We start from the raw sequence: 72,089 nt of genomic DNA, 5'->3' as shown, positions 1-72,089 counted from the left end.
CTGGTTATTTATTGACAGTTCTCAACTACAGTGTAAGCTCCATTTAACTATCTGTTTTGTCATCACTATGTCCTCTGTTCCTATAATGATGCCTGGCACCAAAGAGGTGTGAAGGAAGAAATAAGTATTGAATGAATATGTGTTCTAAGTTGCTGCTGAGGGCAAGGTCACAGAGAAAAGCCATAGGACTGGTACAAAATTTGAAGGAAGGGGACCTTTCCCAGGTTAATGATATTGGATAACTCTTTATAAGCCACACTGTTCTGCACCACAAGGGCAAAGTAGTTTCCTGTCCTATTTGTAATCACAGCTTTTAAAGAAAATGGAAGACTAATTAAAATTGTATGCCTGAAAAGACATGCAGAAAATCATTTTTAAAAGAACAATTTTTAAAAAGAGAAGGAGAAAATGGGAAGGGAAGTGGTATTGCTGAAATGGTCAAGGAGTTGACATATGTATTTTAAGGACAGTGTAAATTATTATTATTTTTTTTGGTAAAGATTATTTTTATTCTTTGAACTCTCACTGGGAGAAATTTCATTTTGAAGCAGATTCTCACAAATCATAATTTAGAACCTACATACAGAAAGACCTTTCTCTTTCCTTGGTCAGGTCCACATAACTCTTTGGAGGGTTGGGAAAACCTTCACACTTGGTCATGGCTCTGTTTCTTCCTTCCCTGTTGCTTTCCCAGTGGCACTGCCCTCTTCCTGGGCCAGCAGATGGCCATGGGGAGCAGGGAAATAACACGTGGGGAGCAGAACAAGCACTGAGCTTAGCTGCACTTGTTCCAAGTATCAAGGAAGTCAGAGAAGACTAGAATCCAGCCTGAAGGAGGGCTAGAAACCAGAGAAAGTTAGCAGGAGACTATACCTTCTTTTTGTTTTTAGCTTTTTATTCAAGGGTAATATTCTCAGAGAAAGTTCACAAGTCCAAAGCATCTACCAAGGTGAACTTTTACAACCCGAGCACCCCTGTGTACCAGATCTGGAAACAGAACATGACCAGCACCGTAGAAGCTCTCCTTGTGGCCCCTGCCTGTCACTAACCCTCCTCACCAAGGAGAACCACTCTCCTGTTTTGCTTGGTTTTATACTTGATATAAATGGAATTATGTAAGATGCATGATTTGGTGTCTGGCTTCTTTCATTCTCTATCATGTTTATGAGATTCAGCCACATTTGTCATGCATTGTGTTTGTTCATTCCTGCTGCTGTGCAGTGTTCTGTTGATGAACACAGCACAACCCATTCATTCTGCTGCTGACAGGCAATTGAATAGTTTTCCTTCTTGAAGAAGGAGGTGGGAACTATTCTGAAAAGTCTGTTATAAACATCCTGATATATCTCTTTTGATGACAGTATGCACATACACACATACATTCCTGTTGGAGATAGAGCTAGGAGCAGAATTTCTGGGTCATAGGGTGTGCATATGTTCAGATTTCGTACATAAGCCAGTTTCCAGAGTGGTTACAAGGACTTACACTCACACTAGCAATGCATGAGAGTTTCAGTTCCTCAACCTCCTCACCAATATTTGGCATTTTCTGGTGGTTTTTTTTGTTTTTAATCCATGTTTAGCCATACCAGTGGATATCTACTGAATGTGATTTAATTTATATTTCCTTGAGGTTACCTTGTTCTTATGTGCTCCAGTTACAAAGTTTTGGTATCATGTCTGATGCTGAAGCCAGGAGTGAGCTACCCAGGGGCTCACATACAGAATGAGACACGAGACCAAATTCATTCTAAGACAAAAAGGTTAAAGGTTCTTGGGTTCAGAATCAAAGAGAAAAAATAAAAGCGGGCAGTAAGGTTACTTTTGAATCAACTTCACTTTCCCCCAGCAGTTCATCAAAGTTAGAACCCATCTTTTCAGATAGAATAACTCTCTATTCTATTCAAGAAAAATAAGAGTATATTAAAAAAAAAAAAAGACTGAAGCCTTTACTAGAGAAATGATTGCATAAATACTAGACTATAAAATTCAGAAGAATAATTACATGATGGACAGATTTATACAGACCTGGTCCTCATACTTACAACCATTCTAAAGGACAGTGAGAACAAGAACCCAGATACTCACAAATTAATATCCTTGATAAGTCTCAGAAATCACAAGTCTCATTAACATCTCTCCCAGAGAACTATTTTTGGTAAGGTGAACAGATGTTGGGGGAAAAAATCACCACTACTAGTTTCTTCCTGACTTTCTCTTTTGCTAAGGCATCAAATTGTGGGGTGAACTCATTTAGGTAAACCAGATGGAAACACAGAGCAGTGTAGCTAAAGTCTTGGGGCTACTCAAAGAATCATGACATTTGTTTCCTGGTTCTTCAAGACAAGCAGCAGGGCTTGATTTTGTGTCTTTATAATGGTCCTGCCTCAGAAGGCACAGGCCTGTCAAAAGTCTCTTCACTTTAAAAATCCACTGAAGTACTACAATTACATAAAATTTTTCCATGGGTGAAGCTGGGTAAAGCATACACATGACCTCTTTATTTTGGTAACTTCTTGTAAATTATAGGTATTTCAAAATAAAATTTAAACATCTTAAATATCTGTCTTCTAAGACGGAGAATCCATAAAAAAAATAAATTTCTTTGGATTTCAAACAGATATAAAAATGTCCTGTAATTTTAACAGCAATCACATGTATTCCTTTAGGTTACACATAGTAGAGAAACTCCTGTCCGAAGTGCCTATTAAAAGATTTTTACACGAGTTGGAAGCATTGGCATACTAAGCTGTGATACTGGGGCATGACATCTCAAGTACTCTGTTTAAATGATGGATATATGGTAGTGATTTTCACTGCTTTATTTCTCCAACATGAAATTGCCACTTAGCTTTCATAAAAATTTTAATGAAAAAATAAGAACATAATCAAATAGTCTGCAAACAAATCAGCAAACTAGTTGGATGTAGTGGCTTGCGTTAGGTCAACTATGTTAGCCTCACATAAGAAAGATAAATAAATAGAATTATTTCTGAACTCCCACGAGATGCTTCTTGAACAGGAAAATATAACCAAATTATTCATCCACCCCCTTTAGCTTCTAAATTATTCCCAATTTTAGTTCTTCAGACTTAACTTTAAAAAACAGATGACCAGATTTATAATTGTGAGATGGAAAGCAATTAAACACTTAACAATTTGAATTGCTTTAATTAAAATTGAGAATAAAATAATGAAGATTATGCACTTCGATTTCACTATGACCACTCTATGAGAGAGTTTTCTTTTTATAAGCTAGGAAGAAAAAGAAAACTTTGGAGAAATTAATTATGCTTTACTTATTTTTAGCACATTAGTTTTCCTTCAGGGAAAGTCTGCTATGAGTTTCTTTGTAGAGCTTGCTTTCCTAGAGACTCTCACACATCTTTTTTTCTTTTTTTTTCACCAACAGATACTTGTCTTCGGTGAGGAAAGGCAAAAAGCAAACAAACAAAGAATGAGTGATTAAGTAAATGCCTAGCTGTAGATAAGCACCTCATAAAAAGTGATAAATATACCAGACATCAGGATGATTTAGTGGAAATGTTATGCATATTATAAAACATATGTGAATTTATCCATAGGATAAAAGAGAGTGACAGAAAGCTAAATATTCCCACCAGGTAAATAATACATGTGAAGTTGGATAATGCAAACAAATTCTAAATATGCATAAAACATAACCAACTAAATACATATTTACCTAAGAGGTCCCATAGAAATTTATACTACTCTCTAATATTCATATAATATTAGTATGGAACATATTAAAGGGCATTTGGTCACACATACCAAACATGCAAAGACTATGATGAGTGTTATATATCAGCTAATGTTAGCTTTTCACAAAGGAATGTGAGACCCCAAGAGAGGTAATTAGACATTATGGTAGAAGGAGGTGACTGGAGCATTATCTTACAAAGGAAGTGATATTTGTGGCAATATGATAAAGTTATGAACACGCTTGCTCTCAGAGTCGAACAATAAGAACTTCAATCAATACAGCAACCTTGAAGCTACTGACCAAAGCAATTATTTTTAGGGGAGGCTGAAAGAACCGCAATGTGCACATAAGGTCACTTTCGTTAGAAGAAACTTGGATTTCTTTCCTTTGAATGCTGCTTAAAATTAACTTTAAGGCTCACTTACTCTTTTATTCATTCATTCACTTGTTTGTTCATTGAACAGCAATGAACAAAATGACAGAAATCCTTGTACTTACAAGGACAGTAAACAAGTGGATAGTAAGACATATAATATGTCAGATGTGGAAAATACAGCAGGAGGGAAAGTGGAAAAGGAATGGTTTGCAGTTAAAATAAGGTCAAGGAAACTGACCTGGGTGAGACAAATGGAAGAGGAGGGAGTCATGCAGCTATCTTGGGGAGTAATGTTCTAGGTAGAAGGAGCAGCAACTGTGAAGACCTTGTGATGGTGACAAACTTGATGTGTTTGAGGAAGAGCATTGGAGGCCAGTAGGGCTGGAGTAGAATGAGAAGCAGAAATGTAGAAGAGGACAGAAGGGTGGTGCTTATGTGGCATAGGCCACTTGAAAGGCTTCAGCTTTCACCCGAGCTAGAGGAACACGTTGTCTCATGGAAGAAAGGCAGCTGGGCTTTGGGGTGAGGGGTGTGTGGAGCAATGTAGCTGGAGGGAAAAATTAGGGAGGAGAGCAGCAGAGATCATGGCTGGTTAATCTGGTTTTCTTCTGCTTGAAAGCTTATCAATTATCCCTAAATCTGCCTTCATGGGGATGAGTGAAATAATAAACTAGGGATCCAGTTAGGAGATGTGAGTTCTGTTCCCAGCCAGGACACTGATACCCCTCCACTACTTCCCTGCCACCAGGCATTCTTTGGCTCCTCCATTTTTGTGCAGTAGAATATTGCAGGCAGGTGGACTTTTTCTCTTTCCCCTTGTGGCTTTTTAATGACCTCCCACACAGAAACATTAGCAGACAGCAAGCAAATACACTACACACGCCGCATTTCTTCACCCAGGCACACCAGCAGATTTTCTATTGATGAAATAGAATTTAAAGATAGTCTTTATTTTGTGGAAGCTGGATTGCTGTGCACTTTCACTCCCTCTGCTGGTTGTGAGGAATGTGGAAAAGCACAAGTCTTCCATCGTTCTGCTAGAAGAGATCCAGAGCTACCCGCCAGATGTAGTTTTACTGAGGTTTAAGCCAGAGGAGAAAGAAAGTCAAGGAAGTAGTGTGCATTTAGGCAGACAACCACACGAAGGAAAGATTCGTTCTCTGCCTTGCTCATGAAAGAGCTGCAGAATCATGTGGAGCCTTAGGGCTCCAGCAACTTGGGACAGAAGCAGGGCTTGTAGAAGTGCCCTCAGTGCTCATCATAAGTAAAAAGACTTCATGGATAGTGAGATTGTGCTGTTAACAAAGAGTTAATGTAGCTTTATCTGGAGCACCCATTTCTTGTGATCTGGTCCTAATTTCAAGATAATAACTGTTGTGGGGAGGTGCTTATCTTAATGTTCATTTTTAATATGTCAATAGGGCAATCAAAGTCTAGTTGAAAGTCATTTCAATTATTCTCTGAACTCATTTAATGACCAGTCTGATTGGATTTTTAAAATGTAGTTCCGTAAAAATAGAGTCTTCATTAAAGTTTTTCTTGGGTTTTAATGCCTTCCCTCTGTGAGACCAGAAGAAAGTCATCACCACTAGCAAAGCATTTATTTTCAAGTCTTGTGTGTGCCTGGTGTGACCTGAGCGCCTGTGCCAAGTTAAATAAAAGAAGCTTGGACATGGTTTGTGAAGAAATTAACTTGTATACTTATTGTTTTAATAGGTCAGACATTTCCTACTCCCTCATATCCAATGACTTCCACCAAAAATAAAAGCTGCCGATCCATTTAACACACATCACACTTCCTGGAAAAGCCACGAATACAAGACCTACATTAGTCAGGGTCTTTGCGCAGTATTTGTGGCTCTGCTTATCTTTGGAGGAGGCAGAGGGCTGGAGGAGCTCCAACCTCCATCCTCCTTCCTGCAGGTGAAACAGGAGTCGTGTTGATGAAGGTAGTAGCGGAGAAGAAAATGCTTGGCCCTCATTTCTTGTGAGCACTGCTGGCCACAGGAGTGATGACGTTGGTCTTGTAAGTCAGTCACATGGTATGTTTGCCTTCTTCCTTGTATGACAGTTATTTATATACTTTGCTTATTGAACTTCTTGATAGTAAACTCATCAAGGTCTGATACAATGTCTTATTCTTTACAGCACCTAGTATGTACTAGTTTCCCAGAAGAGATTGTTGAATAACTAAAGAGTTATTTACTAGATTCTGAATAAACTATTCTATAAATAGTTATATTTGTTAAGCATTTATAGTATGTTATGGACTGTGCTCAGCTTTGTAAATACTTTCTCACTTATTCTGTATAGATGGATGAAGTAGGTCCCAGTTATTTATCTCCATTTCACAGATGAGAAATTACTTGCTCAAAGTTACCTAGCTAAGCATTGTGCCCCAACCCATTTACATCATCTTTGCATATTGTCTTTATGAAATGACATGGCCCTTTGGAGCAGTGGTAATGGGAAAATGGGGTCTCATTCTACAAACCTGAAACTATTTTAAGCTCCCTTCCCAAAACAGAACAATCAAGGACCATATTAACTATTAAAGTATTAATATCTTTGGATTTATAGGGATCCAAATATCTAGAAGATATTTGAAGAGACTACAACATTTTCATTCATTTAATTAAAATATCTTGCTGTAAAGTGCTGCAGATACAGACATGGTAGAGACACTTCAACTATAATGAGTCAATCATTAGAATTGAAATCCAGTATGCTAAGGGCATGGTTAGATGTGTGAGAAATGCACCACAGCAGCTCAGACAAAGCAGCACAAAACTCTACCTGAGTCTCGGCCTTCTCTGGGAAGAGGACATTTGAGAGGTGTTTCAAAGCGCAGCTGAAAAGGAAGGGGGGGAGCAGAGGCACATTGTCAGGGGGCTAGCATGGGGAAGAGTGAACATGTGTCCACAAAATAGAAGTTGGCTCCCCTAAATTCCCCCATTCAGTTCACACTTTTAACCATCCTTGGTGAATGAAATGCGGTATATATATTTAAAGGATATTGAAGAAATCCAGGAGCAGAAAAATGCTGCAACAGATCAGGAGGCATTTTTTATCGAAAAATCCATGTAATTAAACAAAAAATGTCTTGCTAAAGACACAATAAGGAATTGTTGAACATTGGTGGATTGATCGAGACTGGTTATTGGAGTTGGCTAGCATACCTTGCAGAGGCACAAGTATGCAGAGCCCCTCCCCTGCTGTTGGCCTCAAAAGAACCAGATGAGAGCAGGTAAATGGAACAAAATAAATAAATCCTCCCATGCCAATCCCAATACAAGAACAGCAACAACACGTCTTTGTCTTTGAAAGCCAGAATTATTGGGATGGCATGAAATTGCAAATGTCAACATTTATTTTTGGCTACCGTGAAGAAGTAAATGCAAACTGTAAAGTTAAAAAAGAAAATTGCTGTGGCCTCTCAGTTTCTTGAGAACAGTCTTTATACTGCTTTACTTCGGAGTAGAATAGAAAAAGTACAGTTTTTAAAAGTAGTGGTTAATTAGCTATGATTTTGCTGTTTCCTTTCTCTGTCTACCTATTTATTTCTCGATTACATATTTATCATTCTTTTGTATTTAAAAGTTATATCAACAGCTTATACATGACATGAATATGATATATATATATATGATATATGAGATATATATATATCTCCTTTGACTAAAGTTTGAAATTTCTTTGTAATAACTTGGGAATACCCAAATTATTGATCCACTCTTTCCTGCCACAACTCTAATTGCCTGTTAACATTATTTCTCAACATACCTTTTTTCATATCAGAGATGAATACTGCCTTAAAAATAAATGCATATATAACCTGTTACAGTCTCTACATAAGATCATATCCATGTGAGCCAGAACTTAGTGTGGTAGGGTGATATATATCAATTTCACCATGCTCTAGTAAAAACATTTCCTGGACACCATTTTCACTTCATATGATGCTTAGCAAAGCATCAGACTGTTTACTCCTTTATAAATTATTAAACATCAGTGAGTCAGAAAAGTATTTCTCAAATCAGGTTTATAGGTTATTATTCTCCGAAAGGCTCTAACCATAAGATTTGGCATGTGATAATTATTAGTATAATTTTTTTAAGGAAAGACTATTGCTGCACACTTAACACTAGTAACTAGTATAAATAATGTTTGAATTGTAGGCTGTATGAATTTTAGTAAATGTTAGGTCTAATTGCCCCTAACAAGTCCAGTCGAAAAAGCACGTTTCAATTGATAAAAGAACATGCTACTTTCATGGTTCTCTGGCAAGTCAAAGGGCTTGTCCATTTTCTTGACATTGTATTTACTTAAAAGAGTTTATCTAAAGGGAAAGAGCAAGGCTGCAGGCAGCTTAGAACAATGTTGTAATTGTCACTAATTAAGTGCCCTCAGCTGTGTCTATACTGGGCTACTGTTTACTTGCCTCACACATACTCAGCTGTAGGTAGCCACACTAAAAATTCCTCCACTTATTACCTTCCTTTCTGTTTTCATTTCTATGTGGGGAAATATTGACAAATATGTCACATTTGACTTTCACGCTTTGTTCTGTCAATAGGTAAATTGAGGATGCAACTGTTCTTCCCTACTTCAAAATTATCTGTATAGAGAGTGGGTTGGAGTTGGGGGATACTGGAAGTTGCTCTCGGATTTGACCGATGAAATGATTCTGAGGAGTAGAAATGCAGCACAATCATGCTTGGAGTACATCAACATGTTCTCAAACATGCTCTTTACAGCCATGGCAAGCAATTCCCAAAGCTGGCTGGCATTTCAGCCAACATCTAACCACCGACAAAGTTAACTACGACTGTTATAGACCTAACCCATTACTGGGATCTATTTAGCATCATATTTTAACTACTGTACCTTTCAGCCTTAGAGACCTGTAAGAGTTCATTTTTGCCACCATGAACAATTCTTAAGCTTTCTTTGCCTTAGTTACCATGTTTGTAAAAAGATAATGAAAGACTAGATCAGTATTCTCAAATTTTAATGTGCATGTGAATCCTCTGGGCATCATATTAATTCAGATTTGGATTCAGGAAGTCTACAGTGAAGGTGGATGGTCCACCTTGACTCCCAGGTGCTAATCCACGACCATATACTGAGTGCCAAGGAGCTAGCTGATTTCTAGTGAGCCCATCAACTCAGATATTCTCTCGTAAGGTCTCTGCTTATGAAACATACTTTATCCTAGATTATGTAACAAATTCACAATTCACTGCTTTTTTTATATCATGCTACATATCATTTTATAACATCAGTGAACAAGATAATGAATGAGGGATGAAATTTAACCCTGGACTGTTTTCTAAAGTTTTTAATTTCATAAATGTACAGTAATTATAACTGTAGAAATTGGGTGCCAAAGTTATGCGCCTATGATTTTATCACTAAATACTAGACAGCAGAAAAGTAGCATCTTCATTATCTTTACCACTTCAGAACATCACAGGGCCCTATGAGGCTCCCATTAGTATCTATTTCATTTCCTTTTGTGTGGATAAATACACATTCCAAAAATACCAGGAGCTTTCAGATATTTATTTCTGAAATATTTGTGGATTTCCTTTTGATGCATTGATTTTCTTCAAGATATCTCAGAATTCTGGCCATCTCAGATTGCCTCTGGCCATATCTCTCCCATATACCACAATACCACTCCACTCAAGCTCCCCCCAAAATCAAATTAGGTGGAACTTTACTTAAGAGAACTCTCCTTCTGGAGTCTTTTTATTTGATTCACCTGTATGCGTAGCTTTCTAAGAACAGCAGAAATACACACAACATTTAAAAGCCTCTATGGCCTCTCTTTCTTGGGATGTTATTTTAGCATCTGCACTCAATTTTCAAAATCAGCCTATTTCATATTCTCATGATTTCATAAACCTTGAACAACATTTATACATCTTGCTCTCTCGGTTTTATTGTGCCAATTGCTAAGTGATGGTATGGAAGATTTTAACAAAAATATTCATTTCATATTTTTCTTTAAGAAATTAAATGCAGTAGGAGCAAATATTTTTTAAAAACGTTTCCAATGTTGTTCAAAGCATAATATGAAATGCTGAAGTAAACATTTATGCAGATAATGCATTCATGACTGAACTATTTGGATATTAAATATGGTTGTGGGATATAAATTAACTTAAGCTCTTGAAATTTATAGATGAATTCAAAAATGTAAATCTGCTCAGAAAAAAGCTATTTATCTCATCCGTTTGTATGGTAATTGGCGGTTCATAATGAAATAATCTGATGCACAGAGTCCAGCTAAATTAGCCTGCCCATAATGCACTATCTTGAAGTGACTTCACATTCTCATTAGAGCCTTTCTAATTTCTAAAGCAAAATTAATGCAATTAGTGATCAAATCAATACATATTGATCATGAGTTTCTTCAATATGGCATGAAAATATCAGGTCAAAAAGAAAGGGCTTTTTTTAAATCATAGAATTAATAAAAGAAATTTAACTTGTGGGAAAAGCCCCCCGCCCCCCGCCCGCCCCAGCTTTGTCTTATTTTCCGGAGTTAGCTATTATTTATGAGAAAGTAGCAATATTACTTTTACCATTGTTTGGATGAAATTCAATATAATGTGCTGTGCCCCCAACCCTTCCCCCCAACATGTCAATACTGTATTCATTGTCCATATGGATTTTTCTTCCCATAAATATCCAAAAGCAAATTTTTTCCTCATGGTGCAGAATTTCAGATGACTAATTACTCAAAAGCATTTCTTTCTTTTCACATGCAAATGTAAGCAAGATTCCAAGGAGAAGTACACCCCCACAACCCCTCGACCCAGTAAATGTACCAGTGTTGGAGTGGGCTGCAGTTAAATGTATGCAGGAAGGAACTTGAGGCCCAGAATAAAAAATCAAAACACATTTGTGGAAATCAAGAGACTGTTGCTTTTCTACATACTAATCAGCTTATTTCAGTGAGAAATAAAATACTTCCAAGAAAAAAAAAAAAAAAAAAAGGCTCCATCCCTGGAGTCCCTCCCACTCCTACCCAAATGGATTCTGAGATGTGTTCAACTGGTGTCTACAGAGGTTCTGAGGGCAAACTAGGGATGAACTACCTCAGCTGTTCAACTTCTGATTCTGAAAGTCACCAGATTATGTAGATTTGGGAGGAAATTTCTGAGTAAACCCTGAGAAAAGGATCATATTATTGGGCCAAGTCTACCTTTGAGATCTTCCCAAGGGCTAAGCTGGAGAGACCTGATCCAGGGCCTTAAGACTACAGATTGTAGCTATGGCCAGTTAAGTTGCTTCTACATCTTGAAGACATGTTGGAGCACAAGCCACTCTTCCTAGGTCTTATTTCATGACTGTATTTCCAGAAGTTTTATGGCTTGTGAATAAATTCCCTTTTTGTCTGCGATAAAATTAAATTGCTATGTTTTAAGAAAGGTAATTAATTTGAGTTTTTCCTGCAATTTTCACACCATATGAACATGAATAAAGCTTTTCATGGCGTGTAAATTTATAAACTGTGATTATGGAAATGAATGGCAGTGACAGGTGTACATTTTATTTTGTTTACAGACTGGTCCCATTTACTTGAAAGTGATTTCACAGATTTCGGTTGAAGTTCAGATGCTTTTGCACTGGTATGAGAACTCTTTGGTGCTTCTGCTGGGGCAGCTTGGCAGAATTGATTTTATATCCTCATCAATGTCACAGTTCTTGAAATTAGAGAGTGTTTTGGCAAAAATAGTGGGTTCATATTTGCCAAGTCATTTTTTAATTCTCCTGAGGGGAACAGTACATGCATTTATAGGTGTTTCTAGAATACTATTTTAGAACAATATTGTCCTAAGTTTGTTGTATGGTCATTAGACCTTTGTGATTCTTTGGTTTAAAAAAAAAAAAAAACCACCACAGATATCATGGATAAAAATGAAATTTGGAAATGCCTTATAGACTCCCAACAGTTTCCAGAAAATGTAAAAGTGTAGATTAGTGTAATGAGAGCTCTGAGGAGCCCTGCAGTCAAGAAGCATATTTAGTGTTTATTGAGCTCAACATTCCCAAATTAACTTGGCCACTCGATTTTCTGGTTTTTCGTCTTCTAAAATCTATCAATGCCCCCTTTAGATCTACTTTGGGATACTCTGATCTTGATTTGGTAAATGGTAGGGAAGTTATAAAATCTGAATTCTGGGGATATGCTGAATGACAATGACCACTTTATGTGTGGTTTTGGTCATTCATGAGCAAAACCAGATCATGAACATACGTCTCTCCCCAACATTAATATTTTGTTCCTCAACCTGAAATAGTTCAATCAAATCAGTACTTTAAAAAAAAACAAAAAAACATTAAGACTGACAATAACTGGGACGCCTGCCTGGGTGGCCCAATGGTTGAGTGTCTGCCTTCGGCCCAGGGCATGATCCTGGAGACCCGGGATCTAGTCCTACCTTGGGCTCCCTGCATGGAGCCTGCTTCTCCCTCTGCTCCCCTCCCCTCTCTCTCTTTCTGTGTGTGTGTGTGTCTCATGAATAAATAAATAAAATCTTTAAAAAAAAAAAGACTGACTATAACCTTTACCTGGACTACCTATTTCATATTCTCCCACTTTCTGAGGAAAACCTAAAATAGCTCTTTAAAAAATTAAATAATGCACATTCATTATAGGGAATACAGATAAGGGAGGAAAAAATCACCCTGAATCCCTATACATACATATCTTGATGTATATTCCCCCTATATTTTTATTTGACTATAACTATGTATCAATTTTGTATTTGATACGTGCTATTTTTATAACCTATTTTTTTTCCACTCAGTGATACACAGTGACTGTGCTTCCATGCCACTCATCTGTAACATCATTGTTTTTTCATTGCACCCATGTGCCATACCTTTTAAAAGGCACAAAACATACAGCGGGTAAAGGGCCGTGTGTTGAAAAGGCTTCCACGTGTTCTTGTTAGGTGTGTGGCAGGGCAGGTCCTACACGGACACCACTGCAGTGCTGCAGGGGTGGCGGGGGGCAGAGGGGTCGGCTCTTCCTGGGGACGAATCCCTCAGCAGAGGGAAATCAAGGAGCAAACAGAAGCTGAGCACCCTGTCTGGGTCCGTCACCCCCCAGTCCTCTCCCCAACTCATCTTCCCAAATACTCCTGGGGCATGTCTCTGCTTGTGGGTGCACCTTCTCACAGGTTGGAAGGGGATGTTGGCCTTAGAGACCCTCTCTGCAGGGCCGAGCAGGAAAGTCAGACCCTCCGCCTATTAGGATATCTAATAGCCAAGCCCACCAGCCAGCCTTTAGCTGCCTGCCCTAGAGATGCCTAATGTCTATGCCACACCAGAAGCTCCCTTGAATGTCCCCCGATTGGATTCTGGTTTCTGGTCAAGCTCTGGAAACCCGTGTTCTGCTGCTGTGAGTTCTGATCTTGCAGTAGCCTGAACAGGTTGCTACTAAGGCTGGTACTAATTTGATTTGATCTGATATTTAAAATTACTCCTTGCGGACACGCTGCGCACACGTATGCCAAAGATTATAAGAAAGCTCCAGTAAAACAGGGGGACATGTAATAAGATTTTCTAAGGAAATGGAAATCAAAACTCATTATCTTTTCAAAAAAAGACTTCTCTAAAGACCCCAGTCTGAATCAAATGCTCCCTTACATACATTTCCCAACTATTTTGCACATTCCTAAGATTCCTGTCACCCTACAGTGTTCGCCTGTGTGTGCCTGCGCAGGTGAGCACCTGAAGGAGATGCCACCCTGTTTTACCTGCTTATTTGTAATTTTCTGTAATCCAGCAGAGTCCCTAGACACTAGTTGTGGAGCAGGGAGCTTAGGATCTTACTCCAATTTAGAGAAGTGGTTAAAGGCATGGAACCTACAGTTCAAGTCTCAGTTTGCTGTGACCTTGGGCAAGTTATTCAATCTCTCTGCTTGGGTTTCTCCATTTAAAAATGCAGATGATAATACTACCTGCTTTGCACGGTCATTCTGAGTAACAATGATTTGGATTTATAATGCACTTCTATGGGGGCCTGGGTGGTTCAGTCGGTTAAGCATCTGCCTTCAACTCTGGTCATGATTCCAGGGTCCTGGGATCGAGCCATGTGGGGCTTCTTGCTCTGGGGGTGAGGGGGAGGGGCAGGGGAAGGGATCCTGCTTCTCCTCTTCCCCGCTTGTGCTCTCTCTCTCTTCTCTCTCTCTCAAATAAATAAATAAAATCTTTAAAAAAAATAATGCACTTTGAATAATGTTTGGCATACAAAAGTATTGCATGGCTATTAATTTAATTTTACTTTAGTCATATCGAATTGCTACTGAAGCCTCTGTTTCTTTACAGGTGCAAGAGAAATATATTGGAAGTGGCCAGCACGGAGCCTGAAACGTGCTACAGGCTCGGTGGACACTTCCCGGGCCACACTTACAACCACTGTGTCCACTCATGAAAGCTTGAGATGGAGTGAGCATGAAAGTGCGCTGAAGGCGTGCCCGTTAGCAACTTCTTGCGCCTCTTGCTTCCAAGCCCTCTTCCCTGCACATCTGTAGTGGTCGTGCAGTTGGCTACTGCAGTTAAGTTATACCACCAGGTTGTTGTGGCTGTTTCTCAGGAGGAGAGATCAGATGTGTGTGTGTGTGTGTGTGTGTGTGTGTGTGTGTGTGGCAGGGGAGGGGGGCGATCACTCATGTGAAAACAGTAGGAAATGCTCAACCCTGCGTCCCCTCCACCCTTTCTCTCCCAAGCTGTGACACTTTGTAATGTAGGTAAGAGAAGAAATCATAGTGGGGTCTTTGGATGGGAGATGGGAAGGAGGCCCATTTTTAATGGCATTGAAATAAGAGGTAAGCCTAAACCCACCATTGCTTATTTATGGCTGTAGTTATTTCTCTCTGGTACATCCCAGAGGGTTACTTTCTGTTGTTAATTGGAACTTCTAAGCCATTTTTATTTACAAAGTGTTTTACAGTCATTGGTATTGATGACTTATAATTCCCCCATGAGTTAGGTGTCAGGATGAGGCATTGACACAGGCTCCACTCTCAGGAAGCTGAGACGTGAGGGTGGATAAATCTGCCCGCCCCTCCCACACAGCAGCCATGGGGTCCCGTTTTGCTTTGTTGTGGCTTGTCAGACCAGTATTACCTTCTCCATGTGCTCCGATAGCCACTACGATCGGATTCCGGAATAAAGGGTCTTTAGAGGAGGGTCGGAGGGAACCTGCGACACTCGGCACGCTTATTTTGTTTTTTAAAGAAGACAAACAACTGCCTGTTTATTGTTAAATTTGTAGTGCCAGTCATGACAAGCATAAGGATAGTAACACTTTTGCCAGCAGGGTGCTTATCTGTTTTACTAGTTCAGAAGGACTTGATTGATGTGAAAGGCCAAGGTCTCAGTGAAGATAATTTAGCCATTTCCATACAGTTTATGCTTGTGTTAGTTGTATCCTGCAGGGGAGTCCCAGGGGGTGGCTTCCCTGACCTTCCCTCTAAAAGGTAACACATAGGAGATTCCTGAAGGAACCATCATCTAACAAGACTAATGATGGCTTCCATGCCTATTATCATTCAGAGACATAGAAAGAGGCTTTAGAAATGCAGTACCACATTCCTCCCTTGATGTTGCACATGATCTATTAAGGCGTTATGTGGCAGATAAATTAATCATTAAAAACTTACTGTTAAGTCTTTACAAATAATAACCAGGTGTACCTTGATTATCTTTGATCTCAATATATATTTTTTCTGTCACTAAACAGATGATACATAGCAGTTTGTTTTACTGACTTTTCTGAAGGACCCAAAGAAAGAAGGCTATTTTCCTCCAGCACTTTCTTCTGCCTTTTTTTTTTTTTTTTTTAAAGTTAGAAGGGCTACAAAGAAGTTTTTCACTCAGTAATAGCTCATGACAGCCAGGATCACTTTTTCATATTGCTTTGCTGGGATGTGAGTATAAAGCATCTTCCCTGTTTATTATTCTAGCCATCCTCCCAGTTGATTTATTTCTCCCGTTCACTGCTACTTAGTATTTAAAAGTTCTGACCAAGGGACACGCTCCACATCTTGTGTGCATTAGGTGTTCCATGATACACTGGATTCCACTTACTGCCATCACTTTGGATTGAGGTGGATTTTTTTTTCAATATCATATGTTTTTTCATCACATTAACCACTTCCAGAGCTAATAACATTTTCTACATTCCAAAAAGAAAAGAAAAAAAAATGAGAAGATGAAATAATACAAATACAACAATCAAGCTAGATATACATAAGACAAATGAAAATGCATTACAACACAGAACAGGTTTAGTACCATAAATGATGTAATGATTAAATCATTCTTAAGTGATTTAATATGCTTCTGGGGAAACTCACGTTAATAGAAATTGCTTGAGTAACTGATAAATTCAGACACGGCACTAGGAATGTGGTGATGGAGATGAGTGGTAACAGGAGGGGAAGAGGTGTCCTTCCACAGGCAGTAGGTTTTGTAAAGCTTAAGACAGCAAGTTTGGTTGAAATTCTTGTTCTCACCACATATCTCTACAGTTTACTCCCTTAGGAAATACATGCTTTTATTAAAGGTTAGTTTAGAGAGGTAAAAGTTTTAATTTAGCCTTTCAAAAATTATTTTTGAAAATCTTTCCTTTGGAGATGTGGAATCTTCAATATCTTAAGGACTATTTTATGGTTGGGTATTGAAATATGGGGATTACTTCAGAGGGAGAATTAAGATTTTTTTTCTGGTTTGTTTAATACAATATACGTGAAAAGGATTCTTTATTCCCTCTGAATTCTGAGAAATTGATGGTGATGATGTGTATTTTTACTTTTTAAAACTTATGTAGAACATGATTAATAGGAAGACAAAAAAACAACCATATCTTCATAAAAATGCCAATTACAACAAGAACATACTAAGGCTATTGATATAACTTAATGTTTTCTTTAAAATCAAAATGTTAAAAAAATAAAAATTAAAAAAAAAATAAAATCAAAATGTTGGGGCACCTGGGTGGCTCAGTGGTTGACAGTCTGCCTTCAGTCATGGTGTGATCCCAGAGTCCTGGGATCGAGTCCCACATCAGGCTTCCTGCAGGGAGCCTGCTTCTCCCTCTGCCTATATCTCTGCCTCTCTCTGTGTGTCTCTTATGAATAAATAAATAAAATCTTTAAACTACATAAAATAAAATAAAATGTTTTTGAAGGGACCGATAACTATTATGAACTGTGATAATAGCAAAAATTTATCAAACATCAAAACTGTTCTAAGTGCTTCACATGTGCTACCTCATTTTACTATCATAATATTATAATCTAGTATTATTTTTCCCTGTATAGAGGCAAAGAGAGATGAAATAATTTTTTAAAGATTATTTATTTATTCAGAAAGAGAGAGAGAGAGAGGCAGAGACACAGGCAGAGAGAGAAGCAGGCTCCATGCAGGGAGCCCAGCGTGGGACTCGATCCCGGGTCCCCAGGATCACACCCCAGGCCGAGGGCGGCACTAAACAGCTGCACCACCAGGGCTGCCCCCCCCCCCTTTTTTTTTTTTGAAATAAATTTCCCAAGAACATATGACTAGGGAGGAATAGAGCAGTGATGGATGAGAAAGTAAATATTGTCTTCTTTTTTTTAAGATTTTATTTATTCATGAGAGACACAAAAAGAGAGAGGCAGAGACATAGGCAGAGGGAGAAGCAAGCTCCCCTCAGGGAGCCCCATGTGGGACTCGATCCCTGAACTCCAGGATCACAGCTTGAGCCAAAAGCAGAGCTCAACTGCTGAGCCACCCAGGCGTCCCAAAAAGTAAATATTTTCTACTGAACAAAGTACAATGCCTTGATGATGTTTTTCTTTTTCTTTTCTTGGTAATACTGACAGTCCATCCAGTGCCATTCTGGCATCTTAGATTGATAAAACTGAGGTCCAGAGAAGTTAAGTGGTTTGCTTAAGGTCACACAGCAAATTAATGGTAAACAGGGAAAGCTCTTCAGCACTCTACCATGGTATCTGAATTGGACCTATTTGGCAGCCTACATTGGACTGGAGTGGTACCAGTGGTAAACGGGTCCCACTCTAAGAGCAGAAAGTAAGGTTATCTGGCTAAATAAAATCAACCCCCTCTTCAGTTAAAAACAAGACACCTTGGGAGTAGAGTAAGAGCATGAGTCAGAATGAACCTGAGGTGAATTTATGGAGCAAATGACAATTTCTTGGGTATGATCCTAACATCCTACTCCTAACTACATCTTCATCGCTTTCCTGCACTATTCAGTGACTTGAATTCAGATTCATTATGCTTATCCTGACTGAAATCCAGTCTCCCTGTATGGTCATCAACTTTAAAGTGTGAGTGCTTTAATAATCCCTTTCTGGGATTTTAAAGAGACCAGCTAAAAAGATCATTGCATGTGGATCTTTTTAGTATTGTAGCATCTAGAGACAGAAACTAACTTAATATAAGAGAGGCTTCCAAGTATTCTTCAATTCAGATAATATAAACAGCCACTTTTTCTTTTGCGAATATACGTCTGACCCTAAAAAAGGTAATGAAAATTTTCGGGGAGAACATTTACAATAGGCATGGTAATTATATATTTATTTTAAGATTACCTATCTTTGAGATGCTCAATCATGGTCAGATTTTAAAAATAAAATCAACTCTTCGACTATTATCCAGTATAGTAGAACCTTGCCAATTAAATTCCTGGAGATAAAATAGAAGCACAGGGAAGTTACTTCTTATAGAAAAAAGTCAGGGTAAAGATGGAACCTTTCTGATTCCAATTTGTATGAGCCAGTATGCCATTTTATTTGGTAATAGTTACAGGGATAGGAGAGGACACTGGGAATATATAACTCTTGGACTTCAGACTAAGATAATTTGAGTTCTTAGATTACTGGGCTAATCTGACTAAACACTAATTTTCTGGGTTCTTATTCTTGTAAATGAGTGCATGTTCATGTGGAAAACACAGACTTCAGACAAAAACATCTTATATCCCTTCCTATCTTCCCTAAACCCAGTGAAGAAGAAAATTAAGGATTTCTACCCTAAGAAGAAAGTAATTCCTCCTTATTAAAGAAATAAAGTTGTCAGATTTACTAAAGAAAATTACAGGATGGTCAGTTATATTTGAGTTTAAGATAAAGAATGTATTTTTTTTTTTTAGTACGTGTCCCATGAAATATTCGGATGTAGCGTATTTTATCCGACAACTCTCAAGAGGAACCCTGAGCCCACTCCTAGTGGAAAGGGGGTGTGGGCACTGACCAGCAACCTGTGGGTCCCCGTGGAAGTGGCTGCCTCATCAGGGCTCTGGAAGAGCAGTTCTTCTGCCAACAGATCTTGGTCTGTGCAGTAGTACAAGCACTGCCTGAGTGTGTCTTGTCTCAGGCTGTGCTTGGAGAGATGGTCATTGCAGGTTGGCCATGTATGGGGCCAAATTCATGTAGGGGAAGTGGCCAGGCCTTCAGGAACTGGACCACAGAGACAAAATTAATCCTTCAATTTTTTTACGCTATTTTGATGGAGGCCATTCTTACATTTTAAGCATGGCATTGATGTTTATATTCAAACTACTGCATTGTAATCCAGTCATGTTAGCTGGATTATATTCAAGGTCTACAGGTTTCATCTAATTTAGGATATAATTTGCTGACCAAAGAAAAAAAATTTATTACAAAGAAGTATTTGTTGTGGGCCTCCTGCACAGTCTTCCAAGGGGGATTTCTTCTAGGTACTCCTCCCAACTCTACGGTACTTCACGGTAACCAAGTGAAAATCATTTGTCCTTCTCAGTCTTGGCTTTCTTATCATCCTTATGTGAAGTATAGGAAGTGAAGCGGTTTGAGGGAGAAGACTCAGCTGAATGATATTATAACTGGAGCTAAGAAGTGATGACTTGTCTGGCAACTACTCAAATGAAAATTGGTGCTGATTTCTAAAAAATGGTAAAACAGTTCCCCCGAGTGATTTTATTCCCACCACTGGCTATTTATGATTTTTAAAAATATATATAAACTAGAAGATGCAAAACATTTATAAGGGGAACCCTGGGTGGCTCAGTGGTTTAGTGCCTGCCTTCGGCCCCAGGAGTGATCCTGGAGACCATGGATGGAGTCCCACGTCGGGCTCCCTATATGGGGCCTGCTTCTCCCTCTGCCTGTGTCTCTGCCTCTCTGTCTCTCTCTCTCTCTACTCTCTGTGTCCCTCATGAATAAATAAATAAAATCTTTAAAAAGAAACATTTTTAAAAAAACATTTATAAAGATTTTAAATGTGTAGTATTTAAAATAAAACCCTCATCACTCATCACCTTTTTTTTTTTTTAATCTGATGAGCTATTTTAGCCAAGAACAGTAAATTAACATAAATTGGCCTGTGGCTTGAACACTAAGAATCAGATTTTGACAAATCAATACAATAAAAAGCATGTTAGGACCATTAAACAAAAGAGAAAAGCCAAAGAACTCTATAGAAAGGCATGTTTTCCAGCATAGCAGTTTTCAAGTGCTCAATGTTCTTTTCCTGCGGCATATGAAGGGCACCTAGTGCCCCCTAGCTGAGGAATCTATGTAGTTTCCCGCCCTTCCCCCACTTGACAGACAGCTGGTGTTCTTGGCGCCTCTGCCCCTGCACACCGGTAGCTCTTGGGAGAGAGCAGCTCTCCCTGCAGCAAAGTGCACCGCTGATGTAGGCTCTCTCTCTGCCTTGTCTTTTGTGTGTTTTTGCAATCAAAACTAACATCTTCTTGTCTCTCTCTTTCTTAGTGATTTGTTTCCCTCCAATACTTACATCCAAAAGGAAGATGCTCAGAGTGATAAAGTGGTCCAGAGCCTCTAACGCTGCAGTGATGAGGCATGAGGAGCATACATTATCCCCTGGAAATCAAGTGCATTGTGAGTCAGGGCTTGGGAAAGCAGCTCAGTGTGTACCTGCAGGTTTCCTTACTGGGCCATTGTTCTATTAGTTTGTTAGAAATTAAGACAAGCGTCTGTATGGGAAAAACTTTTTTAAAAATCTTGCAAGAAAATACACTAAGGTGGTTACCTTTGAATGAGTGACTATGGTTGATTTTTTTGAATTGATATTTGCTATAATTTAAAAGGTTCTAAGATAAACACATAACTTTATAGGTCAAAAAAATAATAAACTGTAATAAAGCAAAAGGAATGTGAGGTTACGTATTCTGAGTTTGTCTTTCCTTAGGTTTCAGGAGTTCTGTATAAACTTGCTACCTTTGTGAGCTTCCATGGTTGAATCAATTCAATGCATTACCATGCAGCAGCAGTTTCTATCTTCAAAGACCTAAAGCAGGAGAAGATTGCAGAGCCCCCTTGGACCCTTGCAGCTCTAGATGTAGGATGTAATGAGTATGTCTCTTGAACTAAGAGAGTAGTGGTTGGCTCTAAACCACCTGGGCTGAGTGAGCTTTCGTAGCACATCATGTGGCAGTTGAATGTGGAAGTCACTTTTGAACATACAGAAATGGGTCCCTTAAATGAAATGCAAAATTATGGGTAGTAAATGGATTGTCCAAATATATCCATTCCCCTTTTCTTCCTGAGTGTTGCAGAATCTCTGTGGTGAAGTCAGAGGCTGTATGAATTTTGTACAGTTTTCCCCCAGAAGTGCCTGGCACATTGTAGACGTTCAGTGAACTTCTCTTGAATGAATGAAATGTAAACTGAGTCAAAATTTCATCACATCTGATCAGAATCCAATTACCTGAGCGAGCACATGTTAAAAGACATCTAGCACAAACCCAGGACAATATGGGCATTCAGTAAGTGCTAGATAAATGCCTTCCCTATAGACCTCAGGTTTTTCTGCTTTCTATAAATCTGTGCTCTTTCTAGAAGATAGTAGTTACCAAATGGCAGTGTGTGTGCCTTTGAAGATGTTAACAAGCGATTAAAGAAATACATATAAAAGTTCCAGGGCCAAATAGTTTGGGGAATGGTGCCTACCTTATTTTGCCCTTAGAAAATTTCCACTTACAAAACATTTGAAAAATACAGCAGTAAAGCAGCTCGTTTAACCATTTTCAAAAATATTTTTATCTCCACGAAAGTTATGTATGCATCTAGTTCTCCAGTGTTTGTTATGGAAAGTAGAAATCCTTCACCCCAGCTTTACATTCCCCACTTCCCAGAGGCACTATTGATTCTGTTAGCATTACTTTCAGTATCTCTAAATAGCCCTAAACAACTATTTGTACTCCCACTTTTTGATATATTGGTTTTAGGTATTATCTATTGACTTTGACAATGGAAGTATTAAGAAAAAGGGCTCAGACAGTGCCACAGCAGCAAACAGTGCAGGCTGAGACTCATACGTGGAAGGACTAGCAGGATACACAGTTTCTTGGCATCAAATGGAGAGTTCTGCTTGAGCGAGCATAGCCAGACACAAGGATGTGCTCTGGAGAGGGGCAGCTCCATCACACCAGTTGCTTTCTTCTTATGGGGGCTTTGCTGGCAGGGTTGTGGTGGGGGCAGAGGATGTGACAGTGGGTTTTATACAAATAAGGGTGGTGTTGCCTGTGGAGATCAGCATTTTGTAGCTTTATGCCAGTTGCCTAGGAGAGTCGAATACCAGTCTTGAAAGATCCTGGGAGGAAGGAAACATTGGTCCCAAAAGGCTCATTGGCAGATAACCAGAGAAAACTGCAGGGTTCACCAGTGGACAATCCAGTAGGACTCTTTTACTCCACTGCCTCATCCTCTTGGTAGTTATTTCACACTTTGGTTAGATCAATATTCAGTGTATTCATTATTATGACCATTTGAAACGCTATTCAGGGTCGAGCCATATAATACCTTTGATTAATTTATCCTCCTGTACAACTTCTAGTTTTCCCTGGGGTTATTTTACTGTTTTATGTTTGCAAAGTTCTTTATGACTAATTTTTCCAAACTCTCCCTCATTTGTATAACCTTCCTCTCAGTATGTTCAAGCACATTAAGCATTCCCTCAGTTTTATCTTCTTAAAGACATCTCTTCCAGAACCTTCAGGTCTCTAGTCTGACCGTCTTGCCCTCAATGCCTGTTTCACCCAGTGGCTTAGTTTCTCATCATTGTAGTGGTCACTGTTGGCACCCTGCTCAGATTCTCTTACAGGGCTGGGGTGCCTATCTTGCAGTTGCTATATATGCCAGTGCCTCACAGATGCTCCTTCCCCAATAAATTATCTGAAGTCAAACGGGAGCCATTTCAACTAAGAGGTTACACCCCTCCCATGGTCAATACTGGATTGACCCAGGATACAAAAGTCTGGTCTCCTTGCCTTTAGGTGCAATTTATGCAGCTGTGCTCCCCATAGGATGATGCTGAGCTGTTCTTCAGCTGCGTCCTCATCTTTGCCTCCTTCCCCCACCCTATTGTTTCCCTCTTCTGCTTTTTCCTGAGAGCTCTGCTCCAATAAGTCACAGGCACATGAATTTCTGTTTCAGGCTCTGCCCTGGGAACCTGACCTATGACAACCATCACCCTGAGGGGTCTTTTCACATTTCTCTTGAGTTGAATTTTTCATAGTTCGCTCTTATTTTGTGGAATTGTGTCTTCCTCCCTCTTGGTTTATTTTCTTGGTTAAAGGCATCCTTTTGTCATTTCCTGAGAATAGTTGCATGGGAGATAAGTTTTTAGTTCTTGAATGACTTAAAATATTGTAGGCCACTCTCATACATGATCAATAGTTTAGCTTGGTATAGAATTTTAAATTGGCAATCATTTTCCATCAGAATTTTAAAGTCAAGGTTCTATCCCTTCTAGTTTCCAGTGTTGTTGAGAAGTCTGGTGACTTTTTGATTCCTGAATCTTCTTTGTGTTACCTTTTTAGCCCTCACTGGATTCTCTTGAGATCTGTTCTCTGCCCGAGTATTCTGCAGTTTCTCGGTGATATAGATTGATATGGATCTCCTTTTTGTGCATTGTGTTAAGTATGCAATGGACTCTTTCAATCTGTCCATTTATGTGCTTTAGTTTGGGAAATTTTCCTGAATCATTTCTTAGAAGATTTTACACCTAACTTTTTTCTCTTCTTCTTGCTGTGATTCTTATTATTTGGATGTTATAATTCTTTAATTGATTCTTTTTTTAAAAAAAATTTTTCTTATTTAGCCTTTTGTTCTACTTTCTGGGAGACTTTTTTTTTTTTTTTTCAATTTTATCCTCCAGTTCTCAATTGAATTTTTTATTTCGGTAATTATATTTTTTTTTTGGTAATCATATTTTCAATCTCAAAAGCCATAATTCTTTGTTCCATTTTTAAGGTATTCTCTTGCTTTATGAACTCAAGATATATGTCTTATCTATCTGAAGGGTTAACGATAAATTTTGGATTTTTTCTTGCATAGTTTCTTTTTTTTCTCCAAATTTCTTTCTTGTTGCCATTATTGTTGTGATTGTTATAGCTCAAATATCTCTCAAATTTCTGGTAGTTTTGGCTGACTTCTTAACTTTGAGAGTGAAGCTCTATAGAGTTGTTTGTTACCTCCATGTGCTTGGCCAGGACTCTTCAACCCTGTGCTTCCCTGTAGGGTTATTGGGCTGTGCCAATTATTATATTGCTTAATATATACATTCAGCTATATGTAACATAAAATTTAAAGAAGAATGGTTTAAACAAGGAAAAGCTTATTTATATCAAATGCATGTTTGGGCTTAGCATAACACTCCAGGACCCAGACATCTTCTATCTTGTTGCTCTACTATTTTGTGGATGTACAAGAAGGCTCAGCACCATGTCTACATTCTAATCCACAAGAAAATGGAAGAAGGGAGGAAAGGTTTTACATAGAACATCTGCTTACATCACATTGGCCAGAAATATTGGCCACATCTCACGGCAAAGGAGGTTGGCCTTTTACAAAATATGTATAGCCATATGACTAATTTAAAATAATGTTACTATAGAATAAGGGAAGAATGGATATTAGGATGCAACTAAAAGGTGATGGCATAGTCAATATCTTTTTTTTAATAATATATTTATTTTTTATTGGTGTTCAATTTGCCAACATACAGAATAACACTGTTAAGTGCCCCCCTCAGTGCCCACCACCCAGTCACCCCCACTCCCTGCCCTCCTCCCCTTCCACCACCCCTAGTTTGTTTCCCAGAGTTAGGAGTCTTCCATGTTCTGTCTCCCTTTCTGATATTTCCTACCCATTTCTTCTCCCTTCCCCTCTATTCCCTTTCACCATTATTTATATTCCCCAAATGAATGAGACCATATAATGTTTGTCAATATCTTTAAGGCATTTTCTTTGGGCTGGTCAAATCTTCCAGAAAAGATTCTTCCAAAATCCTGACTAGAATGTTTTAACCCTGGTTGTCAGAGTTCTGGGAATTGAATGAGACCAAAACAAAACAAAACAAAACAAAATAAAACAAAACAAAGACCCAAAATAGCAATAGTGATAGTAGTGGGGACTGGCAATCATTTATTTATTTTATGTAATTATTTATGTATTATTTTAATTGAATTTAATTTTAATTTTTAATTGTAATTTTCAAATTTAATTTTATTTAATTATTAAATATTTATTATTTTATTTAATGTGGATAATTCTGGTTCTCTAATCCAAACACCAGAGCTCCAGAAAATCTAGCCTTGGCTTGGGGTGGGTTGTTGGCTTTTCTGCATGGAGTGGTGAGGAGGTCTGAGAATCTCATTTTCGACCAATCTTTGTTTTCAGTCCTATCTTCACTTCTAGTTTCAGAAGTGTTGCTTCCAACTTATGAGTCCAGCAAAAATTGGGTTGCTTCTCAGCTTTCCTCACTCTTAATTTAGAATTCAGTTTTCTCAAGTCTCCCAAGACATTAGCCACTCATTCATCTGCTTTATATTTTCCAAAATTTGGGTTTTGTTGACTTCTCACCCATTCTCTTTGTCTGACAGGTTTATACTTTAAAAAAAAAAATCCCTTACTTTTGTTTATGTGGGAAAGAATAGAAATAACTTCAGAGTTTCAACCCATTATCATTAACCTAAAACCTGAATTCTTTAAAGCCTTTTGTTTCAATACTTCACTTCTTTTCTTCTTGGAGTACCTAATAACATTTCCTAAGGAAAGTATAATTTGATGTGATGATGATGGTGATGGTGATGATGATATCCAACATATAGTGAGTCCTTACTTGTTCTTACTAAGTACTTCACCTTTTATTTCCAGGACTGACATGAAAGCCAATTACACAGGTTCTACTGCCCTTAGACCTAGACATGTAGGCTCCTGCACCAGGACTTGAGCTCAAGGGGTCCTATACTTTGAGAATGCCTTCTTTAATAATTTTTAAGAATTTCTCTGGGCCTTGGGACCAACCAGTGCTGGCATTGCCAGGGTATTGCAAACTCTACTTAGAACCCATGTGTGCTATGGCTCCAGTTTCTTCCATTTAGGGCATTTTCTGGCCCTCTATCCCTTGTGTTAGGTTGACCAGATGCCCTAAGGAACTCTGTAACTCATACCAGTAGACTCATTCCAGGGCCTGGTGGCCAGCCTGGTTCTAGTGGGCTGCCCTGGTGAGCTGATCCTGCTGACTGCAGCAGCATTCTTTCTCAGAATCATGTAAGATTAGATCAGGAGAATGTGGCTGACATGCTAATTTGGGGGGACTCTGACTCAGAGGATAAAGAATCTGGACTTACACTGTGCAGTAAACAAATGTTCATGTTCCCTTTCTCTCCTATTATTAATTTTTCATGATAAATCACAGGGGACTGTGAATATTCTTCATCCTGTGTCCAACTGAGTAAGAGTTACCCCACACCAATATGTCAAAGGCAAGTCTTACCCAGAATATACAAGAAAATGTAAATGATAGTTCATTTTATGGCCATGTCAAACTTACCATTTGAAACTTTATAGTGTAAAAGTACAGTGACAAATCTTCCAGCCATGTTTCCTCTTGAACTCTTTTGACTGCAATCATTAACCCCTAGAATGTTATCTCTCTCAACCTTGACTGCACCTCTGACTTTCCACATCGCCACCAATGGGGAAGGAAGGTAGGCAAGGAATCTATGGGCAAATTGAGAAAAGTAGTCCCTATACATACCAATACATCTAGTGGTGATTTCAGCTGGTTCTAATCATTCAGTGCCCTATGCCCTACCAATCACTGTGTTTTCTGAACATCAATCCTTGTTACTTCATGTAACTTTGTTTTATTGTTGCACTAATATAACTGAAGGTCAAATGGATGAAGTATTTTGCCTAAATTTGCAAGCTAAGAAGTAAATGCCAGTGCAAGGATGTTACCCTAGGGCTGTCTGACTCTAGAACTTGCTTTTCAGGGTATACTCTACTACCTCTAAGATCCAAAAACAGCAATGTAGAGTTTAGACATATTTTCCCCCAAAAGAATCCATTGCACTTTTTGGTACTCTGTACTTCAATTAAAGTAGTTAGTTTGCTGTATTATACTTTAAAATGATAACTCTATGTATCTGAAGTCTCTAAAAGAGAGAATAAAATGGATATATATGAAACAATAAAAGGCTCAGAACATGGTGTAGTGAAAAAGTGCTTGGGCTTTTGACTCACACCAAAGGAAGTCCCAATTCCAGAAAGTTATTTTGACTTTCTATGTATCATTTTTCTCATCCATGAAAGAGAAATGTTAAGTATCTATCTCAGTAATTAACAGTAGGCATTAAATAAGATTCCATGGATAAAACATAGCAACTGTATATGTAGGCACTCAATGAATCTATTTTGTCTTCCCCAACTCCCAAACACACACTTATGGATATGGATAATTCTGGTTTACACACCTATCCGGAGAAACCAATCTCTGTCATCGTATACCCTTGTATCCTATCAGAGACATATAAAATGAAATAGGGACATAACACACTTATGTTAAGTTTCTTATCTTTGCTTACTTAATTTTGCCAAATGGCTTAATGACACATCTAAATTTCTAGAAAATCTGTTGAGTATAACCTATGGCTGAGTCACTGTTTTTCAATGTTCAGACCCTGGAGCAAGCAGGAAAAAAAAAGTCACAGAATACTTGTTAAAAACAAGCTTTGAAACTTTAAGAAAAAGAAAGGAAAACAAAAAAGCATAGATTTTTGGGATATCTATAGTTTGCGAGATTTACATTTGGAGACATTTTGAGCATGGAAGACATGTGAGGGCAAAAGTTATTTTTTATGGTAACTTAGCTTTTAGTGAGTTTGCAAAAGCAAAGTTGGAGAGTTTTTTGAGATCCAAGTGCCAAGATTTATAGACAGCAGCTGGCTAGTATGATCCTCACATTTCCAAGCCCAGTAGACATATAGAAACAAACTAGTTTATGAATACAATCTTGGGAGAAAACCAATCAGAAATTTTGCTGCTACTCTTTGGTTTCTGTGTTGTCCTCTTCCCTTTCCTGCCACCACTGTCTACTTGCAGAGCATACCATCCTGGGCACTAGGCCTATGAGAAAGGTTTTTCATATTCACGCACCACTGGCTTTCCCCGTAAAATGTGAAGATGGATTCCTCTTGGAGCTGCTCTCCACAGGCCTGGTCACATGTGTAGAGAAAGAGTAATTGCTCTATAGATCTTGTATGGGCAAATACTTTTGCTGAATGTTTACTATCTGAAAAATAATATTTTATTGTTCAAAGGTGAAAAAGACCCTTTTGGGGCTTCTGTTGGAACTAAATTACATGAATTCTTACCCTTTTTCCGTGGGAAAGTAACTTTTTAAAAAAATTTTCCAATTTATTTTCATTCTTAAAGTCTAAGTCTTCATACCAGTCATGGCCACCCTGCTTTACTCACCTAAGTAAAAACATTTATATTCATGATGATTACATTCTGACTATAATTTAGTGAACAAGAAAATATTCTGGAAGAGAGAAATGTAGCATTCTATAAGCACTGTAGAAGTAGAAATTTTCTTTTACTTTGTGGTTCTAACATATACTTTCTATAGAGGGAATAACTTCTGCAAAGGCAACTCAAAAGACCTAAAATTAGCACCACATCTTTGATCCAATAGACTATAGTATCCAAAGATTAGAATATAATGAGCCTACATATTTTCTCATCAGTACTTTCATAAGGGAAATAGATAATTGAAAATTAAACTCTTACTAATAGGATGCTGGATATTGGGTTTGTATCTTTTGAAAAGACAAGAGAAAGTAAATTATAAATCAAATCAAGTTTTAAAGTCATAATGGAATCATGCTTACTTGAAATGTGTGTTCATGCACAGGCCCGATAGACTGCCCATAACATTATCTAGCAAAGACAAGAGTCAGAGAGAAACTGTTTATTGTGGGGAGTCGCTAAACACATATATACTTCAAAACAGGACGACAGATGTGGAGCAGCTGCTCATTATCCACAAGGAAGCGGGAGTCTGCCTTCTTTGAAATTATTTATAAGCTGCTTCATGTTTAGTTCTAATATTTTTTTCTTTTGGGTAAATAGAATTAAGCATTCATGATCAGAATTTTAAAGTATATACTGATTTGCAACAACAACACTCACATATATCGCATTATCAAAATGCTTCACACTTTAATTACAGCAATATTCATGAGGGTCCTGTTATATCTAGTCATTATAATAAACACCTATCAAATGCTTACTGTGTGCCGGGCAGCACTCTAAGTAATTTAACTCATTTGATCTTCACAACTACCTTCAGAGGCAGGTACTATTCTCATTCTTATGTCTCGAAGCTCAGAGAGGTTATTAAACTTGCCCAAGATCACACAGCTAGTAAATGGTGTTGCCTCAATTCAAACACTAGCATTCTGACTCCAGAATCGATACTTGGCTAAGCCATCATATTGTATATCGCTGTTCATAAAACAAAATATAGACTATTTCAGGTGTGTACGTTACATAGTGTGTGACAATTGTTGCCTTAAAAGAGAAATTTTCTGACCAACAGGATTATCAGTCAGAATAAGCTTGGTTAAGATGTGGACACAAAATGACACAATAGCACCACATGCCCAAGCCAGGTCAGCAAGAGGCTCTGCTCCCCCGACTTACCTAGGGACCTGGACCTCCGTTTTCTCTGGCAATAGAAGACAGGATAGGATGTAGCAGGACACAACGGTTCCTAAATTTCCCAGAAGTCTCACATTTCACATTCGCTTACATTCCATTGGATGAAACTAGTCACTTGGCCACATTTACCTGCAAAGCTGTTGAGAAAAGTAAGTAATGAGTAGAAAAATATTAGAAAAAAAGCCACTGAAGTCAAATAAGAATAAAAAGATTGCTAAGAAGCATTTAGCTACTCTGAATGTTAGCTACTCTAAATGTTGACAGAAATTTAGGAGACACAGGATGTCCAAACTTCCACAAAGCATTTGACACCAGTGTCAAGTGGACAAGCCAGAAAAATGATGACTGGAAGGTCTTGTGGCTAAAGAGTAAGGCTGGCCCCTGAGGACACAACTGGACACAGGGCAGCTCCTTGCAGAGGCCCCAGCCTGCTCACCAGTTCTAAATCCAGAAGCACCTGTTGGCAGGCACCTCTGAAATTTCAGGTGTCTCACCAACTATAGCGATGTTTAAATCAGATTGCTAAATTATTAATGTAGAATAACCATAAAAGTGGAGCAATCTTCTTATTTTGGCTGATAAATTCTATACTCTGGTAGATTTATCAATTCTGAATTATACATAAATTCTGAGCAAATAGAGCGAATTGATTGTTTTGGTTATTATTGGTTTAAAACTAGGAGAGCCCTGAGCTATGCCAGACTACAAAGGCAGGTCCACACATGAGATGAGACATTGGTGAGAATGATATATTGGATACAGCCAAGCCTGCTTTGAGTTGGTCTGCCGGCAAGTAGAGGGGAGGGGAGGGCACACTAGATCAAGGATTCATGAGGGAACAAGTGGATGTGGCTCTGGGTTCTTCCCTGGTCCTCACAGAGACACACCCTGTCATCTCAGCAGATGATGAGAAGTGTGGATTCTGTTGGGTTGGAGGGACCCAGAACTTGAAGTTCACTGTCCTCATATAGTCTAGGGTTGAGGAAAGGGAGTAGCAGCAGGCAGAGGACATTTCAACCGTGTCCGTGCCATAAGAATCTCACATCTGAGTTCCAGATCCATCATTTTTTCTTTTTTTTTTTTAATTTTGGTAAAATACACATAACATAAAGTTTGTCATTTTAATCACTTTTAAGTGTACGGTTCAGCGACATTCAGTGATTCACATTATTTTTTTAAAGGTTTTATTTATTTATTCATGAGAGACACAGAGAGAGAAAGAGAGGCAGAGACACAGGCAGAGGGAGAAGCAGGCTGTATGCAGGGAGCCCGACTTGGGACTCGATCCCGGGACTCCGGGATCACGCCCTGGGCTGAAGGCGACGCTAAATGGCTGAGCCACCCAGACTGCCCAGCAATTCACATTATTAAACAACCATCACCACTCTCTCTCTCTAGTACTTTTTCACCATCCCAACCAGAAACTCTTGACCCATGAAACCATAATTTCTCTTATAAATTTTTTTCTTACTGAAATATAATTGACATACAGTATCCTATTGGTTTTAGATGTTCATCATAGCAATTCATTATTTTTGTACATTACAAAATGATCCCTTCAATAAGTCTAGTTGCCATCTGTCACTATAGCAAAGTTATTACAGTATTATTGACTATATTCCCTATGCTGTGCTCCTCATCCCCATATTATTTACACCAAAGTTACGAAGACCTAGGTGCCCCCTGTTTTATTTCTTGTCTGTCTGATGCCTGCCACAAGACTGTACTCATGTACATCTGGCTATACCTGCCTGAAGGACTGAATGCTCAGTTAGGCATTCAGGTTAGGTTAGGTTAGGGCTGGAGGCACACAGAATAAATGTCTATGCTCCCTGGCACTTTTCACCAGCACACGAACATCTGCTCCCTCCGTGACCACATTCTTTCTTGCAATTTAGTATTTATACCAAGTTTGGACAATAAATATATTGATTCTTAGTCCATTCGGGTTGCTATAACAAAATACCAGAGATTTGGTAGCTTATAAACAACAGAAATTTATTTTTCACCATTCTGGAGGCTGGCAGGTGCAAGATCAAGATACCAGCAGATTTGGTGACTTGTGAGGGCCCACTTTCTGGTTCATAAGCAGCATCTTTTGCTGCATCCTTATAGGGTAGGAAAGGGGCCAAGGGAGTTTTCTTGGGCCTCTTTCACATGGGCACTAATTTCCTCATAAGGTTTCTGTCCTTATGACTTAATCACCTCTCAAAGGCCACAGTTCCTAAGACCACATCATGTTGGGCATGAGATTTCAACATATAAATTTAGCCAGGGAGGGATTCAAACATTTAGACTATAGCATATTCTTTTGTTTTTATAGCACATTCTCTATAGAGGCTCATGCCCTATTTATCATAAATAGGGGTTTCTCTAGATACCTCAGGTGTTTATTCACAGATTACTTATGACAGAGGGACAATCTTATTTTCATATGTATTTATTTTCTAATTTAACTTTGAAAAACATCTTAACTTGATGTTAGGAGAATATTCTTCTTACTATTTATTATCTACAAATGCTAGTCCAATTGAGCAACCCCTATCTGGTTGAACAGCACCAGGGATGCTGAAGGGTAGGTTCAAACCTACCTGGAGTACCACGAGACACATTTCAGATGGGACTCAGTTGTTAGCCCTGTTCAACTAAAAAGTTTATCCCATAATTGGATAAAACCATAAAATGGATGCTGATCAAAGTGTTTAATAACTTCAAGCAAAGGAGGAAATGCAAGATTTCAGAATCAAACTCTAAAAAGGCCTACTGGGGGCAGCCCAGGTGGCTCAGGGGTTTAGCGCCGCCTTAAGCCCAGGGCCTGATCCTGGAGACCTGGAATCGAGTCCCACGTCGGGCTCCCTGCATGGAGCTTGCTTCTCCCTCTGCCTGTGTCTCTGCCTCTTTCTCTCTCTCCTCTCTGCTGTGTTGCTCATGAATAAATAAATAAAATCTTTAAAAAAATAAAAAAATAAAAAATAAAATAAATAAAATAAAAAGGCCTACTGGGCTAAAATGATGAAATCCAACACTGAGACTGAATCGTGGTCGATTCAAGGTCCTGCACCTGGATCCCAAACTTCAACTGTTTACGGGCAAGGTATGGGTCATGGGGTTTGTAAATGTTCACTGGTCTGACTTTGGCTCTTTTATATTTCCCAGCTACCCTGTAATTAGCTTTGCCACTGACGGACTCTGACAGTCAGTGAGTGAATGTGAGTGAGAGTGACATATGTCACTTCTAAAATGAGGAAGCCAAAGATCAGGTGTGCTTCCCCCCACACACTCCCTGCCTCCTGTCCTCAGCAGGATGATACTAGGGAGACCATGAAATGACAAGTTGGAGGAGCCATGAGATGAAAGCAGCATATTCCTTTAGTCACCTCTTTGAAGTGAACAATTCAAATCTCCCTGGAATAGGATGTGAGGGAGAATAAATCTTGATTCCATTAAGCTATTGAGATCTTGGGGTTGTTTGTTTACATCTGAAAAGCATTTAAGTATTTTAACTGGCAGTAAGTTTATATGAATCAACTAGAAGGATGCTTCCTATTCTTAACTTAGTAGCACTCAACCACTGGCCCTCCCTCTAAAAGGAAACACTGATTTCCTGTGGACACCTCAACATCCTCTAGGTTTTTCCTCCCACCTTGCTAGCTGCTCCTTTCTCTGTCTTTCTTTGCATTTTATTCTCAAGGGCTATTAATTATTGAGTTCTAGGTTCAGGGCTCTGGGCTTTCCTCTTTTTATTTGATGTTCTTCCATATGGATTCAATTACCGTCTATATGCAGAAGACTCACAAATTCATATCACCACCTGAGCTCCAGACACACATAATCAAACCTTCTACTTGATGTTTCCTTGTGCACTTTTCAATGACTCTTCTTACAAAACTGTACTCCTAATCTTTCCTCACAAATCTGGCCCTCTTCCAATGTCTCCCACCTCAGTGAATGGCACGGCACCCCTCCAGTCACATCAGATAGAACCTGTAAGTCTATGAATCTCTCACCTTTATCTAATCCTCCCCTTCCCCACTTTATATGATCCATTATCAAGTTTTGCCAATTTTCCTTCTAAATAGTTCTCAATTCCATTGTCTTCTTGCCTGTTACCACAGGCCACCTTGGCATTATCTGTTCCCAAGTCTTTTTACTGATCCATGTGCATATATTCTGGTGTCTTCCCAATCCACTGTTCCCTGTAATCTTTCAAAAATTAAAATTTCATCTCCTCCTGTTTAAAACTCCTCATGGAAAAAAAAATAAAACTCCTCATGGTTTTCCATTTGTTGTGTTAAGCTTGAGATAAAATAGGGTCTCAAAGATCCTGCATGATCTGGCACTTTCTTCATTCCTGCTGATAGGCATCCCCTTCCTTGTTCCATTTGTGTTGGACTTCTTTCCATTCCTCACACCTTCACGAAGGTCCTTACTACCCACCTCTACTGCATATGCTTGCTTCCTCACCTGAGATGATTCTCTGTCTTCTCGTCACCCTATTAGCTTTATCCTCCCTCAAGCATCTTGCTCAAAACAAAAGAAGCCTTTTTGATCTCCCTGATTAGCTCAAATCCTCCTATTACAGGTTCATAAGACTGTATACCTTTCCTTAGGACTTGTCACAGATGCAATTTTACATTTATTTGTGAGACTGTTTGTTCCTCTCTATATCCCTCACTGGATTATAAACTCTATGAAAGCAGAGGCCATGTTTTCTTTTGTTCATTTTTATCTCCAGGACCTAATACAGTGCCAGATAGAGATTATATTCCCAGTATTTGCCAAAGGAAGAGTGGAAGGGGAAAGGGTGGAAACGAAAGATGGAAAATGAGAAGGAAGGAAAGAAGAAAGGAAGAAGACAGATCAGTTTCTCCCCCATGCTTGGGAGAACTGGGTTAGGTTGTAAGTGCTATATTTTGAGACCAAAGCAAATCAGAATATATTCAGAAGACAGAAACCAAAAAGGGAAGGGTGAGCCAAGTTGGGGATCCAATTACCATTAGTTTCCTGTAGTCAAGGGATCCTATTCTAAAGAAAAATATGTTGTAGTATTTCATGATGTGAAACAATTTATACAGTTCATCTTTTGCAAATAAAGGCATTTACAAGATTTGTAAATAATCTTCAAAATCTATTTCTGGACAAAAATATACACAAAAGTTCTGCAATTTCACCATGCATTTTTTGATGGGAACTTTTGTCCCCTTTTCCTGTTGCTATTTCTATACTAATATAATGGAATTATCTGCTTCAATAAATCTCATGAGTAGTCTCCTGTGAACATCTATGGCTTAATTCAAGAGGAATAGTTTATAGTATTTGTCAAAACCATTTTTTTATGCTAAGTAGAATTACCACCTGATTGCTTCTGAGTTTGATTTTTTTTTGCTTTTAATAATATTGATATGAATATGAAAGTTATAGTCATGTAGTCATAAATTAAAGAATATATAAATACACACGTGGTGGCAAAGTTAAGATTAATAACCAGATTAGCTGCCAACTATGAACGTTAATAAAAGTGACTAACCAAATTATAAAACCATCTGCTATAGTCATTTATTGGGAATTGCCAAGTTTCTAAAAGTTGCTGATATTTATTATATATTTTTAGTAACAGGTTAGACTTTTGCAAATTTTTCAGTTGTACTTCCCTTTTAAAATTCAGAATTTCACAGTGTCAAATATATCCTTCTCACCACTTCTAAGCCTTTAAACTGCATACCAGAGGAGGGTATTTTTATTTGTTTGTTTCAACACCAGTAAAAATACAGAAAGAATCCAATGACTTGATTCTGGATTAAGGAAGCTAATACCTGAATCAGAGGAAGGATCTGTATTCTGCAGCACTAGCTCACAGCAGAATATCAAACTGGGTCCACCTCAATCTGTCACCAAGAGTTCCATCAGTGACTATGCTAAAGGAGCAGGAACAAGACTGGCTCCAAGTGGCAAATCATGTTGGCAGGAGAGGAGGACACTCACTCTTTGTGGGGAAGAAGTCTAGATTAAAGCATTGCTCATAAGAACATGGTTGAGGAACAACTCTGAGGATTCACATGGGACTGGCCCCAGCTTCAAATCTCCAAATGGGTAAGGGTCAAAGATAAGGCATGTTGGAAGAACTGAATTCCAGTCACTGGTAAAATCTTAGGGGATTGTCTTAGAACAGAGTCCAAATCAGCTCCACTACCCAATAGATCAGAGTCAGAAGGAGCCCGCACTATAGAATCAAGAGCAAAATTGCTTCGAATGAGCCGTAAGTAAATGGAAGGAATTTAGAATTTAGAAGGAATTTAGAACTTACCCACTGTCCAGGTAGTGGGCAGAGAAGAAAGTGAAAATAACATGATCCCACTGACACTAAGTCATATGTGAATCAGAAAGGTAATGAGGTTTAAAAAAAACAAAACACTTTGACTCAGTTACATTCACATATCTTATGAAAGTATTCTAAAGAAATGAACTTGGACAATTAAAAATTGTATGGCTAACAGACTCAGACCCTCTCTTCATCATTCTTTTTTTTTTTTTTATGATAGGCACACAGAGAGAGAGAGAGAAGCAGAGACATAGGCAGAGGGAGAAGCAGGCTCCATGCACCGGGAGCCCGACGTGGGGATACGATCCCGGGTCTCCAGGATCGCGCCCTAGGCCAAAGGCAGGCGCCAAACCGCTGCGCCACCCAGGGATCCCTCTCTTCATCATTCTTATACAAATCTGGTCATTGGCAGCATCTGTGGAATGAAGAACAAGGAATGAAGATTTCAGCTTGCAAAAAAATATTTCTGAGATTCCTTTTAAGAAATATTTTTTTAGGGATCACTGGGTGGCTCAGTGGTTTAGTGCCTGCTGTGGGTGGGCCCAGAGCGTGATCCTGGAGACCCGGGATCGGTCCTGCATCGGGCTCCCTGCATGGTGCCTGCTTCTCTCTCTGCTTCCCTCTCTCTCTCTCTGTGTCTCTCATGAATAAATAAATAAAATCTTAAAAAAAAAAGAAATATTTTTTAAATGTACTTGGCCATCTTATCTGAATAAATACATTTATAAACATTGTTACCAGGTAGCAAGAGGTGATCCTGTCCAATGTTTGCAGAGATTTTATGGTTGGCAAATATAGTGTAAAATTTGCAAAGATACTAGGCTAGGAGTATGTTTACATTGGATAAGTGAAAAAGCCCGGCTTACGCAGTGAGCTTCATTAATGTCGACAGTCAATTCGAAAAATATAAGCCCCTAAAGTCCACTTTTCTTATCAAAACTTCTAGGTCAAAATGATTGGGAAAAATATTTCAACTCACACTTCTCTTGGTTTTTAAGGGAAGAGGTGTCAAATTTATGGAATCTCAAATATAGGTTACTTGACAGTATTAAAAGAAATTCCACTTAAAAATACTTGCTGGCAATGTATTCTATTATTTTTTTTAAATCCACTAATGAATTTTGTGTGTGCATGTGTATGTGTGTGTGTTTGTGTGTGTGGTTTTTTAATAGCCTTAGACCTTGTAGGCTTGAAGCAGTTACATATTACTTGCAGTAACTCTTGGAAGTAGCACACGTAATTCAACCCCGAATCTAAACCTTTAATCATCTGGTTTTGACAACTTCTGTTTAGTGTGTTCTGCCAACAACATATTAATTAGATGTGACCCAGTGGTTCCAGGTCATTGCAGGAAAGCAAACAGAGCTCCAGAGATTACATGCTAAAACTCAACTATCTTCTTGGCTGCTTTGTAAAATAAAGGAAGTGAAAATCTGAAGTAATTCTCATAAAGACGAGCTACCTAAAGAAAAAAGGAGGGACTGGGAACACATGGATTACCAAGATTATATGTGTCTATGAATTGTTTACTTTGTCTGCACAAACCTATTCAGAGTGGTCTTACCAATATTCCCAACACAGTCTGCTGTGTTTCTAAGGAAAACATAAAGGACTAAATAAACAACTTTGATTTTGTGAAACAGTTGGTATAGAAAGAACACTTGTTGTGGTGGTCATTGAGTAACGTATAGAACTGTGGAGTCAACATATTATACACCTGCAACGAATATAACATTGTATGTTAGTTATACTTCAATTTTTAAAAAATCAACTAATTTATCTGGATGAATCTCAGTGTTCTAAATATGTAACAGTATTAGTCTGCTAGGCTGTCATAACAAAGCACCACAAACTGGATTGCTTAAAGAACAAAAAAAAAATTTAAGTACACTGCTAAATAATAGAAGCAAGTGTGGAAAACATTTGTGCATCACAGCAAGGAATGTAACTCAGTCACTTAGAGGAAAATTATTATATCATCTGTCCCAGTCATATCAGTATTTCATTGAGAGTAGCTATTCCCCCAAAAGATTAATAAGATGATAAGATCTTTATTATTATAATTAATGACAATAAGGAACACTGGTGAGAATCAGTATTGATCAACAACATTGATTTGAATCATTGAATTAAACTTATTGCAGTAGAAATCTTTGCAGTCAAAAAAAATGAAGTGATAACAATAGGATTTCTATGATTGTAACACTGATGATTAAAAATAAAAACACTACAGGAAAATGGATATCTTTAGTATATTTTGGTTTTTCATTTTTAGAATGTTAGGGAAAGAGGTATCTTGACCTTTTAAGCAATTTTCCTGTCAGAAACACTAATTTCCTTCTATATTCAGTGCTGGGCAGGGATATAGATGCTTTTGCTTTTCCCAGCATGTGGTATTGACTTTGGAGCAAAACTTAAATGGAACCCAGATGTTTCTCTCCTAAGCCCCAACTCTTGCCTCCAGGCCTGCGGTCTCTGGCTTTCCTTAGGCCAACCCTGATTCATAACTCAGCACCTTTTGGAATTCCTTGAAAAGAATCCACCCTCTCAAAAGCATTATTGAGATATATAGACTTTATTGAAGACTTTGAGGGAAAGGTTTGCTTTGCAAACTCCATAGCAAGCAACTTAAAAATTAATATAAAATCATCTCCTAAGTGCTCTTCTTAGACATTCCTCCCTCTCCTTTTTAACCATCCTACCTGGATTTTCTGCCCTCCCTCTGGATCTTCTGGAAATTTCAAATTACTCCATCATCTTCTGTGCAAAGTCCTTCAACTCTGCCCATCTTCCATGCCAAACATGGTCACTCAAATGCAGCATGGCACATAAGCAAAGGGCCCTCCAGGTAAAAAGATCCCCTTGCTTTATAAAGCAATGTATTGGCCCATTAGGATCTCATCTTTCATACTAAGAAGTTCATCCAAGTGGGTTTTTTTTTTTCTAAGAATATATAACGTTCTGCCTAAGAAGAATTCTGTAGAATAAAAATTTCTCCATTTCTCTTAATAAAAGTCACTTTCTCTGATTCAGAAATTCCAATAGCCTACACCTACACAGCAAGAAATACCAAGGAATGTGATAATCCACAAACATATCTATCAACTCCCTGGAGGTCTCTCTCCTCGAATAAATTCTAAAAAATTCTAATTTCAAAGTATAAATTGCTACATATGTTTTGGCCTAACTAGAAGATCTGGTTTTAAATAGATATCCTTGTTTTGAAAATGACCTTTGATCACCCAACATCATTTCTCCATTCCACTCACCAGGAGTATACACACATTTTTTTTTAGAAAACTATGTATCACATAAGTTTATATCAATGAGATCAAACCTTTAAAAGAAGCAGATTGATCCAGTAAGATAACTTACCGAAAGAGCCTCTTTTCTTGTTATAAACCACACCAAAGAAAATTTGAACTTGCAAATGTGTGTGTTATGGCATAACTAATTATTTAAGATGTAGCTAACAAAATGACATAACTGTTGGATTATGAGTCTAGGAAGGGCCTTGGTGGAGTGATGAGGAGGGTGTGTGGAGGTGGCTGGAAATTATATCTGTTTGATTTTCCAGTTTTGGGTTGTGGGACCATGTTAACTGGGCAACAAAAAGAACATAAGCTGCTTAGAGTCACAATATCAGGTGTGACGATGGCTCCATCTCTAACCTTAGTGAGTTATGGCATCTTTTGAATTTCAATTTTCTCATCTGTAAAAGAGAAATACAAATCCTACCTCAGAGCATTATCGTGAGCATTAATTATATGAGTATTTTACACATAGGGAGATATCAAGACAATGCAATCAGAATTTCATAGATGCAGAAAATGAGTCTCTTCTTCCTAGCCTCAACTCAGGACGCCTTTTTGCGGGCCCCCCAGATCATCTGGGAGTAACACTCAACAGCCGGCCATGGAGATGAATTTGATCCAATACTTTGTTTAAAATTTGCCAAGGCCACATTCTGACTTTCATGGGCCCTGGCCACTTTTTGTCATTGTAGGCTCCTTCCTCCATAAAAACACATTGAAAATTATGTTTTATGAATGTGTTGGCATAAAGATGAATACAACCCAGGCTTGATCCATTTTGATATATTTATTATGATAATATTCTTTTTTTCTTCTGATTTCTGAAAGAAGTTAAAACATTTCTGTAGGTCTCTAACAGTACCTTGAGCCCTGGGCACTCTGTCTACAGAGACTTCTGGATAAGTCCCTGTTACCTTCTTGCTCCTGTTGGGAGGCTCCAACTTCTCGTTTGTGGTACTTTTTTTCAAGTATTTAAGGAAAAGCCTCGATCCTCTCTCTTCTTTTACTCTTTGTTGAACACATTAATTTTCTCTAATCTCTCTTCATAGACTCAATCCTCTTATCCTTTTATCATCTGGTTGATTTCTTTGGGTGCCTTTGAATTCTAGCCAAGGTATTGATGTTTCTCTTTGGTAAGTGTAAAACTGTATATGATATCCCAGGCCACCTGATGTAGGCCATATTGAATAAAATGATTTATTTCCTCTTCAGACATGTGAAACTCTACTTTTTGAACTTTTCCAAGTGCATTTGGGCTTTTTAATTTTTATTTGTTTTTAGTAGCTGACAGGGCATATTTAATTTCTTCTGAACTCTTACCCTCAGGTTTTACTGCTTTCCAAATGTCATTGTTTCATTTGTGCCTTTTTTGACTGCATGCACAGAATATTCTCAAATCAAAACTAATAATAAATCAAACACTTAGCCATGGAGATTCAGCATATGATTACCTATCTCCGAAATGTAGCCATTAAAAGAAAGGGGCAACCCTAGGAACCCAGAGTTTAAGCGGGTTTACAACAGTATAGCACACAAAATATGACACAATTCACCTTTCTTTGCTTCTTGGTGATCATTTAAAACATTCACGTTACATTTATTTAAAAGTCACTTATACTAGTTTTTGTTTTATCTTAATGTAACTAGTTTACATATTTGTTTTATTTCCTCTTTAAAATTCTAGATGTCTAGAAAAATGGTTACTGTTCTCTCCACAGTTTTCTAATGATTATTGCCTTGAAGTTTTTTTAAAAAATAATATAATACATTTTTATTCACACTGTGCTGTATTCTAAGAAAAGATTTAAGAAGGTCTATAAAGAAGCATCCAAGATGGTATCATAAAATACATTTGAAATAAATCAAGGGAAAAAAATCAAAGAGAAAATAAAAGTAAGGAAATAAGTTGGATAAAAGGTATGTATGATAACATATGCCATGAGTTCATACATCCTTGCTGGAAACAGGCCACAGCACTGACTTTAAGGTCAGTTTTTGAATACTAGGTAAGGCAAACAATATGTACTTCCAATTTTCCACCTAAAAACTGATAAAAACATTTTAACCAATACTTACTTAGGATGAATAAAAATAGTATCAAATAATTTTTATGTGGCTGTGACTCCTTTACGGGGAAGACAAAGTGTTCTATCATAAAGCTTATATCTCCCCATCCCCCTCCAGCTCCCCATCTGCCATATCTGATTTCTCAGTAACACAAGGAAAATTGTCAATTATCTACAGCCAGAAATTCTCATCTGCTTTTTAAAAATCATCAGGGCTGTCAAGTTGAGCACTGCCAAACTAAGGGATACAATTCACAGGCTATACGTTAGAAATTTAAAAATCTGGAAAACAGAAAAATATAAAGAATGTACAAAAGAGTATAAAGATACACCTTAATTACACAGAGATAATATCTGTTAACACCTTGTTCCTTTTATGTTTTTTAAGGACAACTTCCTATAAAGGGAATTCTTGCATTAAAAGATATGCTTGTGTTAAAAAAAAAAAAGATATGCTTGTGTTTAAAACAAAATTTGCCAAATTAGCCCTCAGTCTGTAATATATGAGGATGGCCATTTCAGTATATTCTTGCTAAATTTATGGCTTTTTTTTCCTTTATGACATGAAGATAATATTATCTAACAATAACCCTATTAGCTCATGGGGTTGTTGTAAATAATAAATGAGCTGGCAATATGTAATGTGCTTAGAACAATGTCATGCACATTTTTGCTATTAATTTCAAATTTTGTAGATAAAAGTAGTTTCTCATTTTTTCATAGTTATTAGGGATATGGAATATGTATTCATATATTTATTGTGCATCTTTGTTTCTTTCATTAATTGTCTATTCAGATCTTTGCCACAACTTTGTAATGGTTGCTTGCTCATTTTATATATTCTCTGTATACTAAGGATATTAACCACTGTATATGACATAAATGTTTCAAATACATGGTTAATTTCTCTCAGTTCTTGCTTTTTTTAAACTTTGGTTTTATGTTTCTTTACAGGCAAATGTTTAAATATTTTAGTAAGTCAAATAACCAATTTGGGGGGGTTCTGTTTCTTCCTTTTCTATTTACTTCCTAAATATTTACTTCTGTGATTGCTGTAACAAGTTGCCACAAACTGGGTGGCTTAAAAACAACAGAAATTTATTCTCTTACAGGTCTGGAGGCTAGAAGTCCAAAATCAAGGTGTCAGTAGGAATTATTCCTTTCAGAAGCTCTGAGGGTAAACCTCATCTGTTCTCACACTTCTCTCCTAGCTTCTGGTGATTCCCTGCAACTCTTGGCTTTCTTGGCTTGTAGATGCATCAGTCTGATCTCTGCCCCCCTGTTCAACAGGCTTTCCCTTGTATGTCTGTGTCTGTGTGTCCAAATTTTCCTGTTTTTATAAAGACATTGGTAATATCAAATTTAGAGCTTTTTTTTCCCCTTTAAATTCAATTTGCCAACATAGAGCATAATACCCAGTGCTCATCATATCATGTGCCCTCTTTAATGCCCATCACCCAGTTACCCTATCTCCTCTCCACCTCCCCTTCCACAACTCTTTATTTCCCAGAGTCAGGAGTCTCTCATGGCTTGTCTTCCTCTCTAATTTTCCTCCACTCAGTTCCCCCCACCTGCCCTCTCTTATGGTCCCTTGCACTATTTCTTATATTCCATGTATGAGTGAAACCACATAATAATTGACTTTCTCCAACTGACTTATTTAATTCAGCATAATACTCTCCAGTTCCATCCACGTTGATGTAAATGGTAGTATCCATCCTTTCTGATGGCTGAATAATATTCCATTGTGTTTATATACTATATTTTCTTTATCCATTCATCTGTTGAAAGACATCTTGGATCCTTCCATAGTTTTGCTATTGTAGACATTGCTGCTATGAGCACTGGAGTGTAGGTGCCATGTCATTTCACTACACCTACATCTTTAGTGTAAATACCCAGTAGTGCAATTGCTGGGTCATAGGGTAGTTCTTTTCTAACTTCTTGAGGGTGGCTGCACCAGCTTACATTCCCCACAACAGTGTAAGAGTGTTCCCCTTTCTCCATATCCTCATCAACATTTGTTGTTTCCTGTCTTGTTAATTTTAGCCATTCTCACCAGTGTAAAGTGGTATCTCATTGTGGTTTCGATTTGTATTTCCCCGATAACAAGTGATGTGGAGCATTGTTTCATGTGCTTGTTGGCTATGTGTAGGTCTTTGGAGAGATGTCTTCTGCCCATTTCTTGACTAGATTGTGTTTTTTTGGATGTTGACTTTGATAAATTCTTTATTTATCTTGGATACTAGCCCATTATATGATATGTCACTTGAAAATATCTTCTCCCATTCTGTAGATTGCGTTTTAGTTTTGTTGATGGTTTTCTTTGCTGTGCAGAAGTTTTTTATCTTGATGAAGTCCCAATAGTTCATTATTGCTTTTGTTTCCCTTGCCTTCATAGATGTGTCTTACAAGAAGTTGCTGTGGCCAAGTTCAAAAAGGTTGATACCCATGTTCTCCCTTAGGATTTTGATGGATTCCTGTCTCACATTTAGATCTTCCATCCATTTAGATTTTATCTTTGTGTATGGTATAAGAAAATAGTCCAGTTTCATTCTTCTGCATGTGGCTATCCAATTTTCCCAACGCCATTTATTGAAGAGACTGTATTTTTTTCCATAGGATATTCTTTCCTGCTTTGTCAAAGATTAGTTGACCACAGAGTCGAGGGTCCATTTCTGTGTTCTCTATTCTGTTCCATTGATCTACGTGTCTGTTTTTGTGCCAGTACCATGCTGTCTTTGTATATAGCTTGACGTCTGGCATTGTGATGCTCCCAGCTTTGGTTTTCTTCTGAATTTGGAGCCTATCTTAATCTAGTATGAGCTCATCTTAATTTGATTACATCTGCCAAGATTTTATTTCCGAATACAGTCACATTCATAAGTTTCTGTGGACATGAATTTTTGTAGAACATTACTCAATCTACCACATGAAGTACTTTTGTACCCCAAGATCACAAAAATATTCACATTTATATTGTAGGTATATATGTATTTTTATATTACTCTTTAATCCATCTGTATCTCCATTGTTTCCCGATATAATCAGTGTTTAATTATTTAGGCTAGAGTACATTATCTTAAAACTTGAGCTTTTCCACTTTTTTCCAGTAGTAATGGAAATGTAAAATAGCAAATATTCCATTTAAATAACTTTCACAAAAAAAAAAAAATAAAAAAAAAAATAAAAAATAAATAAATAACTTTCACAGAGACAGACAGAGAAATAAGAAAAATTTAAGAGGACATTTGATGACCCAGAACATGACCAAGAAATACCAACCTTGCCCAGTGCAAAATAAATGCTCATCACTCTTGGAAATCTTCGTATTCATCTCTTTCTCCTAAGCTAAGATTTACATAGTTTTATGAAGATGAAATCACACCCTGATTTAGTGCTCAGATGAACAGAAGATGCTTGTAGTACAAGAAGCCCTTTGGCATTTTTTGTCTTCTATTACATCACATGTTTGCTTTCATGTCATATTTTCCCTCAGATCTGGCTTTCAGATGAACACTCCACCCAGTGCTCTGGCTTTATTCATTTCCATATTGTCCCGCCTCATCCTGGGGTAGATACATGGGCAGAACTCTGCTTGTTCTCCAGATACTTTTCTATAGGTCACATTGGATTCTTTAGTGATTTTCAATTATACTAATGTTTAATGGGTTTCCTCCTTGGATTGCCTTGCTGACTGTGTTATGTCACAGATTGTAATGCCTTATGCTTTGGTTCTTCACAATACTAAAATATGTATATATTTTGGTCTCTCAGATTAAAATCCTCTCTATTCTGTCTGAAATGTCTGTGCATAGACTGGTATGCTAATTTATCACACACCTGTTATTTTTTTCTAGAGATTTGTGTACTTTGAAGATTTTAGGTGGTTCCATATTCCATTAAAACCTATTGTATTGAAGAATTTCATCCACTGCAATAATTTCTGAATTGTATAACTGCCAATTAAACATAAGATTTAAGCTTGTTCTTCAAACCAATGCATACATTTGATATTAATCTACCTAAGAGTAAAATTGGAAGAAATTATTTTTCAGTCAGTGACTAAACACACACCAGGGAAAATTCTCCTTCTGGATCTAGACTTCTGGGTACTGGAAAGAAATAGAACTTAAATCAACAAGCTAATATTTAATTATATAAATATTAAAAAAGCACAAGAAAAAAACATTTCTGACAGAATGAATCACTCTGTCAATAGCTTTTAACTCTTATATAGCTTAGTTTAAAATGTAAGCAGCTAAGTAATATTAAGGCATATGGATATTAGAACTCTTCGGGTGTTCATTATTTCATATATAAATATATCTAAACATTGTTATCTTTAGACATAAAGTTTACAAATGTATGCCAGGCCCCATTCTTAACTGTGTTTCTGCAAGACCACCAGCAAAGTTGTTTCTAGATATAAACATTATCACAAGCTCCTCAGGCTCTCCTGGGCTTTTCTACATCATTACCATCATCTGAGATCTACTAGGTTCTTTCCTTGGAAACACGTTTTTACTGGACCACAACTATGGATGCTGATGGGGAACCTTGGTTCTGGGAGAGACAATCTATCCTAAATAGAGTATTTAGTCTAGAGATATTAACAAATTTCTAAAGGCTTTGTCCTGTAACCTGATTTCTGAAGGCCCAATCATCATCATGACCCATAGATTCCATTTATCTAACAATTATTTAACTCTGCTATGTGCCAGGTCTTGTTCCAGGGTTAATGAATGAAACAAAAAATAATTCCTTGCTCTCATAGGATTTACTGTATGGTAGATCTTCTTTAACCCAAACTGCAAATTCCTATATCTCTTAAGACTAATGTTCCAAAGAGCATGTTAGGAACACCAGAAATAGACTTTTTTGAGATCTGATAAGAAACAGCATTTTTTGGTGCAGGAATATATATGAGATCTTACTCATATAGACACGAGTTGTGAGAAGGAATAGGGCCTATACAAGGATTTTAATAACGTGGAAAAAACTATGTAAGGTAGGGTATTACTGCATTGGGGTGAGATGGTTCCATATGAATATTTGTTAACTCAAAGAAAGGTCTTGGCCAATTGGGGTCTCTATAGTAGCTGGATGAGTACTGTTCATTAATGTGGGGGTGGGGGTTAAGGTAGCACTCCATGACACAAATTAGCTGGTTTGGGATCACACTTTTTTGAAATTCTAGATTCTAGGTAAGAAAAGCACCAAACCAAATACTGTGTTCACCTGTTTGGTTCACCAAACCAATTACTGTGTTCACTCCATTGAATCTTTTTGTCTAACAGTGAAATGCTAAATGACAGGAGAAATCCTCTTCATAAACAATAATGATTTGTGTCTGCTGTCAGCTGTGAAGCCATCTAAAAACAATTCCTTCCCATCGCCTGGCTCAGCCGAGCAGCTGCCATTTCCCTGGCCTAGCTTGTACTGTTGCAGAGCTGAGCAACACAAACATTGGTGGTGCACCTGCTGCTGGGCCTGCCAGAACGATTGTAGTGCCATCGCTCAAGCCAGAGGAACGGGACCATAAAATATAGACGCGCGCCCTTGCTAGCTCAGCTGTTCTCCCCAGTGCTCTCTCCTGCCAGACCAACAACCAGTCCAGTTTGCCTTACAAATCCTTTGCCGGCAGGACTGCACTGAGATATAGCCTTGTTTACTATACCCAGGGAAGGGAGGCTAGTCTTTCACCGTGGTCATCTCTTCCTTGGTGACCTTCTGCACATCCAGGCTGCAACCATCACTCCTCTTGTGATGACTCCACCAAATCATTAACTTGAGTTTAGAATCCTGGAACTCTGGTGCTGGAAGTAACCCTTAAAATCATCCAGACTCCCTCCCAAATTTTAGAGATGAGAAAACTGAAGCAGCAAGATGTTAAGTGACCTTCCAAGCTTATACAAAGTAAGAGCTAGTAAAACCAAGATTACAACCTGGACGCTTGACTCCCAATCTCGTGCTCTTTCCACCCCTCCTTGTTTTACCTGCTGCTTCCCACAACAGCTCATCGCTTCCCCTTATTTTGATTTCTGTAGCCATTCCTGTGTTTCAGGTGATCATTTTTACATGCTTTTGTAATATTTTTCTGGCTGATATCCTACCTACATTCTCATATTCATTGTAAGATAACCAGTGCAGATTACAACTTTAAAATCTTTATAAGAGCTGTCTTTCATGGTTTCTTTATTGCCTCAACTTAGGTCTAAAGTGGATCCAACCCCCTGTGTCTGCCTACATCCAGTTCCCTGTTCTTGGAATGCTGCTCATGTTTTTCTATTTTCTGTTCCTTCTACTTGGAAAGACTACCCCCTATCTCTGCTTATCAATGTCTACCCAGCTTTCAAAACTCAAATCAACTGTCATCAACTCCATCTATTATTCCCCACATTGACTGTGACCTCTTCCTTCTATGCTTTCCCATGATTTAATTCTCTCTTTCACATAGCAACCAACCCCACAGTATAGTTACTAGCATATGTGTTTTATTCCTTCAAGAAGACTTTAAATTTTCCCATGCCTGAGATTCTCTCCTATACAGTCTATACCTGCTACACCCCCAAAAGTGCCATAAATATGGTGGATGCTGAGTTGAATGTCATAGTATTTGAGCAAAATCTGACAACAGTATAGTCTCTTAGCTTAGAAGGTTCATTTTGATTTTATAATCTATATTCATAGCTCCACCATGTCTTGGAATTAGAAATCAAAGCTTAAAAAGTGGGATTTTTTTTGTTTCTTATTTTTTTTAAATATTTCAACAAGCACTATCTTTTTTAAAAATGTGGTAATTGCAGTAAAATACACAATAAAACAAAATAAGATAAAACCTACTATAGTATTAAATACATTCGTATTGTTATATAACCATCATCACCGTCAATCTCCAGAACTCTTTTCATTTTGTAAAACTGAAATTCTGTACCCACTAAACAGCAGTAACTCTCCATTCTCCTCTTCCTTCAAGCTCTGGAAACCACCATCCTATTTTCTGTTTTTATGAATTTGGCTTTATGAATCTAGGTGCCTCGTGTAAATGAAATTATACAGTACTTGTCTTTTTGTGACTGGTTACTTTCACTTAGCATAATGTCCTCAAGCTTCATTCATGTTATAGCATGTGTCAGAATTCCTTTCTCTTTAAGGGTGAATAATATTCTATTGTGGGTTTACGCCACATTTTATTTAGCCATTCATCCATGAAGGAACACTTGGATTGCTTCCATCTTTTGGCTGTTATGAATAGCACTGCTATGAACATAGGTGTACAGATATCTCTTTATGACTCTGCTTGCAATTCTTTTGACCATAACCCAGAAATAGAATTGCTAGGTCATACTCTATTTTTAATTCTACTTTTAATTTTTGAAGGCACTGCCATATTCTTCTCCACAGCATTTGCACCATTTTGCACATTTGAAAGTGAGATTCTTTAAAAAAAATCTTCCAAAAGCCTAAGGTGTAACAGAATACCTGAAGTAGAAAATATGAGATACTGCAGTCTATAATCCAAGCTGCTTCAGTCAGATGAGTCACAGCTGGTGTTTGGAAACCAATTCAATGTGAAGAATACAACCCATAGCCCTGGAGTTCCTGAGCCTGACTGTGCCTAAGAATCTTCCCACCAGAAATCCTGAGCTAGAACCTCTGGGAACCTGCAGTCACATAGAGCTCCTCCAGTGGTCATCTGGCCTGGGGATATGTGGAGAGTTTTCTCATGGACTATGAATATGCTCATAAACTTGTTTTGCTAATGGCATTGGGGCTGGGGGAGTGGAACAATGAGTTAGTATTTATTTTAAAATATCACTTGTTTAGATTCATATTCATGGCCATACCTTGGGACAGGACCCCTGCATGTGCCCAGTTAACTCCAGAGTGGTGGGGCAGAAAAACCAGAGCCAGGGGGATGCACTATGCGGCCATACCCAGCAGGGAAGAAGAGTAATGGAATAATAGATGAGTGTCTGAGAAATCAGTGGCAATGGATTTGATTGGCTCTCCACACGGTGGATGGAAGATGGTCGAATAAGGAATGTAACAGAGAATCCAAGGGTGGGCAGAACTTGGAAAATGAGTAGTTGGGAAACAAGTTGGAATTGAGGAACTCTATCAGTAGGGAGCAGGGGCAAGACAAAATAGAAGGTAAAGGAGAAAGATCCTAGTTCTAGAGGGAATGAGGTTATTTAGAAGCTCACAAAATCAAGAAATCAGGCATAACTTAAAAACTAGGCCAATGTTAAACATGACATCACTCTCTTCATAATTTTTTATTTTGTCATCCTTTCATCTATGCAGTGACAATCGCTGTAGGCCTTCTAAGTGCTTGGCATCATTATTCTGGGTCCAGAGTGCTCTCTTGGAATCTTCCAGTTCCTACTGCTCAAGGTAAGGAATGGTCCAGCAGTCTCACCACAGAATATTGTTACTAACACCCTATAAACTAGTCTATTCATTTACATTAAGTACTGTATTTTCCAAGAAGTCCTAATCTGTAAAAAAAAAAGGGGGGGGGCATTCTTTCAGTAGACATTTCAACCATATCATTAGAAAGGGCATTTCAGTCCTTACCACTGTTTTGATTTCTAATTTTGCACACTCTTGATTAATCTAGGGCACCATTACCTGGCCAGTAGAACTTTTCCCCTGATTTTTTTTTTTTAAACTTCTCTCTCCTGTGTCCTGTTTTATGGACTTTCGTTGCTCATTAATGTGTGGATAGGAGTAGGAAAATAAGACAAAAATCAGTTGTGTTGCTACTTTTTAGCAGCCATGATACGGTTTACTAGATGAGGAAATTAGAACTGTGAACTAAAATTAAGGTCTTGAATTATCTGAAGATTTCACTCACTCTTGTTATCCCTAACCCCAGGGAAGAACTCTCTGTTTACTACCACGAGGAAGGAAGAGCTTCATGCAAGAATACAATTCTGTTGCAAATGCTTCCTGCCAATTTTGAACAAGCATAAATTGTGTATACATCTTGAATATTTAGGTTAGCCATCTTAATTTAAAATATGCTTCCTATAATTTCACCACTTATGTATTTGTTAATTAAACTGGCAATGTTATAAAAGTAAAATCGAGTTTCAATTTAGTTTTGCAATTATATTCTTCAGCACCCAAAACAATTTTATAGCTAAGTATAAATACAGAACATTCTTTGAATAGCTAATCATCAGTACCTAAATTAAGCGAGTGTTTGGATATTCCTTCAATCTTCTAATGGAACATTATTTCTGACTTTAACTGATAAGGGGCTAACTTACCTGCCCTATGGTAAGTAACTTACCAATAACTTTAATTGCACCCATTATTCCCTCTGAAACTGTGCTCCTTTTTTCCCCTTGATTTGTATTATCTTCGTGACATCTTGGTTGTTAAATAGGTGTTTAGGGTTATCACCTCTGAGAGTTTCTGTGGAAGACATTCAATGCACTGCAGATAGAAAATACTTATTCTGCTCTAATCTTTGTTATCCTAAGCAAAAATTTAATATACAAATTCAACATAGGTGCCTTATAATAGCAACATGCAACATTAACATTATGACTGACACATCTTTCTATTTCCAGTCCATCATTTTCCAAAGTTATTGTAAGCAACCCTAGTCCACATGATGCGCCACAAAAAGTGGTTCTGAAGTAGAGTTTGGGAAATGTTGCACTGCTTTCACACATTTGAAGAGGTCCAGACCAATTAGTATATTATAGATTTAGTAGACTTGCTGTAAAGTAACCTGTATAACTTTATTCAAGTCTTTCCCATGGTTATTCAGAAAATCTTTTCCTCCTCCATGGAAAAAGTGTTCCCCAAAACACCACTTTTTCTTCATGTTTAATGCCAGTTTACTTGTATCTGTGTCTCTACTATATGTTTAACATATAGCACAAAAAGACTGCCTTCTAATCAGCAAGTTATGTGCTAGCTTTAAAATACAGTAGATTCTCCATTAAATGGCATATTTTTTTCATTCAGAAAATTGGCTAGGTTGACGCCTCACAAATAATGCCAGATGGTTAAAATTGGGGTGCTGAGGAAAAGCACAACGATGAAATATTCCTTGGGCTTTTGGCATCTTCAATAAATTATAAGTCAAATGTATACATCCTTAAAAGTACTATTAGTTTCTTGTAGAAAGAACGAATGTTCACAGGGATGTGAGCATTGATATGTCTTCCCTCAGTGAGATGAGGGAAGCATTAGGTTCTATTGCTTTTTAGAGACCATCATTCTTGCCAGCGCATCTTCAATTTTTATAACTACAGAAGTGACAGTTGTCTCCTTCTGTTTTGACTTTTCCTTAAACTGACACTTTGTTTCAACAGAGATTTGCTGTTTCCCTCTTACGTTTATGAGTTCTTACCACATATGGGACTGACATTTGCAGGAATCTTTGACATGTTAAGAGGACACAGCCCAGGATGGGCATCAGCATCCATGCACTTCTGTCCCGTGTTTGCTCTTGTGAGTAAACAGACCCACTTAGCCTCTCACCATATTTTCACATATGGGAGCCAATCTCTGGGCTTGGGAAATAGGTTAACATCAAATGTAAAAGATGGAAGGCACCTCAAAAATTATCCTGTTCAGGAACTCTTAATGCTGGGCAGCTGGAACACAGATACATGAGCAAACAATGTGGAAGGACCTAGCACATCAAAAATTTAGATTTAAGCGATCTAGGGTGGCGTCTACAGCCTGGGATTTAATATTTTCAAAAAGTCTCCATTGAGGAGGGGAGCAAAATCTGCAGTGTGGGTTGAGAGCAATTAATTTTAAACTTCATTTTATGAGTGAGGGATTTCTTGAGCAGTTAAGCAATTTGCTTGCTTACCGCTGCAAAATTAATTAACTCATTTGAATCAGAACCCAGATCTTCTGATTCTTAACCAGTGCACTCCTGTCACATGGAGCTGCCTCTCCTCACCACTCTCCTTAGCTGTGTGACCTGGGCAAGTCATACAACTCCTCTGTTACCTTGTCAGAGAGGTTACCTGACAAGAACCATCGCAGATCAAATAATCAATGGAAAACATGCCTGTGCAAATTTAGATGGCATTGCTAATTCATTGTAAATGACCCCAGCCGTGTTGTTCATTTGCACTAATTAGTGCGATGCTTCCCATCAGCTTTCACTTGGAAAAGTGCTTTCCCCAATTTGTATTTGAAGTCTCTTGGCATGTTATTCACATCCAGATCCAGTATCTTTCCTGAAGCTACACAGTGGTTTTTACACATCTGTCCCAACATCCAACCCACTCTGGGATGCAACCCCTTGGTGATAGTTTTTCCAAAGAAAACAAAAGTAAGAATGCTTAAATAAGTGTTCTACCCCCATGTCCTGGACTCTGATGGTGCTTTGAGATTCCACAAAGTAAAAAGCAAGAGCAAACAGAGAGTATTTTCTCTATGCCTTCCCAAGGGGACCCAGCCAGCAGCCTTGCCCCTTTGGAGTGGCATATCTGCTTTCCCCACCTGTCCCTATGAGCCCAGCACAGCAGGTTCCCCACTGTTGTCTCCATGTCAGCTTGAGCGTCCATCCTCAGTGGGTCTGCTCTGCACCCCCAGGAAGGGTACAGAAGAGGAGAGAGGAAGGCCACCCATGGGGTTGTATGCCAGGACCGCCACTGTGTCTCTGCCGAGCAGATGGGCTGGGTTGCCTTGATGCTGGAGCTCTAGGTGGTTCTTGGAGTGCTCTTTAGACTCCTGACATCACAAGAGGCCAATGGGGATAGTTAGGTTGTTCAGCAGGTGGCTACTACTCTAAGCTCTCAACTACTATCCTAGAAAAAATGCAGAAAGTACCACTGACAAATGCCAAACTGGTCTCCAGGTAACAGACCCAGATACTGCCCTTATTTCTAGGTCATAAGGATTTTAACTTGATGTCCCACTGGGAACTACAGGGGTGCCTGTCTGGTCCTCATTATCATGAATAATTGAATGTTGGAAGTATGTCAGAGGGCTTCTATGGACATTGTTTTTCACCTACCATAAAGTGATGGCAGTCTGTAGGAAAATCATTTCATGGAAGGTCCCTAGAACGTGCTGATCTAAGCAGCTAGCAGCAGTCTCTCTAAATCAGTCATGCCATGGTTTCAGCCTAATTACTGGAAGTGGTGTTCCAGTTAAAGTCAGTAAATACCAAAAAGTTAAGTTTTATTGCAAAACAGATTACAGTTCCAGTAAAGATGCTGTATATGAACAGAAATGTGCTGGTTACAAATGTCCATCAGGCCCAATCCTAAGTGATATAGATGATAGAACAAAGGGGGAGGGTGCCCACAGTAGTAAGGACAGATGCTCCTAGCAAGGCATCACAAGTCTAAAGCAAACCTAAATGTTCACAAACGGTATGCTGTGACTGGGTGGAATAAAATCAGACAGACTCAATTTTTAAAACAGCTTTAGGTGACAGTCTTCTCCAGGAAAAAAAAGTGGGGGGGGGGGGATGGCTCCATTTTTAATCCAATGCCTGTTTGAAAGCCTTCATCTACAGCTCTGCTATGCCTTGCATAGAACAGGCACCCCGTGATGTGAGCTCAATGAATCCTGTAAATAGGAAGAGGAGAGAACCTGTTTCAAAGAGCTTTCTGAGGGATCCCTGGGTGGCGCAGCGGTTTGGCGCCTGCCTTTGGCCCAGGGTGCGATCCTGGAGACCGGGGATTGAATCCCATGTTGGGCTCCCGGTGCATGGAGCCTGCTTCTCCCTTTGCCTGTGTCTCTGCCTCTCTCTTTCTCTCTCTCTCTCTCTCTCTCTCTGTGACTATCATAAATAAAAAAAAATTATTTAAAAAAAAAGAGTTTTCTGAGCTTTGTTGCTCAGCATTCTCTGCCTCCAAACTACAGAGGGGTTAAGTCCAGTGACCAGCAGGGGAAGAGGTGGCTGTTTCCTAAACTTCTGTCTGGTATCTTTAAGCAAAACTGGTATCCTTTGCTGGGAGTCTGAACTATTCACCATTTATTTCTTAATTTCCAACCTTTTCTTATATAAGGGAAGATAATAATCTCTTAGATCCTGAGGATCTGTTAGGCCTTTTACCCTCAGGCTGTAAGGCCCCTTGAGAAGTAATTGTATTTCTTTCATAGCATAATAAGTGCTCAACAGATAATTGTATATTCACCTTAGACGTATGTCTTATTCAATGGCCTTGCCAATGAGGCCACTGTCAGCCAATAGACTTTTCAGTGCCTACCCTTATATTCTGGATGCTTTCCCATCTATACAGATGGGCTTCATTTCTCTTTTAATCTTTCCCCCATCCTCCTTCCTGGTGTCCTCCTCACCCCACATCCCTTTCCACAGCGTATGGGTCTAGTCTGACTGCTTTGGGGGGAATTAACTCCACCCTCATTGATAGGATTCTAGGGCTCACGGTGAAGATGTATCTAGGTAACTTTGAAATTTTTTTTCTGAACTTCTAAAAAGGATTAATGCCTGTGCCTTCCTCCTGAATTATTTTATTACAAAATTAAGTTTTCTGTAAATGAATCTCACGTATACCAAGTTGGATTGATCCAAATCCTTAGTTCAAAAAAAAAAAAAAAAACAATCCTTAGTTCAAGACACTGTCACTATTGGCTCATGCCTAGTCTCATTTTAAAACTTTTTGCTTCTCTATTTAATAACATAATGAGCGCTTGTGAACACACTGCCTGACACGAACCTTGGAGCGTTGCCAGTAACTTAAATCAGCCTGTGTGTTCCAGTTCCCGCCTCCAATGCACAGGAGCCACTGTCCTGCTGAAGTTTGTCTTTATCTATCATCCCCAGGCTTTTGGAAATGTGGCTTTTATCACATATATGCCGAAATGATATATTGTTTAGTTTAATTGCTTTTTGAACTTTTTGGAAGGGATATCCTCTTGTCTGAGGTACTCTCGCACTTGCCTTTGTCACTCAACACTACCTTCCCATGATTCACCAGTGAATCTCCTTTTACAGCAAAACAGATTTATCTTTAAACGCAATAAAAAAAAAAAAGAAGAAGAAGAAGAAGGAAAAAGCCTCAAAACCAAAGCAACAAAAAACAAAGCTGCTACCTAAAATGCTTATATAGTCTCCCACTGTGAATGGTAGGTCTCTGAATTTAGGTTATGTTAAATCAGAAGACCACTTGTATGGAATAATATATAGAGTAAAATGTCACACTTTGTCTCATTTATTCTAAGTAACTTCAAGGAAGGCTAACACAAGAATAACTAACTCATTAATGTTCATCTATGAGTCATGTTACTATTCCCTAATACTTTCTATCAAGTTGTTACATGATGTAGGATACAAAAAATATTTTTACCTCAATCTATGCTAAAACTCACAGTGTATATTTTTAATATGATGCTCAATAATAAGGTTCAGAGGATTTCTCCTGTTATCCTCATATCTAGCTCTTCCAAATCATGAAAATACGTCTCATAAAGGTTATTTCTTTTGCCATTTCTTGCTCAAACAATAGCAAACACCTCTCAAAATTTTCTAGATAAGTTTTCTAGGTTCCACACTGTAACAACTCTGAATTAAATTCCCTGGACTCTTTAGGGACTGCTCACTGGAACTTAGCCTTTGAATCTTCTAAGACTTGGCCATTAATAATCTAAGCTGATACTTTCACTCAGTAGTTACCCAACTCACCACAGAGCTGCAGCATCAAATCAATCTGGTCCCAGAAGTCCACTCTGCAGGCCCAAAAGAAGCTGGACAACTCCTTATTCTCCAGCTAGAAGATTTAGACCCTCACACACCAGATCTCTCCTGCCAGGCTATTTGCACAGCAGCATGGAGTCTTGGTTCTGAAAAAAAAAAAAAAAATTAAGCTTTAGGAGCTGCATGAGAGATGAGTCTGAGACATCAGAAATAAAAATATAGGATGAATGGTTGAAAATATCCAAATTCTAGTTCTTTCCCTGGTAATGTATAGAGGAAATCTCTAAACTACTAAGCAAAGGCTATGATTCTAATGAAAGAGGAAAGGTTTCTTCATTTCCCATGACCTCAAAGAGCAACTGTAGTTAAGGAAGCAACTTTGAAATGAATTACTTTGGTTATATGATTGCACTTTTCTTGTATGTTTGGCCAAGATACCCACTGAACATTCAACATTCTAGTGCGTGCTGGAGAGGACACAAAAAGAAGGATTGAAACACATTTATTTCATGCCCAGCCCTGTGTGAGACACTTCTCCTTTACAACTGGGGTAACTGGTACCCAGACAAGTTACCTAATTGCCATGCTGTATTATAGTGTTAGCACCAGGTCTGAGTGCAAAGTCCATGTTCTCTCTATAATTGAAGTGCCTACTTTTAAGGAATTTTAGAATCTGAGGAGAAAGGCACAAAACAAAATAAAACAAAACACCCAATTTTGATGGCCAAGAGACTGGACCAGAATTATCAAAGGAATGAAGAAAATTAGGTAGAATGCTCATAAGGAGAAATTCAGGATTCAAGCTCAAGTTAATAACCATCATGGAACAGAATAGAGGCGTTAGTGGGATGGTTTTGTTAAAAACAGATTTAAAAAAAAAACAGATTTTAAAGAAATTGATCTGATTACAGCAGTCGCAATTTGATAGCTGTGGCCATAGGAATGGAGAGAATGTATCTCATAGGAGGGTCTCTCTCTTTTATTTTTAAATCTCCACATGTTGGCTAGAACATGGTACATGGTAAATAAAGGTTTATTAGATGAAAAATGGAGATATTGTGAAGGAGGGCATGCCATAACTCAATAAACATATATCTAGTCATTCAAAAAGATGGAGAGAATCATCATGCTGTTGGAAGAACTGGGGAAATAGCTAACGTACAGTGTCAGCTATTAGCTATGTGTGGTTCTAAGTGCTTTTACCTACATTGATTCAATCAACATACATAACAAACCTGCGAATAGATGCATTATAATCCCTGTTACACAGGTGGGCACAGGGAAATCGATGTCTTGCCCAGATTGACATGGCTACTGAGTGGTAAAGCCAGGACTGGAACCAGGCTGTCAGGCTGCGGTCTCCATCTGCATCTCTATGCATGAGATTTGATGCACAGAGACTAGGGCAGAGAAGGTCTCTTCTCCTTTTGATTCAGAAGGGAGGGTAGATTTTTGGAAAGGAGCAAGACATATAGGTGAACTGTGGATATGCAAGTATGCTCTGCCTGCGGTAAAAGGGAATACTCTAGGGGCTTATTCAAATACTTCATAACTTCAATCAATACCGCAGAGCTGGGCACTGGTGAAAAACAGCACTCACCATGGGTACAATGTTCCTCCATCCTCCCGCTGGCTAGAGCTTTTACTTGGTTAGGCTCTGGAACACATTAAACAGGCTCTAGTTTTATGAAATGATTTGAACTCATCTCTAGCTTTATTTATGTTTTTTCATGTCAGTTTGGGCTGCAATAACAAATTACCATGGGCTTAAACAACAGACATTGATTTATTCCTCACAGTTCTGAAGGCTGGGAAGTCCAAGGTCAAGGTGCCAGCAGATTCGATGTCTGTGTCTGGTGAGAGCCCTCCTCCTGGAGGCTTCCTTCTCCTACTCAGGATATAATCTCATCTCTGGCTATCTCAGACTCAGAGATAATATCTCTTGTAGCTCTTCTTACTCATGAATGAATCCCATTCATTCGGCCTCCACCTTCATGATCTATAATAATGCTAAGCACACTGCGGTAGATGCTGCTAAATGCAGGCATTCCTCTGCATCTAGATCTAATATATTCTAGTTCATACTCGAGTGGATTCTTCATGACATGCCTCAGGGAAGGTCTGTTTTCATTCCTGGAGCTGGGCATTCAGGGGGGCCCTTTCCATTATGTAACTCCCAACCTTTAGCTTTGATTTTATTTTTTAAATTAGTTTTCTCCATTTCCTTTGCTGTCTCTTTATAGAATTCATATATTAAGGATTTGGGGGACACCGGGGTGGCTCCATTGGTTAAGCATCTGCCTTTGGCTCAGGTCATGATCCCAGGGTTCTGGAAAGAAGACCTGCTTCAGGCTCCCATCTCAGCTAGGAGTCTGCTTCTCCCTCTCCCTCTGTACCCACCTCCCACCCCCACCCCCATGCTTTGCCTGGAGTGCTTGCTATCTCTTTCTCCCTCTCTCTCTCTCTCTCTCTCAAATAAATTTAAAAAAAAATCTTTAAGACTTTGGGATCTCCTCAAGGGCCCTCTAATTCTATTCCATTTTATTCACTGTCACTATCTTTTCATTTCACTTTGGGGGGGGGAACTCTTGAACATTATATTTTATGTCTCCTTCTGAGCCTTACATGTCTGCCATCACAATTTTGATTTCTACAGATTTTTCTTTGTTCTCAAAAGTCATCTTTATGGCATTTGGGGAATCATGCATTGCATAAATCGTATTTTGCTGAGGCTATCAATGACAGCTTTTCGGGAAAACTTTTATTTGCTTGTTTTGGTCTCTATCATTTATGTTGAAGACTTTTCCACAGGTTTTGAAGATCTGGGCTCTTTGCTCACATTTAAGGTGAGAGCCCATGGTGCTTGGGCAGAGCCTGGCAAGGGTGGGACTCCCTGCAGAGAGACTGGCCGTTACATCCCCTAGAGATGAGCTTCAAACACCACCAGAAAGGTGTCTGCTGGGCTGAGCCTGTGGGAGCTGAGTGTGGAAAAGAGCTAGGTATATAAGTGATCAGTCATGGATATAGTATCCTAACCTGCTGCTCTACCCTCTCTTTAGATTAGACCTCCAGTCTCCTCCTGCTTATGTGGGAAGAGGATGAAATCCAGGCTATATACCTATAGAAGATCAATCTGGGGACCTAAATACTTCTTCAGCTGAACTTCAACCAACCTTCAGATATGAGCAGCAGAGAAACCTCTCATGCTGAGCCTCTGAGAGGAGTGTGTGGTGTACTTCAGGCTGACCGGCCTCTTCTCCTACTAGCATGGTTTATGCTGTGGCTCTCTCAAGATTCGGCTAAGTCTTCCATCTGCTTTCTATTTTCTAATATTTATTGTTTCACCTCCTCCATTATCTTAGGCTTCATGGTTTATACAGTTTTAAAATATTCCTTTTGCCAAAATCCAGTCCATTTTTTTCTCAAGATCAAGAAGGTAGTGTATGAGTTCTACTTGCCATTTTTACCCGGAAGTTTTCTTTCCTTATTTTTAATGGTATGGAGATCTTGCGAAGGAAAGACATCATTTAGTTACTGACATAGAACACATGCAACCCAGATTTGACAGCATCCCAATAGGCAACATCTCTTCAGGCTTCAGACTCACCTTGAAATAGGACCCAGCTCTAATCCACATTCCTGACAAGCCAGTTGAACTTCATGAAGCCTTAGTGATCAATGTCTCACTATGTTCATACTTTCAACTGAAAATACATTGTAGCAGTGATGCAAGAAAAACCAAAAAATGAAAGTATTAATACGTTCCATGAAGAAAAAAATGGTACTGACTTGGAAATAAGATAGAGATTATGGATAGGACTAATAGAATGGGCAGATGTGTTTTGACAGTGATTGTCGGATGGAATAAATGAAAGAAGCTCAAAGCCTCAGCCACCATAGGTCTGAGAATGTCTCTGGGAGGATGTGTAGGGATATTGGAATATGACAGCTGAGGAGCTGAGTGAACATGTGGCAAGGCACACTTTATTTATAGTATAGGACACTGAAATCCGTCGCTGACTTATTTTAGCTCTTTTATGCTAATTTTATATTCTAATTATTCATGGCTGATATTTAGGAATACAGTGATTTTGGTATAAGCTTAAATGCAGCCACCTTTCTAAATTCATTTACCAGGTTTGTCTATTTAATTGTAGATAATTTTGAACTTTCTCCATAGACGCACATGCTATCTGCAAATAATAATTCATTTCTTCCTTTCTTATCTTTATACCTTTAGTTGTTTTTTTTTCTTGTTCCATTGCACTGCTAAGGACCTCTAGTTCAATGTTAAAGTAGTGATTGCAGATATCTTTTGCTCCCCATCTCCAGAGGAAAATTTTCAATATTTCAGCATTATATATCTTGTTTGCTATAGATTATTGCAGATAATCTTTTATCAAATTAAAAAGGTTCTCTACCATTCTTAGTGTGGTACATTTTTGCATTTTGGTTTATGTTGTTTTGCCTTTTGAGCATAAATGGTTGGGTTTTATCAAATGCTTTCGCTCCATCTGTTGAAATTATAATTTTTCCTTTTTATTTTGTTAAAATGGTGAATTACAAAGGTTGGTTATTTTTTTCAAAGATTGTTTTCTTAAATATTAATACAAATTGGTATTCCTAGAATAAATCAAACTTAGTTTTGAAATATTATCTATCTATAGTAGGGATTCAAATTGCTAATATTTTGTTGAGATTGTTCATAAATCTCTCATGAAGTCCATAATTTTTCTTTATTTTAATATGCTTTTTCAATTTTACTATAAAGGATACAAGTAGGGGATAAGGAAATGAGTTTATTCTTTCTCTAGATGAGTTTGTATAAAATTGGTATTTTTTCCTTTTTAACTGTTTGTAAGAATTAATTGTTGAAGCTATCTGAAATAAATTTTTTTGTGTGTAAAGACTTCTAATTGTACAGTCAATTTATTTAATAACAGCTATTCATATTTTCTAATTTTTAGTCAGTATTGGTAATTTCAGTGGGGGATTTTGTCTTTTTCATCTAATTGTTTTAATGTACTGACATATAATTTTTCATATCTGTATCTATATATACTTTATATAGGATCTGTAGTGCCCTCTCTCATTTTTGATATTGGTAAATTGCTCTTTGTCTTTTTTTTCTTAATCAGTTTTATTATATGCCAAATAATTTTATTAGTTTTTTCAAAGAATCAACTTTTGGCTTTGTTGTTTTCATTAATAATACATTTGTTTCCTATTTCAGGAGTTTCATTCTTATCTTATTTCTTTTTAAAAACTTTTTTAAAGATTTTATTCATTTATTCATGAGAGACACAGAGAGAGGCAGAGACATAGGCTCCCTGTGGGGAGCCTGATGGAGAACTCGATCCTAGAACCCCGGGATCACGACCTGAGCCAAAGGCAGATGCTCAACTACTGAGCCACTGAGGTGGCCCTTGATTTATTTCTTATTGTTTTGAAAAACTTTTAATTAGAATATTTAGACCATTTAGATTTAATGTAATTATTGATATGTATGGGTTTATATTTATATCTTACTATTGTGTCCTTTTAGGTCCACTCATTTTGCCTATTATTTCTTCTCTCCTTGGGTTTACCTTTCTGGTCTTTTTTCTTAACTTCTTGAGATAGTTACTTAAATTATTATTTCTCAGCCTTTCTTTATTTCTAATACATACCTTTAAGCCCCACATTTTCACCTGTACATAGCTTTAGCTGCATTACTCAAGTTTGAATATATTATATTTTAATTATTTCATTTGAAATTATTCCTAAATTCTGATGTTATTTTTTTGATCCATGGGTTGTTTTTGAGAAGCATATTGCTTAATTTTAGAACATTTGGTGAATTTTCTAGTCATCTTTTTCATCTTTATTTCCAGTTTAATGCCTGGTTAATAAAGTCTATGATGAGAGACTATATTCTAAACTCAAAACTTTTAAACCTGGTAAGACTTGTTTTATGGCCCAGCAGATATTCAATTATTGTCAAAGTTCCTTGAGTATTTTGCTGCTTTGTATAGTGTTCTCTATGTGTGAATTAAGTGCCTTTTATTAATCATGCTGTTAGGAATGATATATTTTATTTTTTTGGCCTGTTTTATTAGTATTGAGGGAGATGTATTAAAATCTCTTACCATGATAGTGGATTTTGTTATCTCTTCTTGTAATAACATCAATTTTTGCCTTACACATTTAGAAGTTATGCTATTAGATGCTTACAAATTTAGAGTTGTTACATCTTCCTAATGGATGACTTTTTATCTTCAAGAAATATCTCTTAATCTCTAATAATACTTCTTTCTCATGTCTACATTTCTTTATATTTAAGGTGTGCCTCTTATAAGTAATTTATAGTTGGGCTTCGCTTTTTAAAAAATTCAATATTCTATTAATTAGGATATTTAGACCATTTATAATTAGTATGTGGGTTTCCATCTATCACTTTGCTATTCATTTTCCTTTTTGTTCCCTTATTTTATATCACTTTTCCATTGCCTTCTTTTTTCTTTCTTTTGAATTAATCAGATGTTTATTTTTTCCTGAGACTTATACATGCATTTACTGGTTGTTAGTGATTTCTCTAGAGATTATAATAGGCATGTTTAACTTATTAGGGTCCAATATAATTGAATGTTCTTGCCACATTCCAAAGAGTGCTAGGACCTTAGTAAACCTTAACTCCACTTATCTTCTTCTCTTCTTTGTGTTATTGTAATGCACTTCATTTTTAGGTATAGTATATGTATAGCATTAGATTTTTAGGTAATATAGGTAAAATCTGTTTATTTCTTCTTATTTTAAAAATCTTTTCCTTTCTCTTTCTCTTACGGTTTCATCCTTTATGTTAACTGCTCTGGTGCTCTTTCTAGTTTAGTGTTTGATTTTAAAATTATCTTTTAGGGCAGCCTGGGTGGCTCGGCGGTTTAGCGCCACCTTCAGCCCAGGGCTCGATCCTGGAGACCCGGGATCAAGTCCCACAGTCCCACGTCAGTCTCCCTGCATGGAGCCTACTTCTCCCTCTGCCTGTGTCTCTGCCTCTCTTTCTCTGTGTCTCTCATGAGTAAATAAATAAAATCTTTTAAAAATTTATCTTTTACTTCTAATTATTTCTTGAGTTCTGTCGCTTCATTTTAATTTTTTTTCAGTTCTGATTCCTATTGTTCTTTCAGCTCTTGTAATATGCTCTCAATTTCTAAAAGATTTTTTGAAATAGCATAATTTTTTATTTTTAAATGTGTATGTAAACATTTACCTTTAATAATTTACTGCCTCCTATTTTCATGTGAATTTAATTTTTATGAACTTTTACAGAGAAGCAAACTTCAAGATAGATTTCAGGGTTTCTTTGTATGTTCTTGTGCATTGTTAAAAAAATTTGGCAGCTCTTTTTGAGATTTTGGAGCTCTATTTTCCTCCCTCGTTTTTATCTGGACCTTCTCTTCATCTCTATTGTCTCTGTCCTTAACTTTTATTCACATCTATTTTTTTCTCCTCAATGTAGGGCTCTGTCATAAATAGAATCATAAATAGAATTTTGAGAGTTCTAAGGACTGGCCTGCTCCCTCCCTCCAGTCCTTATCACCAGACTGTGCTGCTATTAGATCGGGCAAAATCTCTCCTGGTTTCTCAAATTGGCATGCTGCACTTCTCACGAATGTCTGTGGGTTATGTGGGGACTCTCCGGTTCTCAGATCTGACCAATGTCTGGTGCTTTCCTATGCCTTCCTTCACATGGAAGCTGATAACTGGTAGGTCTTGTAGCTATTGGTAACCTCTTCCCATATTCTTGTATTTTGGAGTTAATGAGGATATTTTGTCACCTCTCTGTGTTGTTTGTGGGTTTTTTATGTTGGATCTAGTTGTCTTTTTAAAAAATATTTTATTTAAATTCAATTTGCCAACATATAGTATCACACCCAGCGCTCATCCCATCAAGTGCCCTCCTTAGTGCCCATCACCCAGTTCCAAAAATCATGATGCTTCAGATTGTCTGCCCCAATTGTCTCAGATTTCCTTTAAATAAATTAATCGTTTAAATGTAGTTTTTTTTCTCTGAAATTCTTATGAATTATATGGACAATTCCTCCAATTTGGAAACTTACCAACATTTTTATAATATCTAGATTTATTACAGGAGAAGCTTTATTGCCTTGGGAAAAATTATAAAATGAATCCACAGTAATTTATAGTTGATTCACAATCTACAGATCATAAATTACTACCCAAAATGTGTTTTTAAATAAATTTTGTATTGATCTTTAGGATGAGAGAAATAACAGAAAACCCAACAATGTCAGCAACATTGTTGCTGACAATTAATATTTTTGAGTGTTTATATGTCCTGCAACACGTTCTTATTGGATTTATATAGATTGATTTATTTAATCCTCACACCGACCTTATAAGATAGAATTTATTAATATCTTCACATTGTGAATGATAAAACTGAGGTTAAATAGTTTGCAATAGTCACACAGAGGTTAAGTAGGTACCAGCCCACTACTCTATCTTCAAAGATGTACTCTCAGAAGGAAATATTACCCAAAATTGGTTTCGAGGGCAAATTTTGGGGCAGAATATTTTAAAAACTTAATGAGATTTTAAATATTAAATATTTATATTTATATTATATATTACTATATATTATATTTACATCATAAATATTAATATTAATATTTAACATTTAAAAATCTACATGGGATTTACAGAACAGAGTTGAATGTAATCCTTGGTAATTCTGTATGTATCACAAGTTAAGCCAGAATGTTCTCCTTGGCACACAACTTCATCTCCTCTTGGATTTTTCTACACTTAAAACGATGATAGAAAATGGCATCCAAAGTTGGATGGTAGGGTGTCATAGCAACCTTAATTCGGTTACTTGATCCTGAGAACCAACATGTTTTCTGCCCGGTTTTCAAGAGCGTGTAAAGACACGTTAGGCAAGCAGCAGGGACATCAATGTTCTCACCTCATTGAAACTCTGGGCTGTGCCTGCATAGCTACAAACTACCAAGATTTCAGGAGAACAACTTCTTTCTTGACTCATACAAATGGGTCTTGACTTTCAATATCAAAGGGTTAATTTAGACAGACATCAGAAACCAACTCAGGCCCCCAGTCCGAGAGAGAGCCAGGAAAGACTTCAGAACCAGGAGCTTCTCCTGCAAAAGCCTGCAGTCTGCATTCCATTCATCTATTAGTTTTCATGGTATTTTTTACGGTTCTTAATTTGCCCCATCCCCAAACAGCCTATAGAGCAGATAAGAGTATTTTAAATATATATTTTCTTAAACTTTTTAATAAGAAAGAATGTGTGACTTCTCATCTCTAAAAGACTTTTCAAAATGTCTAGGCTTTGAAGATTTAGAGAAATAGCAAAGCAAAGGCAATCAGGAAAGAATGGATAGACTCTTCTCCACACCACTTCCCTTAGACAGCTCGGCTTATATCTACAGGTATTACGGACGTGTGCAAGATAGAGTTCCTAAAAGGGACCTTGGAGAGGAGAGGGTTCTGAGTGATGACATCAGAAAAGGAAGGAGGAGGTAACAATGTGAGTAAAATATCCACTGAGGTGCACCTATGGTGAAAATGTACACATTTCATTAATAGATTATGCCTTCTAATAAACTGCCACTCTAGGAATTTTATTTCTCTTCTTGTGTGTATCTTTCTGATACCTCAATGTTTGGAAGGAATGGAGAATACACTATCAGAAAGAAAATAATACTATTCATTGAGGTTACATCTAGCCAGAGGGTGGAACAAGACAGCTTTTTATTTTTCCTCTTAAATTATCCATCACTCATACTGAAGCCATCTTATCTTAGCTCAGTGTCAAGGATTTTTCTCCTTTTCTGTCTCCCTCTCTCTTATTCACTGCCCCTGATAATCCAGGCTACTTTTTCACCCCTATACCTCCAAGTACTGGATTTCAGCTATGTCGTATCATCTGGATTTCCCACCTCTTTCTCATGCAGCTGGGGTGACTGAGTGCAGGTGGGAGGGCCTTAAATTCTTCAGGTACTTTGCAGTAATATTTACAAGGTAAACATCCCCCCCCCATCTCTTATAATATGACTACCTTCTCAGAATAATGCTAGGGCATTATTATTATCTGGTTCTTTTACTTCACTGTGCCAAATATCTACTTCTATTGCTCTAAGTAGGCATGGGCAGCACTCAGAGAGATAAGTAAGCCAGCTCTTCCCCCTGCCCCACAATGAAGAGTTCAGGAGTAGAAGGAGAGTCCTTACTAGCTGGTGCAGCCTTTGAAGTCATGCACAGGTGTCTTGTGTATGACTTGTTAAAGCTCACCAAACAGTGAATAGTTTTCACAAAAGCTAGAAGATGCAGGTTGCAAAGTTTTTCCAAGTTTCTAATGCAAAGACATGGAATAACACTAGTTAGGCAAAACAGACCATGTGGTCAAGGTGGCAGAAAAACTGAATTAGGGTAGTGATTGATGGCACTAATAGCCGGTGATGGAAGCCATGAACAATTCCTTCTCCCCAGGGTCCCAGCTTTTCCAGCTCAGAAGTTTTCTTGCCTTTCACTGTGGGTGGACCTTTTTTTTTTTTTTTTTTTTTTAAGATTTCATTTATTTGGGAGAGAGAGAGAACACAGAGGAAGAAAGAGCACAGAGGGAGAGGGAGAAGCACACTTTCCGCTGAGCAGAGAGTCCAATGTGGGGCTTGATCCCAGGACCCCTAGATCACCACCTGAGTTGCAGGTAGATGCCTAACCAACTGAGTCACTCAGGTGCCCCTGGACCATTTTATAAATCCTTATGCAATACCACGATGTTAACATACAACAGTATATGTTAAATCCTTACCTGAGGAAGGTAATCTTTGTAAATTTGAAGGCAGTTTATAGTTAAAGGTAGTTATACCAAGTATGGAACATATAAATAAGCACAAGTGGTAATAGAACACTCTTGAAAATGTGGTTCCTAAATATCCTATATTTTTCCTAAGACATATAATTGCATTATCTATGCTTTCTTCAGGAGACTGCTTCAGAAATAAATGTGTCTTTAAAGTAACTGCTATATCTGAAGCTGGAAATAGTCTCCAAATCATCCTCTGTCTCTCCTCTCTCCTGAGTTCCAGGAGATGCTCAGGTATGAGCAAGATACACATTTAACAAGTGCCACGAAGAAATGCTTGTTTGCTGTTTCACTATGCTCTTCAAAGTCAACTGGGATGGTGGCAAGGGGCAACTGTCTCACGACCCCTTACTTTAGTGCAGAAAAAGATCCTCAGTGGTCAGAATTACTCACTTTATACAGGGTAATCATCAAAACATTTCTAAATATCATAATTCACCATCATAGAGGTTGTGTTATTAGAGAAAATAAAATTATTAAGCTAGAATAAGAGATCAGGCTGCCCAGAACTAACATGTCATAAGAATGCAGATGTTGCAGTTACCTGAACTTCCTGTTTCAAATGAAAAGTAAGAATAAGCTTTTACTGTTATATTAACAATCACATAATCCTCTAAAGGTGGCTTTTACGTCATGAAAGATTCAACATTTTCTATATTAGGAACATTCTTAAATTGGATCTTTCCTTTTATGAGTAGAGTGACATCTACTACTTCTGAAAGCTGCTCCTTTGGGGACCAATGAGCATAGTAGGCATGTATTGGTTGACCACTGCTTAGGGAAAACATTCAATTTGCTAAGCACTTTGCAATAAGCATTTCTGCACCACCTACTATATGCTGAGCACAGTATGACAAAATGAGTCAAAGATCCAGAATATGCCTTTCAGAAGAATATAAACTTTTTGGGAAAACAGCAAATGTTAAAAGAAAGAAAAGAAAGAAAAAGAAAGAAAGAAGAAAGAAAGAAAGAAAGAAAGAAAGAAAGAAAGAAAGAAAGAAAGAAAGAAAGAAGAGAAAGAAAGAGAGAAGAAAGAAAGAAAGAAAGAAAGATGAAAGAAAGAAAGAAAGAAAGAAAGAAAGAAAGAAAGAAAGAAAGAAAGAAAGAACAGAATATGGAGTAGACATAATAAATGCCATGGAAGAGACTGCAATGAAGAGACAAGGAATGTTAGAGGAGGCCTGGAACTTGGCAAGAAGGTAGAGAAGCCATTCTAAGCAAAACGGTAGAAGGCAAAAGTGCATGGCAGGTATGAACACAGTGAAGAACCTCAGGAAATAAGGTTATTTTCATGAGGAAGGGTCAGATGATAAAAAAAAGTTTCCATTCCAGCCTCACCTCGGTGGCTCAGTCAGTTAAGCATCTGACTTCAGCTCAGGTCAGGATCTCAGGGTCCTGAGATCAACCCCCTCATTGGGCTTTGTGCTCAGTGGGGAGTCTGCTTGTCCCTCTCCCTCTCCTTCTGTCTATCTCCCCACTCACGCTCTTCTTTTCTCTCTCTCAAATAAATAAAAATGAAACTTAAAAAAAAAAAGGAAGTTTTGATTCCATAAAAAGGGACTCTTCAGTCCATCTCATAAACAGTGGAGTCATGATAGTAAAAATGAATCATGCAAGTGGGTGGCAGTGGCACATAGAACAGACTCAAAGATTAAGCATCAGCAAACATGAACATTTAAAGCAGAGTTTTTGCAGTAATACATCCATTACATGAGTAGAGTCTATGGTGGTGGAATCCATGGGCTAGAAAGAAAAACCAAAACTGGATTGATTGAGGACAGGATTGAAAAAAATAAAATGCTGAAGATCACGCCCTAGCACAGGGCCTGACAGAGTTAAACAAAGGTTATTCAGTGCATGGTGTTTCAGTTGGTGGCTAATAAGTAAATCTCAGATTCTGAGCCTGGGCAAATGAGACTCAAAGAGCCAGTAGTGTCACAAACAGCCTCACACTGGCTTAGCTGAGACCACACAAAATTGAAATTATGATCACTTAAGGTCAGTTCATTTAATTCAGTAAATCCAGTTTTAAAAAATCCAACTGGTTAGTTTAGGGATACATAGAAGGGGCAGCTAGGTTCTCCATATTTCCCTTTTTGTCAACTCATTTTTGATGTTGTAGAGACCTAGGCCCATGAATGAAGAAGGATCAAGCCATATTAGGGTCTGTGGGATATGCTAACCTTTCCGACATTTTTCTTTTACCGAAAAGATTGTTGATTAAGTTGACTATACTTTCAATGAATAAATATTTTTTTTCCATTGGATCATTTGCAAAGTCCCCAAAGAAAGAGGACTTCTCATGGAACATAAACACAATAAGCCATTTCTGCCAGGGCAGTTCTACTCACCCTGCACCAGCCTTCTGTATAGCTGTCCCTCCCTCTTTTTTCCTGCTCCTGGTCTTAAATCATTTCTTTATTGTTATTACCTTGGCTCAAAGCTCCCATAATAGCTTTTTCCTTAAGCGCAGGGACATGGAAATCAGAGCAATGGTCACAACCGAACAGTATTGCTGGTGTGAAAGATGGGGAATGCTGGCCTGTAATGACAAATGGTCAGATACACGGTATTATATCCCCACAGACGTCACAGGCCACAGCCTCATTCTTGCAATTCTCTGTTTTATTTTTAAGTATGTAAACTTGCAATCTTTCCTCATACGAAAGTCAAAACAAGCAATATTTAGTCCGAGACTAGAAGAGATCATTAATAATTGGATACTTCTTGCATAGTTCCAGATTGGTAGAGCCTTGTGGGTGTTTATTCCCAGATCCATTGTTTTTTTTGTTTGTTTTTTCGTTTTTTGTTTTTGTTTTTGTTTTTGTTTTTTTTTGTAGTTACCGGCTCTTCTAATTAAAAACTTCAGAAGGGGGGGGGAGGAGCAAGATGGCGGAAGAGTAGGGTCTCCAAATCACCTGTCTCCACCAAACCACCTAGAAAACCTTCAAATTATCCTGAAAATCTATGAATTCGGCCTGAGATTTAAAGAGAGACCAGCTGGAATGCTACAGTGAGAAGAGTTCGCGCATCTATCAAGGTAGGAAGACGGGGAAAAAGAAATAAAGGAACAAAGGCCTCCAAGGGGGAGGGGCCCCGCGAGGAGCCGGGCTGAGGCCGGGGCGAGTGTCCCCAGGACAGGAGAGCCCCGTCCCGGAGGAGCAGGAGCTGCACCGACCATCCCGGGCGGAGAGGGGCTCCCAGGGAGTTGGAGCAGGACCCAGGAGGGCGGGGATGCCCTCGGGCTCCCGGGGACAGTAACAGCAACTGCGCGCCCAGGAGAGTGCGCCGAGCTCCCTAAGGGCTGCAGCGCGCACGGCGGGACCCGGCGGGACCCGGAGCAGCTGAAGGGGCTCGGGCGGCGGCTCCGCGGAGGGGGCTGCGCGGCCCCGGGAGCAGCTCGGAGGGGCTCGGGCAGAGGAAGACGCTCCGTGCGGAGGGGGCTGCGCGGTTCCAGGAGCAGCTCGGAGGGGCTCGGGCGGCGGCTCCGCGGACGGGGTTGCGCGGCCCGGGAGCGCGAATCCACCAGCGCAGGCTCCGGAGCACAGGGCGCCGGGACACAGCCCAGGATCCCGCCTCCCCGGGACAGGCAGAGGCCGGGAGGGCCCAGGACAGCAAGGACGCTCCTGCCCCAGCTGAGCAGATCAGCGGCCCCGCCCGGGAGCCTCCAGGCCCTGCAGACGGAGTTCCTGCCGGAGCTGAATCCAGGTTTCCAGAGCTGCCCCGCCACTGGGGCTGTTCCTCCTGCGGCCTCACGGGGTAAACAACCCCCACCGAGCCCTGCACCAGGCAGGGGCACAGCGGCTCCCCCAACTGCTAACACCTGAAAACCAGCACAACAGGCCCCTCCCCCAGAACACCAGCTAGACGGACAACTTCCAGGAGAAGCCAAGGGACTTAAAGTACACAGAATCAGAAGATACTCCCCGGTGGTTCTTTTTTTTGTTTGTTTTTGTTTTTGTTTTTGTTTTGTTTTGCTTTTTGATTTGTTTCCTTCCCCCACCCCCTTTTTTTCTCCTTTCTTTTTCTTCCTCTTTTTCTTCTTTTTTTTTTTTTTCGTTTTTTTTTTCTTTTTCTTCCCTTTTTTTTCTCTTTCTCTTTTCTTTCCTTCTTTCTCTCCTCTCTTTTTCTCTTTTTCCCAATACAACTTGCTTTTGGCCACTCTGCACTGAGCAAAATGACTAGAAGGAAAACCTCACCTCAAAAGAAAGAATCAGAAACAGTCCTCTCTCCCACAGAGTTACAAAATCTGGATTACAATTCAATGTCAGAAAGCCAATTCAGAAGCACTATTATACAGCTACTGGTGGCTCTAGAAAAAAGTATAAAGGACTCAAGAGACTTCATGACTGCAGAATTTAGAGCTAATCAGGCAGAAATTAAAAATCAATTGAATGAGATGCAATCCAAACTAGAAGTCCTAACGACGAGGGTTAACGAGGTGGAAGAACGAGTGAGTGACCTAGAAGACAAGTTGATAGCAAAGAGGGAAACTGAGGAAAAAAGAGACAAACAATTAAAAGACCATGAAGATAGATTAAGGGAAATAAACGACAGCCTGAGGAAGAAAAACCTACGTTTAATTGGGGTTCCCGAGGGCGCCGAAAGGGACAGAGGGCCAGAATATGTATTTGAACAAATTCTAGCTGAAAACTTTCCTAATCTGGGAAGGGAAACAGGCATTCAGATCCAGGA

The 72,089-nt window shown here is 38.3% G+C and overlaps 1 long non-coding RNA gene across 1 annotated transcript; it reads right to left on the bottom strand.

The window, feature by feature from the left end:
* Positions 1–15,939: 15,939 nt before the first annotated feature.
* Positions 15,940–61,344, bottom strand: LOC112658578 (uncharacterized). Its single transcript, XR_004804322.2, has 9 exons — positions 60,114–61,344; positions 59,680–60,012; positions 56,495–56,652; positions 51,152–51,276; positions 30,131–30,285; positions 29,317–29,365; positions 20,910–20,995; positions 18,725–18,818; positions 15,940–16,302 (listed from the first exon to the last, which is right to left on the bottom strand). It is a non-coding gene; the product is annotated as an uncharacterized LOC112658578 (long non-coding RNA).
* Between the last annotated feature and the right edge of the window lie 10,745 nt (positions 61,345–72,089).

This window comes from Canis lupus, chromosome 12 (genome assembly GCF_003254725.2).
Source record: "Canis lupus dingo isolate Sandy chromosome 12, ASM325472v2, whole genome shotgun sequence".
NCBI classification, from domain to species: domain Eukaryota; kingdom Metazoa; phylum Chordata; class Mammalia; order Carnivora; family Canidae; genus Canis; species Canis lupus.
Note: the sequence above shows the minus strand (reverse complement) of the source record. Positions and strands in the feature narration are given on the sequence as shown.